This window comes from Lithobates pipiens, unplaced genomic scaffold (genome assembly GCF_037356315.1).
Source record: "Lithobates pipiens isolate NorthernLeopardFrog02 unplaced genomic scaffold, aLitPip1_a1.2 Scaffold_8, whole genome shotgun sequence".
In the NCBI taxonomy this organism is placed as follows: domain Eukaryota; kingdom Metazoa; phylum Chordata; class Amphibia; order Anura; family Ranidae; genus Lithobates; species Lithobates pipiens.
Window position 1 is genome coordinate 105,827,389 of NW_027507903.1, and position 72,089 is coordinate 105,899,477.

The 72,089-nt window shown below is 42.9% G+C and overlaps 1 protein-coding gene across 1 annotated transcript; it reads left to right on the forward strand.

Annotated features, from left to right (window-relative positions):
* Nucleotides 1–3,471: 3,471 nt before the first annotated feature.
* On the forward strand, nt 3,472–59,733 carry RBPMS2 (RNA binding protein, mRNA processing factor 2). The gene is made up of 8 exons (XM_077472871.1): nt 3,472–3,782; nt 45,464–45,541; nt 46,846–46,884; nt 46,962–47,024; nt 48,151–48,301; nt 49,016–49,164; nt 57,973–58,045; nt 58,815–59,733. The coding sequence occupies exons 1-7, from the start codon at nt 3,729–3,731 to the stop codon at nt 58,033–58,035; spliced, it is 597 nt and encodes a 198-aa protein (XP_077328997.1). The 5' UTR covers nt 3,472–3,728; the 3' UTR covers nt 58,036–58,045; nt 58,815–59,733.
* Nucleotides 59,734–72,089: the final 12,356 nt, after the last annotated feature.

The window sequence follows — 72,089 nt, forward strand, 5'->3', positions numbered from 1 at the left end:
ACACTACACAGAAGCCTGGGACCGAATACACAGATATACTTAAACTTGTAGGATTCATTTAGTTTGGCGCCTCCCCCTTCTCTTGCTTTCGAACATTATGCTGTGATGGTGGAGAATATAAATAGGAATCATTTAAAGGTTAAACTCATTTGTCACACAAATTACCCTTTTACCTGTTAATTAAGGCCTGAGAGGACAGAAACTATCTGCTGCACAGGTGTCAAAATGACGGCCCTCCAGCTGTTGCCAACTACTGCCATGAGGCATTGCAAGGCTGACAGTTACAAGCATAACTCCCACAGGCAGAGGCATGATGCAGTTCCACAACAGTTGGAGGGCTGCCAGTTTGACACCCCGATCTACTGTATCCTAACAATCACCCAACTATAGGAGGTACAAGATGGACCCTACAAGCAAACTAAACTGGAGCCTTTCCCCTGCAGTGCCCCCTAATGACAGAAATACATATTTCTCTTGTTTGAGAACTGCATTGTGAAGTACAGTGTTACTTGAACTGTATTCCAGGATTTTCTGGTCTTCAGCTGAGAGAATTTGCAATAATTTAAGACTTTACATAACGTCTCACAAATCTTTCATCAAGGTCTTCATGTTATCTAGCTTGAGTACCATGTCATATTTATATTATTTATCATTGTAAAAGAACATATTCCACATCACTTTCTTTTTTTCTGGAAAAAAAAACAAAAAAAGTCTTTGAAAAAAAGGGAAAAAACATTCTTTTTCACAATTTTTCTTTTTTTTTCCCCAGGCCTTCCCATCTCTAGATATGATCATTCTTCAATTAAACCTTTTGGACATTATGAAGATCCGTGGTGCAAAAATGTACATTACTGTATGTCAAGAGGCCACTGCCGGCATCCCTGTGTCAGGGGGCCACCTCCAGCATCCCTGTGTCAGGAGGACACTTACGGTACCCCTGTGTCAGGGGGATGCTGCAGGCATCCTTGTGTCAGCAGGACACTGCTGAGATCCAGTGGTGGTCTGCTCATTAGGAGTGCAGGGGCACCGACCCCCAAATCCATGCACATGGCCCCTAATCACCATTTATGATGCCGAGCGCATAGATTTCATTGGGTTTTCTTTTTTTTTAAGCACATGATTAAAGCCTGAGGCTCTAATTGGCTCCAAAAAAGGGTGAGCACGGCGCCCTGAGCCCATCCAGTTGTGTGACATTAGCAAATTAATATTTGCTAATGTCTTCCTGCTTCTCCTCCTGGAGAATCAGGAAGCAAGTTCTGAGACCCGATCGGCCAGGGAGTCTTATGCCGCGTACACACGAGCGGATTGTATGGCGTACTTAGTCCGTCATACAATCCGACGGACAATCCGTCGTAGTTTCCACTGAACGGACTTGACCACACACGGATACACAAACAGTCCGTCGAAAGCTTGCGCAATGACATGTACAGCACGTACGACAGGACTAGAAAAAGGAAGTCCAAGACACAGCAAAGCACCCTTCCGCCGTGTAAATCCTTTCTGGGCATGCGCCATTCTTCGTCCGTCGAACTAGCATACTGACGACCGTATTGTCCGCTGAAACCAAAGTACGACGGACAGATTTTTGGAAAAACCGAAATTCTTAGTACTCCGGACTGCACGCTGAAAAAGTCCGCTGAAGCCCACACACGAGCTGATTGTCCGCTGAAATGTGTTTCAGCGGACTAAGTACGTCAAACAGTTCGACCGTGTGTACACGGCATTAGAACTCCCTGCCAATCGGGTCGCAGGACTAATTTTCTGTTCGGCAAGGAGGAGAAGCAACGGTCCCCATCAGCAACAGCCTCTTCCTGGTGCCCTACCCTGGGTTCAGCTCAACATCGGGCTCCTTCCTGCACCTGTACAGCAGCACAAGGTAAGGGCATGGGGGGTTGGTTCGAGTCAATCACCGCATTCCTGATCAATCACACTCGGTGGGGGGTACGAGTGGATCGTTGATCGGAAGAGCGCCGGGGGGGTAGTGCAAGTACTGCCCCACCCCCCACAATATTGAGCACCAGCTGCCACTGCTGAGATCTGTCAGTGTAGTGTAGGGATCTCTCTGTCAGTGCAGTGCTGTCAGTGTTGGGCTCTGTCAGTGCTGTGTAGGGATCTCTCTGGCAGTGTAGGGATCACTGTCAGTGCAGTGCTGTGTAGGGATCCTCTGTCAGTGTAAGGATCTATCAGGCAGTGCAGTGTAGGGATCTCTCTGTCAGTGCTGTGTGATGGAGTGTTGGGATCTGTCAGTGCTGTGTAATGTAGTGTAGGGATCTCTGTCAGTGTTGTGTACAGGGCCAGTGCTACCACTAGGCAATCTAGGTGGCTGGCAACTGGTTTTCCTGCTCTCTTCTCTCTGCAGCAAGCAACTAAGTCTCAGCATCAGCAGGCAGCTGCGGCTCCGTTCACACATAGTGTCAGAGGCGCATAGTGTCAGAGGCGCAGCAGTGGTGGAGGACTGTGTCTGTGTCCCGACTCCTGCAGCAAGCAAACATTCATTGATGGCCACTGGTGAGGCTACATTTGATGGGCACTGGTGAGGTTACATTTGATGGGTGCTGGTGAGGCTACATTTGATGGGCACTGGTGAGGCTACATTTGATGGGTGCTGGTGAGGCTACATTTGATGGGCACTGGTGAGGCTACATTTGATAGGCACTGGTGAGGTTACATTTGATTGGTGCTGGTGAGGCTACATTTGATGGGCGCTGGTGAGGCTACATTTGATGGGCGCTGGTGGGGCTACATTTGATGGGCGCTGGTGAGGCTACATTTGATGGGCACTGGTGAGGCTACATTTGATGGGCACTGGTGAGGCTGCATTTGATGGGCACTTTATTAAAAAGGTGGGATTTACATGGGCAAGGAAAAGGGGGCGGAGTCAACGGGGGCGGCAAAATGAGGTTTTAGCCTAGGGTGTCAAAAATCCTTGCACCAGCCATGGTTGTGTAGGGATCTCCCTGCCAGTGCTGTGTAGGGATCTCTCTGTCAGTGATGTGTAGGAACCTGTCAGTGTTGTGTAGGGATCTCTGTCAGTGCTGTGTAATGTAGTGTAGGGATCTCTCTGCCATTGTTGTGTAGGGATCTGTAGGGATCTGTCAGTGCTGTGTAGGGATCTCTCTGTCAGTGCTCTGAAATGTAATGTTGAGATCTGTCAGTGCTGTGTAATGTAATGTAGTGTAGGGATCTGTCAGTGCTGTGTAATGTAGTGTAGGGACCTCTCTGTCAATGCTGTGTAGTGTAGGGATCTGTCAGTGTTGTACAATTCTCTATATCTCTCAGATCTCAGAGTTGCTCGGAGTTGAAGTTTTGTAAGTTAGTTGTATTTGTAGTGAGAATGTTGGATCAGCTGGTCGGCGGAGGACGCGCTGTGATTGGCTGATCATTCTCCCATGGAGGGGGACATCCAGCTGATCCATCACAGGGCTCGGCCCCGCCCCTCCTACCGAAGTTTAATTGATGACCCCCTCCTCCTCCCCTCCAATAAAGAGTTGCCCTCAGTGGGTCCGGCCGGTATAAAGCTCCTTCCTCCCGCCCTCCTCTTCTGCACTCTCCCCCCCTCAGCACTCACAGACCCCGCTCCACCTCACCCGCACAGACTGCACCTCACCGCTCCATCCCGCACCAGACTTGCAGCACCGGGGACGAGGAGACACTTTCTGTACCGGCAGAGGAGACAAACACCCGCCACCGTGGACTCTGCTGAGGACTCCGCCGCTGGTTTATACACAATGACTACCCTGAAGACGGACGGCGAGCACAACAATAATAACCTGGAAGAAGAGGTGAGTGTCAGCTCCTGTGCCCAGACACCTCCCTCCAAGCTTGTGATGGAGGAGCCCCCCTGGTGCTGGGCTCAGCTCTCACCTTTCCTTTACATTAGACAGAAAAAGTCCTTTCTATTACCCCTCTGGGTTTTATTCCTCCAAATAATAATTTTCTTACAATCTGGTGTATAATGGAGTGATGTGTCCATACATGGACCTCACCGACTGATCGCACTCCCTATGATTGCACCATGGTGGTCACCATCTACAACCTTCACCTTGGATCAATGGAACCAGTCCACTATAGTAAAGCCTAGGAATCAATAGGTGTCACTTTAAATCTGTACAATCTCCTCCAAGGTGACCATACAATCAAATTGTACAATCTTTGAGAACTATATATAATGACAAGCCTATGTATCAATTAGAATTCAGTCTGGCAGGATCTTCTGCAATAGCTGATGGTAGATCTTAAGCCTGTATATGACATCATAATGGTGGCCATCCACTATACAATCCTGGTTGTGTAACTTAAGTTTAGGGTCACATCTTTTGTGGTTTTTCTATTGGCTTTGCAGCCTATCTGCTTAAATGGACTTCTGTACCTGCATCCCTGATCGTCCCCCACTCTTATGTCTGCATTGTGCGATTTCACACACCTGAAAATGTGCTGTGACTTCCAGAGACTAAAGAATGAATGGCATCCCAATGTGATAATGAGCGGTGCGTCTTGTCTGCAGGTGCCACAATGTGTACCACCAGCTATGTAGTGTGAGGGCCTGCCACTGCCAGCATTCATGTACTAAAGGGAGCTTATGGGTGTCCTCCTGTTGTGTAGCTTTGGTAACGAAAGGAAATTGTAAAATCTAACTTTTAGATTCTTCAACTTTCTAATATGAAGACCTACCTAATCTACCCACTCAAACTGTAGCCAAACAGGCAGGCCCAGTAGTTTTAAATCTAAAGGAGATTGTAACGTGTGTGTGGTGATCTTTAGCCCTAGTTCACATCAGTGTGGTTTTGAAGCAGTGCGATTTCATGTGCAGCTTGCTGATATCTGCAACTTCGTTTAACAAATGTTAATCCACATTGCACAGAAATGGTGCAGCAACACTTTGCAGCAATTTGGTTCCATTGCCACAAATGGGGTGCAGCTTTGAATGGACAAGTTGCGCTGTGTGAACCAGGGCCAAGAGTCTTTATAGATTTTACTATGTTTGTACCACTATCTTTAGGTTTATTGAGAATCTACCTAAACTATCCAATCGTTAACATAATCGGCCAGGTTTTTGAACTAGTATTGGTAAATCTTTGGCTGGTCTAAAACAAATAGTACAATCTGCCTACAAGGGGTCCCTGTGTTACAAACAAGGTAGGGACTGTAGGTTAAGTTGAATCTGTAAGTCGGAACAGGGTTTTTTTTTTTTTTTTTTTTGATAGGGAAGGGTTATCACCCCTGTAACATTTGTTTAGCTGTCTGTGCCCCTGTACACAAGTTTTAACCTCCACTTTCTGTCCCAATGATTTGATTGGACAATTTTCCCATATTACCTCTTACAGGAGAGAATTTCCCTTCCTAGAGGTAGTCTTCCAGACTTCCTGTTATCTCCCTCAGTTTGTAAGTAGGGGACCTCCTGTATAAAGCTGGACATAAGTCAAAATTCCAGCTGCATTTCAATCTATGTAGGGGCACCCTGATTGTACATAAGTTCATCGCTCACTTCAGTACAAGCAGCCTGTCGGGGTTACGGTATTTTATTTTTTTATCTTTTTTTCCCCAGCAGAGCGGTTGCGCTGTGGGAGAGATTCCTCTAACACTGACTGTTGGGAGAATCAAGCAAACTTTCCTTGTGGGAGGAAAATTGTGTAATCTATAGCCTGCCTTATGTGATGAGATATGGATCTACCAGGCACTGGTGGAAAGGCCTGCCCAATTGGGTTAACAGAGCTATCAGGACCCAGTGATTTTTAACGCTGACTTTAATAGACATTGGGGTTGATTTATGAAGGCTGGAGAGGGCAAAATCCTGTGCAGCTCTGCAAATTTTTTTTTTTTTTTTTTTTTTTTGAAAGCTTAATTGATTAAGCTGAACTTAGAAGCTGGCTACCATTCACATATGCACCAGATTTTGCACTCTCCAATCCAGTTCCGGATGTGTTTTTTGAGTGCACGTTTTTGATGCAGTTCCAGAGGAATTCCAGTTGCTTTTTTTTTTTTATTTTAATTTTTTTTTCACTATACTAGGGTCCAGCGCATTGTAGTGTGTTCCAGTACACACCAGAAAAAATGCAGCATGGGGGTGTGGATTTTTTTTTTCTTCTGTAAATGACCACTGGTGTGACCTATGCCACTGGAAACCATAGAACCTACTTTACATGCACTTTGATGCAGAGAAAAATGCACTGGACTGCATGTGGTGTGTACTAGCCCTTAGTAAATCAACCCCATTGTAACACGCATGATGACCCTTTAAAGTGATCTGGCACAGCCTAACTCAGGGGTTAGGGCATTGTTTGGTGCAGATCCTTGCATTAAAAGAGGAATATAATTTATATTCCTCCTTATTGGCTGTAAGGGTTTCTTCAGTTGCCGTGTGGTGTTTACACTTTGTTTGTATTCTTTCTCCATGTTCCTCCCCTGTGTTGTGCTGATATAACTTCCCCCCTCTGTTTCAAATGTGTTCCTAATGAGCATATGAAATTCCTCGGCTGTCACTATGGATGTAAACAGAACTCTGCGCCTTCTTCTATGGACCCTTTAATTCTTAATTACCATAATTCTTGTATAATTGTATCAGTTTAATATGGAGGGCTGCTTGGCTTAACCAGGGCCGTTCTATTGGTTAGGGGATATTTGGGTGTCCTTTTTTTAAAATGCCTCAAAGCACAGTCCAATTTTTCAATGTTAGAATAATTATAAATAGAGTTTTTTTTTTTTTTTTTTTTTTTTTTTTTTTTCTAAAACCCATTCCGTTTGCACGTTTCACAGCTTGGTTATAAACGGCAGTCCAACCTCTTCCTCAACAAAACGCGCCTACTTTTGCAATGACCCTACTTGGTGGATAACCTCTAAGTTAAGTGTATTATGGGGTTGATTTACTAATACTGGAGATTTGGTTTCTATCCAGATTTTTTTTTTCTTCCAATGGCTTGCAGGTTTTGGCCCCCCTTCACACCAGTGTGATCTGACAGTTCCAAATTGCATGACATCGCACCATAACTGTTCAAAACGGTGCAACTCTGACTTTGATGCTGCACTGATTTGAACAAAAGGTTCCTCCACTATTTTGTGGCTTTCATACATCTGTGCATGACGTGGTGGAGAGGTCAGGCAAGTAGCACCTGAAATTGTACAGACCTGCTACTTTGAGATCCTAGTGAACTAGGTCTAATTGTCAAAGCTTAAGGCTTCTTTCACACTGGGACAGGAGTCGCATCGGTGATAAAATGGTGCTATTTTTTTAGTGGCTGTATTCAGCCGCTAGCAGGACGGTTTTACCCATGCTAGCGGCTGTGAGGGTTAAAACCAGTGCTGCAGCAGTGCTTTGCTGGTGGTATAGCTGCACTGCCCCATTGATTTCAATGGGCAGGTGCAGTGTATACTCCACTCCAAAGAGGCTGCTAGCAGGAATCTTTACCGTCCGTAGAGCACCAATCCAGTGTGAAAGCCCTCGATGCTTTCACACTGGACACCGCAGCGGCTGTTTCAGGTTGGATTGCAAGTGCTATATTTTTTTTTTTTTTTTTTTTTTTTTTTTATATTGCAATAGCACCTGCAAAACGACCCAATGTGAGGGTCTTATTGAACAAGCTGAAGTTAGAAGCTGGCTACCATGCACAGCTCTACCAGATTCTGCACTCCTGTTTTAGTAAATCAACCCTTATGTGTAGCATTGATCACATCTTACCCCAACCCCCTTATCAATAAATAAGATTAGTAAATCCTTCTGGCCATACACCACTAGATTGTCAAATTTGGTATTTGTACAAAAATTCTCCATACATTCAACTTGACAGTTTGGAGGTTCTTCACAATTAAGTTTGCTTTTCCATTTACTTCTGTAAAGTATTTGTTCCAGAATGTAATCCACATACACTTAAATTTGTCCCTTAGAAATGTTCTTATCACTGGTTGAAAATGTAATCTTTGACCCTAATCTAACCTTCCTCAAAACAAATGTAGTGTATGGCCAGCCGACAGTTGGTTAATCTCGCTGGAGTGTGAAATCTGGTGTAGCTGTGCATGGTAGTCAGTTGGCTTCTAACTTCAGCTTGTTCACTTGGGCAACCTGGAAGCTGATTGGTTTCTATGCAGAGTTTGAACTCTGGCTTTAGTAAATCAACCACAGTGAGCTTAACCAGCTAACCCATGTCGGTTTTCAGCCGCTGCAGAAAGCCCATGTTGCATTTTTATTTTATATACTGCTTCTGAGCCTTCATTTAATGGGGGGGGGGAGATATATTACAATGTAACAGTTTGTTTTGCATAACTTTTATATATAATAGCTTTGGTGTGGGGTTTTCATCTGTATGTACATGTTGCTTTTGACAATTGTTGCACATGCCTCTGGGAGAAATTGTTACATGCTTGTATCAAAATGTGTATAATGTATTGTAATTTCTTGCCTTATCTGGATGGCCTTCTGGGTACCAATAGCCCTTTCTGGAATATTTGTCTGGGCAACCCCATACCATCCAATTGGCACAGTCACTGACCAGGAGGGTCTTGTCACTTTGAGGTTTTTTGCCCTTTTTAGGCACTAAGTACATGGCATTGGGCTTTTTCACTGTAAGCTGCATTTTTATGCCTCCATGCACTTGTAAGGTGTGAACAAGGGTACGAAAATATGTGAGCCCATCTATACCTCACACTTGCTGTTTAAAATCCAACTCTATAGACATGGTTCAAAGCAGCCCCCACACTTTAAGGGTGTGTTTTTATTTTTTTATTTTTTAACATGAGGTCAAAGTATGTCTGAGGGTAGCTTACTTTGCTTTTAAAGTGATATTAAGGCCCCTTTCAGATTGTGCGGAATCAGTCAAGCAGTCTCCTGCTCAGCAGGGGATCTCTGCGCTGAGCAGGCGGATTACAGGTCTATGTCCACTTTGCATATGTGGACACTGTTCTCTATGGGGCAGTTGGGTGGAAATGGACTGTCTGATCCGCTGGATGACTTTGCATGTATCTCATCTTTTTAGGGCAACTGCATCAGATGGCAGCGGACATGTCAGCCGATGTGTTGCTCCAGGCAAACAATTGGTTGTCTGATTGGTCAGCCTGTCTGTTTCAGGCAGACCCAATTGGTCTGTTGATGTCAAAGGGGCCTAGAGATATATATTTGCACACACGTTGCTTGCTCTGTGCAGTAGATTGGCACAAAGCAGCCCTGATCCTCCTCCACTTTTGACCAGTGCCCCAAATGGCAAGCTGCTTGCTGTGGGGGCACTGGTGTATTACTCCCAAGCCCAGCTCTGCATCTTCAACCACTTCAATACAGGGCACTTGTACACCTTCCTGCCCAGACCAATTTTGAGCTTTCAGCCATGTCGCACTTTGAATGACAATTGCGTGGTCATACTACACTGTACCCAAACTAAATTTTTAGCATTTTGTTCCACAAATAGAGCTTTCTTTTGGTGGGATTTTTATTTTCTGCTAAACAAATAAATAAAAAAAAACAAATCTTGAGGAAAAAATTTTTTTCCTCCCTCCACTGACAGAGCAGCTAGGATGGGCACTGATAGGCGGCGTTGTAATTTAACCACTTGCTGCCCGCCCTATTACAAAATGACGGTGGCAAAGTGGTTTCATAATCCTGATCCGACGTCATATGACGTGATCAGGATTATGAGCCGCTGCGCGCCCCCGGGGGCGCGCATCGCGGCGATCGTTGTTGCGGGGTGTCAGTCTGACACCCTGCAACTACGATCTCGGTAAAGAGTCTCCGATGGAGACTCTTTACCACGTGATCAGCCGTGTCCAATCACGGCTGATCACAGTGTAAATAGGAAGAGCCGATCGGCTTTTCCTCACTTGCGTCTGACAGACGCAAGTAGAGGAGAGCCGATCGGCTGCTCCTCTGACGGGGGGGGGGGGGGGGGGGGGGGGGATTTGGGTCTGTGCTGATCAATTATCAGCGCAGCCCCCTGGAGGATGCCCACACTGGACCACCAGGGATTCCAGTCAGTGCCACAATGGATGCCAATCAGTGCCAATCATTGGCATCCATTAGTACAGTATATACAATGCCACCTATCAGTGCCGCCTACCCATGCCCATCCATGCCAACTATCAGTGCCAATTTGTGTCGCCCATCCGTGCCCATCAGTAAAAGGAGAAAATTTACTTATTTACAAAGTTTTGAAACAAACAAAAAAAAAATTTTTTTTTCGGTATTTTTTTATTTGTTTAGCAAAAAATAAAAACCCCAGAGGTGATCAAATACCACCAAAAGAGAGCTCTGTTGGAAAAAATGATAAAAATTTAATTTGGGTACAGTGTAGCATGACCGCGCAATTGTCATTCAAGTGCGACAGCACTGAAAGCTCAAAATTGGTCTGGGCAGGAAGGTGTTTAAGTGCCCGGTATTGAAGTGGTTAAAGTTTTGTAGGAATGGTTGCCAAACAATAATGCATGCCAATCAGTGATGCCCATTGTGGGCACTGGCTGGCATCCCTGGTGGTCCAGTGTGGGCATCCTGGGGGGCTGTGCTGATAATCGATCAGCACAGACCCCCCCCCCCTCCTCAGAGGAGCAGCCGATCGGCTTTTCCTCACTCTAGTCTGTCAGACGTGACTAGAGGAGAGCCGATCACCGGCTCTTCCTATTTACACTGTGATCAGCTGTGATTGGACACCGCTGATCATATGGTAGTCTCTGGAGACTCTTTACTGAGATCGTAGTTGCAGGGTGTCAGACTGACACCCCGCAACAACAATCGCTGCGATACGTGCCCCCAGGGGCATGCAGCGGCTTAACCACTTAAGGACCGCCACATGCCAATGTATGTCATTGCAATGGCATGTACATGTACGTGCTTGGCTTCCAGCGGGTGGGGGGTCCGATCGGACCCCCCTCCCGCTGGATGCGGCGGTCCGGTTCGCTTCAGAAGCGATCCGGGATGAGGGGATGGCCGTAGGTTTCTGGCCATTCCCTCTCAATCGCTCCTGGCGAATGAGAAGCTTCCTCCCACTGTGTATTGTATACACAGGCAGGGAGGAAGTGATGTCATTCTCCTCGGGGCGGTCTTATTGACCGGACTACGAGGGGAGGACACAGTAAGTCTGCACCAAACACTACACTGACACTAACACATAGGCACACAACTCCCCCCCCCCCCCCCCCGTCAGTGTCACTTATTGCAGTGATCATTTATTTACTGATCACTGCATTCAGTGTCAGTGACAGTAAAAACTGTCAGGGCAGTTAGTGTTAGGTCCAGGGTAGCCCCCTACCGCCCCCAATAAAGATTTGACCCCCTGATTGCCTTTAGAGTTAACCCTTTCACGCCCTTTTGCCAGTGTCACTAAGCGATAATTTTTCTGATCGCTGCATTAGTGTCGCTAGGTAGCTAGTTATTTTTTTTTTAGGTTCACCGCCAGGTTTTTATAGTGCTAGGTACCCCGATATACTACCCAAAAATGGTTTTAACCCCCTGATTGCCCCAGTTAACCCTTTCACCAGCGATCACAGTATAAGTGTCACTGGTGATGCTGGTTAGCCAGTTAGTTATTTAGGTTCCCCGTCAGGTTTTTATATAGCGTCAGGGACCCCATATACTACCTAATAAAAATTTGAACCCCCTGATTACCCCTAGTTAACCCTTTGACCAGTGATCCCCGTATAAGTGTTACGGTGACTCTGGTTAGTTGGTATGCTTTTTATAGCATCAGGGCACCCACCATTTATTACCCAATAAAGGTTTAACCCCCTGATCACCCGGTGGGTGATATCAATTGGGTTTTAGGGTCTGTGTCACCCCAGGCAGCGCTGATCAGATCTATACTAGCATCCCCAGCAGTTTAGGGTTCCAAAAAAACGCATTGTTAGCGGGATCAGCCCAGATACCTGCTAGCACCTGCGTTTTGCCCCTCCACCCAGCCCACCCAAGTGCAGTATCGATCACTGTCACTTACAAAGCACTAAACACATAACTGCAGCGATCAGGCCTGACTCTGCGATCGCTAACAGTTTTTTTTTTTTGGTAGCATTTTAAATTTAAATCTGGAAGGCAGTGCTTGGTTTACAGGGTCCCGTACGTGGCTAGGCTCCCAAAAAGTCCCCCATATGTGCTATCCCCGTACTCGGGAGAAGCAGCAGAATTTATTTTGGGGTGTAATTTGACTTATGCCCATAGCATGTGTGAGCAATATATCATTTAGTGACAACTTTGTGCAAAAAAAAAAATTGTAATATTCCTGCAACTTGTGGCAAAATATAAAATATTTCATGGACTCAACATGCCTCTCAGTAAACGGCTTGGGGTGTCTACTTTCCAAAATTGGGTCATTTGGGGGGGTTTTGTGTTAATTTGGCATTTTATGGCCTTCGAAACTGATAGGTAGTGAGCAGCGAAATCAAAAATTTACACCCTTAGAAATCCTGAAGGCAGTGATTGGTTTTCGGGGTGCCGTACGCAGCTAGACTCCCAAAAAGTCCCACATATGTGGTATCCCCATACTCAGGAGAAGCAGCAGAATGTATTTTGGGGTGCAATTCCACATATAACTATGGCATGTGTGAGCAATATATCATTTGGTGACAACTTTTTGTAAACTTTTTTTTTTTTGTCATTATTCAATCACTTGGGACAAAAAAATATTCAATGGGCTAAACATGCCTCTCAGAAATTTCCTTGGGGTGTCTACTTTCCAAAATGGAGTCATTTGGGGGGTTTGTACTGCCCTGCCATTTTAGCACCTCAAGAAATGAGGCAGTCATAAATTAAAAGCTGTGTAAATTCCAGAAAATCTACTCTAGTTTGTAGACGCTATAACTTTTGCACTTTTTTTTTTTTTTTAACTAGACATGTGGCTGAATACATTTTGCCCTAAATGTATGACTAAAATTGAGTTTATTCAATTTTTCGTATCACAAAATAAAATCTTTTTTTTTTTTTTTCAATTTTCGGTCTTTTTCCATTTATATTGCAAAAAATAAAAATCGCTGAGGCAATCAAATGCCGCCAAAAAGCTCTATTTGTGGGAAGAAAAGGACGCAAAAATCGTCTGGGTACAACATTGCATGACCGCGCAATTACCAGTTAAAGCAGTGCAGTGCGAAATTGTAAAAAAACCTCTGGTCCTTAGGCTGTTAATTGGTCCGGGGCTGAAGTGGTTACTATCCTGATCACATCATATGACATCCGGGCAGGATATTACAAACACTTTGCCACCGTCATTTTGCTATATGGCGGGCGGCAAGTGGTTAAGATATAGAGCTGCAGCTTGGTCCTGCTCTCTCCTGATTGGCTCACTGGCTGTGGCCAACAGGAGTGGGAGCCAATGGTGCCTGCTAATTCCACCAGTGAGGAAATCCCAGGACCAGTGTCACATCAAAGGCCCATGTAAGTATTAAAAAGGGTGTTGTATGTCTGTCTCCATAATTTTTAAAGAGAAACTCGTCTGTCCTGCACTGGCTCCCTCCCTGACCTGCTGGTGATGTGGTGGCAGCAGGTGAGTGGATGCCAACTGACAGGTGCTGCTATGGTGGATCTGAAATGACAGGTACTCTTTAGGCCTCATACAGACGTCTTAAAAAAATGGGTTGTAAAGCTAGTAACACCTGGATAAAAGTGGTGGTAATAAGATTTTATTAGCGTTTTGCTTTGGTGTCAATGCGCGTTTAACATTGTTAAAAAGCGATTTTCCACTCAAATTACAGCTCTAGCGCTGGAGCCTCTGAAGGTGCTGGCCCTTGTGTGTTTTTTTTTTTTTTTTTTTTTTTATAAGCTTTCTAAAATTCTGAACTTCATTATAAAGATCTATAACCCCTGACTGGTTATCAAACACTAATGAAGAGATATAAGTGTGTGTATTCACTAATACCTAATGCAACTTGTTTGTCAGCTGTCACCAGTGGTACAAGGCATTCAAGTTTATTTCAATGTTAAAGGTGTGCATATTAATGAACAAAGCAAACAGTTGGTTAAAGTAATTCAATAAGGTATTAAACAGTAATTTAACTACTTAAGGACCACCCCACATCCATGTAGGATGGCCCTCAAGTGCAAAATTGCATACCCGTATGTAATTGCTGTTTGCTTGGACATGGGAGTTGTGATTGGCTCCCACTGTCTCCAAGCAGCAGATCCAATGGCCACCAGAACCTGTCAATCGTTCACTGGAGAGGAAGACCACCGTTCTGTCAGAGGAGAGATCTTGTGTTCTGCTAATCAGGAACACGGATGTCTCCTCCTTCAGTTAAACTCCCTAGGAGCACACTTAACTCTTTGACCACCCCTGATGTTAACCTCTTTACTGTCAGTACAGTGGCAGTGCATTTTTTTGTTTTTTTAGCACTGATCACTGTATTGTCTCTCCCAAAGAGTGACTTGGTGTCCTTTGCTGTAATGTTGCAGTCCCACTAAATTGCTGTTTGTCACCATTACTAGTAAAAATGATAAATGTAAACTTCCACTTTTGCACAGATTGATATACTTGGGTATTTTACCAGAAATATGTAGCGGGATACATATTGGCCTAACTGAGAAAATAAGATATAATATAGCAGACTTTTTTTTTTTTTTGCAAAACTGCAGAAGTGATCAAATGCCAAGAGCGTTATTTGTGGTAAAACTTTTTGGGTACAGCATTGCATAACTATGCAATTGTCAAAGTGAGTGCCTTATCGCAAAGCTTGTCATTAAGGCTAGAACCTGAGGCTGAAGTGGTTCAAAACCAAAAAATGTATTTTACTTGACAAGATTGCTTTAATTGCAGCCTGAAGTTAATTCCCTTGACCTGTAATTAAGAAAGATGCAATGTGTTAAACATTCAGTTGCATGATGAAGAAAAACACTAGGTTGGTTTGAAGGTACTATAATCACCACTGGGATTTTTATTTTGCTACAAATTAAATACAGAATTTAGAAAATTTCTTATTTTGCAAGTTGGGTTAGTGTATTCTACTTAATTTCTTGGGTAAAAATACCTCAAAGCAGTATATTTAGTCTGCAAAGTATGGCACATATTCAAAGTGACTAATCCTGATGTACTGACAGCTAATTTGAGGCTGTAAAATGCATGGGCATACTGAAACCACTACAACCCAAAACCTTCTGCTACTTCAGAGTATGGTGATGCCACATGTGAGACTTTCACTCTTGTACTGGACATTGTATGCCATGCACCACACAAATCAATCAAATGTACTATAATGGCAACCTGTAGACGACAAGTGGTCAGGCAATATAGTTTGGTGTAGCAGCACCTACTGTATATCATTTCCAATTCCTAGAATTCAAACAAGCCTAGCCTACAGGTATGTGGCTGCCCTAGGAATGCCATGTTAACTGGCCAGGAAGTTCAAGAGGAAGAATAAGTTCTATGGTTACAGGACTGCAGTTGTCCAAAGGGGATGTCTGGATCTGTCTTGCAGGAACAGTCAGTGGGATGTGCAGATGAGTCCGTACAGACAGAGGATTGATGGGCAGCAGCCTGAAACTTGGTCTAAACAGATGTGTAGCAGTGATTAGGGACACTGGGATAAAGTCTGACTTTTATTTTTTGTGTAGTGTCCCCATGGTGACATCAGTATTTTTCACACTGATTGCTTTTATGTTTAGGAAATCATTTCTCTCTCCAGCTGCATTCCTGCAGCCACTGAGCAATGTACCATGTGATCTCTGACCAATCAGATCACATGGCAGTAAACTATGCCAGGAAACCTGTTTACTGCTCATGTGAGCACTGTTTGGCTGCAGAAGTCAAAGGCCCAGTAGAATTGTTTTCCACACACAGATCGCATTAGAGCATGCACAAACTGACAATGCAGGGGATGGAATAAGTACATCCCCCCCCCCCTCCCCCAATCAGTGCTGCTGCTCCCATTGGCTGGACAGGAGGCAGTTTGCCTGTACATGGATGCATAAACATATGCTGCATATAGATCAGTAAAAATACAAAACGCTGCCTTGCGTCACCTTTTTTGTGCACATGCACCACCCTCCCTCACTTTTATAAAGCTAGAATTGTTACATGAATAAGTGGAGTGCTATACAGCTTTTTTTGTTGGGGTTTTTGTCAAATGGCATGATGCCTATAAATCGGTGTGTGAAGTCAGAATTGCTCTGAGGGATCACACTGGAGTTTGCTGAATGAGTAGAGCCTATTCACTTTGTACAGTGAATGATTGTAATTACGATAAACCAGTTTGCTTTCAGTACCCAATCACGTGAGGGATATTTAGGGCACTTTCACACTGGGCATCGGTGGTAAAGGGGATAAAAGCACAGGTGTTTTGCAGGCACTTTGGCAGTGCTGCCCATTTATTTCAAGGGGTGCTTAAGAAGCGTTGTATAAACGGGCCGTGTTTTTTTTTTTTTTTGCAAGTGTGCCACTCCAGTGTGTAAGGCCTTGGGTGCTCACACTGGAGTGACGGGTGCTATTTTTAGTACCTATGTGTGAAAGTGGCCTTGAAGAAATGTTGATATAAACCTTTAGGTTGCTTGAGCTAGATTGGTGTTGGCTCAGTGAACATTCAAGTTAAGTCTCTCCTCTAATTTAAACCTTAACCACTTCCAGACCGGCTCACAACAATGTTTCTTCTTTGGAGAGGGATATTGTGGCAGAAGCTAGCTGCCATACCCCCAGGATCCTTCAGTGAGCAGTCCGGTTTCAGATAAAAGTGGTCGGCAGCAGATTCGCCTCTATCACTTTTATTGGTGGGAGAGGGGCACCTCTACCACTTGAGCCACCAGCGGTGGATGCAATTGTCTGCTCTCCTGCTTGGTATGGAGATGAGTGAGGGGAAGATGGCCCCCATTTTGATGTCACTTCAACTCATAGCTCATAAAGGGACATTTTTGTTTAATTCAAATGACCTTTTTATTGCATTTTAATGTAGATGAAATCTGTGGTCTTTGACCTTTAAGAGGTCATGTGTATTTTTTACAAGGGATGTTTATATTCCTTGTAATGGGAATAAGTGACACAATTTAATTTTAAAATGGTGTTTAAGGCTGCACTCACACCTGAGCATTGTGTTTTCAAGCAGAAAATTGCGTGAATTTACCTCGGTTTTGTGGCTTTTTACCACAATTTGCTGCAATTTTGTGCAGGGCAAAAGGTCACCAATGTAAACTCCCAATTCTGCCCGATTCGAGCAACAAAGGGTCAAACTTGTTTGAGCTTCAGGTGACATGGATTGGAGATGTGAACCATCTCCATTGAGAATTGTCCCCCCCCCCCCCCCAGAATTTTGTGGCTTCAAGCTACAAAACACTCAGGTGTGAATGGGGTCTTAAAATGACACATCTAGCCAAGCTTGCATGCAGAAGCACTCACACGTGAGTAGCACCCACATATGAAGTGTTCAAACCACACATGTGAGGTATTACTGCAATTGTTAGAGCGAGAGCAATAATTGTAATGCAAACATTCAACCTGTAGAATTAAAGTTTGTCGCCATTCCATGAGCGGGTGCAAGTTTGAAGCGTGACATGTTGGGTATCAACTTACTCAGCGTAACATCTTTCATAATATAAAAACATTTGGTTAACTTTACTGTGCTTTATGGTAACTTTACTCTAATTTTCTAGGAAAAAAAAGTTTGACTTGTAAGCACAAAGTCTCAGAGGCCCGATCCTTCAGTGGTTAAAGTGGGAGTTCTGTCTTTAAAAAAAAAAAAAAAAAAAAATTGGCAGCTACAAATTTAAAATGTGGACACTCAACTGTCCAGCACGCTCACGATGTCGGAAGTTGATCTTGGGGGTGCTGCCACCGCCATCTTCAGTATGTGAAGCCTTGCAGCTTTACTTCCCAGTTCCCTACTGCGCAATATGGACAGTCCCTGATGTGTCTGGAACCTGTTTCCCAGCAGGGAAGGGACAGGAAGTGGTGTAAATACCCGCAGATTCTGCAGCATCTATGCCAAGAAGTGGGTGCAAATACCTGTAGTATACAGGTATCTGCACCCCCCGAATGGTGCCAATTGTGGCACTGGAGGGGGGAGGGTTCCAATGAGCAGAAGTTCCACTTTAGGGTGGAGCTCTGCTTTAATGTGTCAAATAAGGTACCATAAAGCTGGCCATGCACTCAGCTGAACAAACTTAACGCAGAGCTCCACCCAAACAGGGAAGTTCTGCTTTAAGGACCTGTCAACCACCCCCCCCAAAGTATTGGCACTTTTGAGTTGGGAATGAAACTGTTTCATCAATTACACTTCTACTGATTACTGTGGTGTAGAAATCTGTATCCCTTTTTGAAATTCACTGTACCCAAGTACTCTCCATTGTGCAAGCATCCCTGGTTGGTGTTTGTGGTTCAAACTTCCTTTCCACAGTTCATGTGGAGTTTTCTCAGTCGGTTTTTTTGGATTTTTGCATGCAGCCATATTTGCCTCCCCAGGTTGTGGTTGGCATATCTGCATTAAACAGCATGGTTCTTCCACTCATACAACTCATTCTGCAACTGTTTTTGTTCTGGATTGTATACTACAGTAGTTTGCAATGCCATGCTTTCTGAGAATTGCCTGTTGTCACCTGTATATTCAGTTCCAAAATGCAATACACTGCCTTTTTTTTTTTTTTTTTTTTTTTTTTTTTTCTCTCCCCTTGTGACAAATGCTTTTCAAGTTTCTCTGTTACTTCATATACTCCAGGTACTACACTGTTAAAATTGTCTAAATGTGGGGACCTGTTTCCTGGAGTCATTTTCCATTGTCAGGACTTCTGTGCCCAAGTTATCTGAAATGTGTGAATGCAGTTTAAATGTTAAGGTTTTTTCCTCAACAGTATTAACCACCTCATTTAAAGAGGAGGTAAACCCTGATGAGTTTACTTCCTCTTTCATTCCCTGCAAAGCATAATGGACTACTATGCATCGCATAGTAGCCCATTATGTGTCACTTACCTGACATAGGAGCCAGCGAAGTCACCGCTGTCCCCTATAGTCCGCCGCTGCCATTCGGCGAAGCCACGATGACGTCACTCCCACGCATGCGCATGGGAGCCAACACGCGGGGCAGCTCTGTCGCTGAGAATGCCGCGCTCAGTGCGCCTGCGCGCCGCTGTCTACGGCGCATGCACCGTAGACAGCGGTGCCTGTTATCGGGCAAATATCTCCTAAACCATATAGGTTTAGGAGATATTGCTTGGACCTACAGGTAAGCCTTAATCTAGGCTTACCTGTAGGTCAAAGTGGTTTGTAAGGGTTTACAACCACTTTAAGTTCAGCTGATGCAGTTCAGTTGTAACTCTAGCCTTTGCAAGAAAGATCACCTTTTGTGGTGATGCAACTAATCTTGGAAGGTCACTACATTGCCTTGTTTTGGGAGCTTCTTAACTAGTCAGATTCGTTTCAAGAGGCCATAGATACTGGTGAATGTCCTCTATCTGGTACTCTGGGGAATATGACTGTAAAGAACCATCTCCTATTTCTGGTTCCATCACTTGCCCATTAGCTGTAGGCTTTTGGTTCTGGTCAAGGTGAATACCTTTTCTGTAACTGAAATGTGGCTCCTGAATGAACACGTCTGCAAAGATGTGGTGTGACTTTTGTATTGAAAAACCTCTTGCACGCTTCTGGTGCACTGTCACTATTAATGTTTTCTGTTTTTACTTCATCTACATGCTTGCCCTTAACATTCCAATGTCCATCTGGACACGCTGTAGTGTGGCAAGTGCTTCATAACTTTCTGGTAAGCCAGAGTAGTGCTGCAACATGAAAATCTTATTCTCCTATACCTCTCAGGTGTTCAACTATTTCCAAGATGTGCCTTATGTAATACCACATCCTGGCCTTTCATCGGCTTGGTTTGTTATAGCTTTCTAATCAAATGGCTTATTGCAGAGATTGGCTTTCATGCACCTTGTATAATCCTTTCCACACTCCTTGCCAAGTTTCACGCTTGGCTAGAAGTGTTTTATCTGGAAATTGGTGTTCAGCTGCACCGGGCCACTCTTATCCTGGTGAGCTGTCATTGCTTTCAAGGGGAATTTAAAATTGGTTACCAGAATGAGGTTTAGCAAACCTTCAATGAGGTGCTTATTGTCATAACTGAAGGTGGGGTTTTGCATCTGAGACAGAAATCAATTCAATTTTTTGAAATGGGAACACAGATGAAGATACAGAATACAAGTTTTTGCTGGAGTTTCTATTCTGAGGTCTCATGTGGTTTTTCACCATGATCTGACTTGGTTCAGGCATTGGTCCTCATGCATGGTAATTACATTGCACAAGAACTGCTTTTTTAAAATGTGTATTTTATCAGAAACTCAATTTGGTTGCATAGTAGTTGAGGTTGAAAATAACATAGGTTGGACTTGTGTCTTATGTCAATATTGCATTATATATCCCTGTTGCTAATGCCACCTGTGGAAGGGGAATTTTACATCCTTGCTGCTTACAGTAAAAAACCCTCTACAGTTAAGGTTAAACCTATTTGTTTCTTTTAATGAGTGGCCATGTGTCTTAACTTCAACACAGGGCACTTCCCCTGGACACTACAGCACTAAGGCATTTCCTGCAGGGTGCTGTACAGGTCCAAGGCAGTGGACCATAAACATGGAAGAGTACCCAGTCCTTGAAGGTCCAAGTGACAGGAACCTGCTGTGAAGATTGGGCCCTTAGCTTCTAAGTGTCCCTGTGCCTGGACAGGGTAAGTTAAACCCTTTTATTTTATTATAGTGGGGTGTCCCAGTGACTGTCACAATCAGTCAAGCTAGCTAAAGTGTGTGTGTGTGTGTGTGTTTACCTTTATGATGTGCCATTTTGCCTCTGTTTGCCATGGCGCACACTGCCTAGTCATGCTGTAGTCTTTATCTGGGCACACAGATTTGGGTCATGCTCGCTGGGACCACACATGTACAGAACATTCCAGTGCAGGCCCAAGCATGGAGTGCTTCCAGAAGGTACCTGAGTCACCAGGTGTTTGGCAGGATTGTTGCATAGGCACTTGTCATAGGAATGTACTGACTGAGTTGTATAGCCATCAGCCGCTACCTTATCACTTCAGTATGCAGCTCAGCCCTCCCTCATGGCTACTTCTTGCCTCTGTCCTCAAGGCAGCAGTGGGGAGTTGGCGAGGAGAGGTGCAGACGTGCCTGGCCACATGCAGTGCCACCTTGTACACAGGAGGATTCTAATGGACTGGCAGGGAGGAAGGTGCAGACCAACTAATGAAATGCGTGGACAACAATTTCTAGCCTTTGTTTCAGCCCTAATTGTCTGTCTTCCAAAAATGAGTGGCCCTAACACCATAGGGAAAGGCACACCTATGTCATCAGTTCCTGATGAACTTGGTTGTATCCCCTGAAAGACCAAAGGCTCCTCGGCAATCTGAGCCATTGCACCTATCTGGTATTGTGCCTACAGTCAATGCTGCTGCTTTGCCCTTTGTCACTAAGGATGAACTGTCCTCAGCTCTAGCCAGGTTAGAGCACAGAATTGCCTCCCTCCCACAGGAAGCATGACAGATCAGCCCCCCTGGAGTCTGGAGCAGGAATGGGTTGGGATTCAGTGGAGTGCCCAGCAGATGAGTCTGTGTCTGAGAAATCTGGACAAGATATCAAGTTGATGTCTGCCTCAGTTGCAGAGGCTTTTGATCCTGATGCTGACTGAAATGGTTCGTTCTGACTTTAAGTTGCCTCTAGCAGAGGTGACTGAGCACCCCTTGGTCCTCTTTGGGATCTGAAACCTTTTCAGGTTGCACAGACTTTCCACTAACAGGCCAGGTTTGCAAGATAACTAAAATGCATCACGAGTAATATCATTTGGTGATTGCAGTATTCTAGTCTTCATCTCCCTGAGGTAATGCATAAAACCTGGCCTGTTGGTGGGCCCTGAGGATGGGGTTTACCACTGCTTTTAAAGGATTCAATACAGCAAGTTTCTCGCCTGGCTCTTATCTGTTTGTATACGCAGACTTTTATAGCTTAAGAACTGGTCAGCTGAGCTTCCTTGTAAAGTTATTGGCAGGTTTCTAGTTTCATAGAACATTTTATTCAGTGATCACTGACCAATATATCCAAAAGATTTCCGGAGGTAAGAGTTCTCTACTCCCTGTGAAGAGAGCACTGAATGGTTCCTCAAATTTCTCAGTCAAGGTGGTTCCGCCACCAACAGGGCGCTAGGGCCAGGGGCAAGCCACAGTGCCTGAAAAGGCCCTGGGTCCAAAAATTATTTTAAACCAAGTGCTTTTTGATGGGGCACCCCCACTCCAATGCAAGCTAGATGCCAGATGCAGCTGCATTCCAAAAAATGTTCACCTCATAATAGAATAAATGTACAAACTGCACCTGGATTTAGTATGCAGATCCCATTCCTTTACCCATTATATTTTTGTAGTTGTAGCTCAACATAGGGTTAATGCTGCCTGGGTCACCCCAGGGCCACGCAGTGGAGTATGGATCCATGGCTCTTGGGCAGGTGGGGCAAGTACTGCTGGGAAGTGGAGGAGGCTCCTTCTAACAGCCAGAGCAACCATATTCAATCGCAATATTCTCACTGTGCCAGAGCCAACAGCCCCCCCCCCCCCACTGGAGTGCCCCACAGCAGTCCCTGCACAACTGGAGGAGGCATCCCTGTCTGGTAAGCACTTTGCAAGGATGGGAAGTGGTGGCTCCCAGGGAGGAGGCCTTGTCCGAGCTGGATTGAGCAGATTAATTTTGGGGGAGAGGTTAGGAGAGAAGGTGTCTAGGCTGCCCCTCTCGGTCTATCAGGGCAAGGGGGATCCAGAGCTGGAGGGAGACACAGGTTCTATGTCACAACTTCCTTCTGCAGCTGGTTACCACCACCATAAGAGCCAGGCCCTCCCTCAGCCAGACTGGCCTTTATAGCCACTCCCCTCCCTGTCCCTTCTGATTATCAGTGCCACAGTCAGGAAAGCTCAGTCATCTGCTAGTGTGCCAACCTGTGATTTGCAGCCTGTGCAGGGCTTCACTACAGGGGTTGGGAGGCCCCAGTCCAGTGCTGATCCTCAGCCATGGTAGGCCAGGCGCTTCATATTCTATGCTGGCACTGCCTGCTAATTGGCTTTTCTGCTATCTTCTACCAGCTCTACCACCTCCCCAGAGTCCCAGGGGACCTACTGCTGACGGATGACAAGACCTCTGAGGTGGTGAAACTCATGGCCTGTTCTCTTCTAGGAGGCCACGGAGCTCTAAGTACAGCACTGAGCACAGCGCTGAGATAGATTAACAAGATGGAGCACTGATGCAGCACTTTAAAGCTGGTATATTTTGTACATTTTACTTTTATCGCTTGAATTTTTCCTACTATGGGTGGGACCTCCGTGCCTAGGTTTTGCTTAAGGCCTCAAAGCCCAGAGCCTCCTCTGTCAGACCAAAGTGTGTGGAACACCAGTGGTGCTGTAACGAAGCTCCCACCTCAACCAGCTCCTGTGAGACTAACAATGATCCAATGCAGTGAAATTTAATCGGTGTGTATCATGGGAGCCATAAACCAGTCTACAAGGCAGAAATTTGTTGGTGGCTGTGTGGGAATTTCAAATTCATGCTCTGACAGATTGCCACTGTGTGATCCAGGGGCACTGGCAGGCTGTAAATGATGCATTGAGCTCTTGTATCACTTCCGCAGTCTGACCCTCTCCTGTGTCTGGGGGCTCTTTCTAACAGAAGCCCTCTGTCCATTAGACGCTCCCGTCCCATTGGATTACACTCCCTGTATTAAGAGATCCTTTAGGAGATCATCTGAGTTGTTGCCATAGAAACATTTGTAAAGGTGAGGAGTTGGTATGATGACCACATGTGGGGGTGCTGGAAATTACTGCACACAGGTGTCTGTGACCCTAGGGTCACCCTGGTCAGGAGTCTTCTTTCCTCTCAGAAGAGGAGCTGTGCTGAATTGCTGCTTTGCTACATCTACCACTCTGTGGAAGCTCTGTCAGGGTTCCAAGAGATGGGCTTTGCTGTTAAATGGACTCGTACTCATTTACAGTATGACCACTTTATGGGGTACTTGGTGGGCTTTGCACAGGCATGTTGCTGATAACTAATACTTAAGCACTTCTATTAAGTCAATCTGCCTGGTCTGCACTCATTAAGGAGTGCATGTGTGGCATACTAAAGAACAGGGCTTAGAAGGTGATGAAGAGAAGTCGGTGTGAATGCATTGCAAAGGCATAACTTGTGATGGAAGGAGGAAAGGCTTATACTGCTGTTGCTAGGGGTAGCCAAAGTAAGGTCAGGTGTTTAAGCAGCCTGCCAGTGGAAGTTTGGGTGATGGGAGAGCCCGTGTGGGGGAGGTGTTCTGTGCCAGGCTGCTGAGTAGGGTCCCTGGACTAATTGGCAGTGGGCTCACTCTTGTGACTTCAGGGGCAATTTAAAGGCATCTGTGCAGATTTTTGCACAGATGTCTGAAATCTCAGTCAGACTAATGTGGGTGTGAGATTGTACGTTCAGTGTGAACCTAGCCTTAATCGTCCCCCCCCCCCCCTTTTTTTTTTTTTTTTTTTTTGTGTTCTAACCTGACAGGATATTCTAAATGGGAAACCTTCATTTTTGATTCTAACTACCAGCAAGAATAAGTGCATATATTTAAAGAGCATCTGTCTTTACAGATGCATCATGACAGCACCTGTTGGCAGGCATCCACTCGCCTACTGCTGCCACATACCTCTCCTTGTGTCACTGTCATGCGACTCAAGTCAACAGCGGGTCGGAGGAGGTGCTGCCCAGGACAGATGACAGTTGCTCTTTAAAAATTTAAATCTGGCTCTTTTTTATTTAATTTTTTTTGGTCATTGACTTGCAGTAAATCCACCCTGCTGAGATCTTATGGAAAAAGTTGAGAGGCCTCAAATGGAGATACTCCCAACATATGAAGAGGATCTCTTGTGTTAGAAGTCCCTCAGTGTCATGTCAGGCTGTGCTGGTGTAGAGTACAGGCTCCACAGTTCCTAGTCTAATAGCTGCATCCTTTGGGAGGTTGTAGAAAGTAACACAAGGGGTTAACTGCAGGAGGAACCCAGTGCTGCCTTAACAATGACCCCATGTGGCCTTAGCCTGTTGTGCAGGCATTAGCAAGCATTGTACTATGACAGAACCAGGTTCCAGCACTTGGTGTTCTTCTCAATTTGCTTTCTGCCCCAGCAATGATTTCACATGTCTGCAGCCTCCCTCTGTAGATTTAGGCATTAGCAAGCACTATTAAGTCTCCAATTGGGTGCGTTTAATTCCTGCTCACACACAACAGCCTGGAGAAGTGTTACTGGACCTAAAATGCTCCCTTGTCCAATTCTGGTAAGTTGTTGGTATGTGGTCCAGTTAAAAGGAGGCGTTGGCCCTAATACTGAATGACTGTTTTATTTTAAAGCTACTTTGGATGCCTGCATGATATAAACTTGGTTAAGATGCATAGCAATGGACCTTTTTGTGTTAAAGGCACTGACTACTTAATACCTGAAACCACATTCTAGAGACCATGCGTCTGCTGAGAATTTAATGGTACAGAATAAAAATTGTCCCCATAATTGTACAGTTCAACAGACATTGATCTTGGACATACTGTAGCTGTCCAAGCACTACCTTGCACTCAATCCTGATAGTGCTGCCATTGTTGGTGGGGGAGCTAATGGCATGGGTAGATACGTCTACATCTCGTGCTATTTTTATCCGCTTTATTTTATATTTTTGCTAGCAATTCTTTTCGTTTAATTTTATACGACTCCATTGAGTCATCTGTATCTTTCAACGTCTATTTGGTTGGAAAATAAAGTACACGTGTTTTAGACTTTATCACACGATTGGGTGCTTTTTTCCTTTTTCATCCATTTGGTGACACGCCAACCTGAATATTTTTCGACCGGAACGGACGACGTCCAAGGAACACCCGAAGGTGTGGGTCATTCTTTACCTTCCTATCCGGAAAGGTGATTCGAGTCATCCATTCACACGAGGAGTGTCGGAGGAACGATCTTGTCCGATCCCAATTGTTGGGGAGTTCGTATCTGCGCACACTAAAGGTGGTTCTGATAAGCTTTTACTACTTACTAAAATTGTACAGTGAAAGAATTTACGTGGTCAAGCACCTATACCTGGGACCAACTTTAAAGTTCCATTCACGTTCCACTTAACGAACTTATATCTTCACATGTATGGGGCCTTGTAAATCACTTCATTTATCCAAAGCATGGGATTTGTTTTGATTTGTTTTTCAATTTTGTTGTTTATTTTTCTCACTTAATCACAAGTTTGTGCTTCACAGCATCAAGCTGTAGTCTAAATAATTTGTTCTTCTAAAAGTGTTTTTTTTGACCCTTCTTTTGGTTTAATAACCCAATTTTTGTTTATTGCACAATATGCACATTTGTATTGTTTATCATTGATGTTTTACTTTTTGGGAACATTATCTTTGAAAGTTTTTTCCTGATTTATTGTTTCACTACATTTAGTCACGTGTCATATATCAAGCGCTGCACTGTTTTCCACATTTCTGTTAGTTAGACCTAGTATCTGTTTTTTTGTGCTCAGCTGCTATTTTCTTGATTTTTTTTCATATCAACTAATTTTTTACCAAGCGCAAGTTTTACTCCTTTTGTTCTTCATGGGTGCCTGTCTGCCTTAGGCCTCATGCAGAATTGGAGGCAATTCTGTATTAACACATTTCTTAAACTGCCTGCATTTACAGTGTATCTACTTTTAGGGCTGTTTGGTATAGCAACATTTAAAGAATTTTATGTCCCAGAAGGAAAACTGCTGTAGTCCAACTTCTGTTAAGGTGGCTCCATTCATTCCCTATGGTCCATTGTATGTAGGACCTTGGCCACTCTCTTGCTCACTCCTGAGATGGGGCTATGGCAGGGGAGTTTAACTTTATTTTTACCTTCCTGTGCTACACTAAAATCTTGGGGCACATAAAATGCACTATAAAGATAGCTGAGCAGAAAGTTGGGCAGATCACACAAGTTTAACACTGATCTATAGATGTACCTGTGAGTAGTGTGCTATGAAACTAGAGGGATAGCTGACTGATTTTGATAAAACGCCTCACTATCTGGATGATGTAGAAGCAATGCTCATGGTATCTTCAAGGCACTCATAAGTTATCATCTTGTTTGTGCTTCATCTTTGAAAATGGCTCACAAGTAAACTGTAGGTGCTGCTGGAAACTGAAATAAACAAGGCATGATTAAGAATGTATTTTCTTGGTCCACATCCAGCCTGTGGGCTGCAGGTTGGACACCCCTCGACTATAGTATGCATAGAGCAGTTCACATGACCAACTTGTGTGCATTGATCCTTGCAAAAATGTCAGGCCAAGACTAGCGCACAAAAGAAAGTACAGCTGTTGGATGCTTCCAGCTGCAAGAATCGGCGGATTCTTGCAACTGGAATGGCAGTCATTAACATGCATTTACATGTGTTAAGTGATAGCTGAGCTTGGATGCAGTCTAGGGTAGGGGTTAGCTGTGGCGCACATGCCACACTGCTACAGTGTTCAGATGGGAATGGGGCACAGCTGTGGGTGGGGTATCTTGGAGAACTAGTGACTGTCCCATAAATGTCACTGCAGCTCAGTCTTGAGCAAGTCTTTAAAAAAAATGGAATCCCTTTCTGGGGTATTGTGTTGGGAAACCACATGCCTATGAGATGTATGTTGTAACTTGTATGTACACTATTGCAAAATCTTTTATTCTACCAACATTTATGAAGACATCATATCATGCCCTTGCACATCAGGAATAGAATGCACTGCTTGAGACAACATAAAGTTGGCAAGCAACCTTTTTCAGTTAGAACTTTTGATGGGCTTTTTACAGATTGACATTTGCTTTTCAGATGCATTTCACTTGCTGCTTGAAAGTCAAAGCTGTAGTCGTATGCTGGAGCAAGTTAACAGCAGAAGGGTAACATTCTTAACCTTGCTCCTAGAATGTGTTTTTGGCTTTGTCAGTAGGCAGTTGTGCTGCTAGTAGTAAGGCTGTTGGCTTCATACTGTAAACTTGACCATTGGGTGTTTGGGGGGGGGAGCCAATGACATCTATGCTTTGTGTGAATAACAATGATGCCCCCTGAAAACTGGCACCAACCTGTTGCCGGCAATCTTGGCTGCTTGTTATGGAGGCAGATGTGCAGACTTGGCCCTGACCCAGGCTGTCTAGAATCAGCTGCCCTCCCCTCACTCCCCATCACTGAAACTGACTGGCAGGAACCAATTGATCCCACTCTTGCTAAGCCGACTGCTAAGTCTCTGAGAAGAGCTGCTGCAGACAATCGGTGCTAGATTGAGCTCAGGTAAGTAGTTTGTGGGGGGGGGGGGGGGTTTAGGCCACTAAGGGGTTTTATCTATAGTACCACTTTAGCCAAAATACTTGCCCAAGTCTTGTCTCCATCAGTGCTGTACCTGAGTAGCAGTGGGAGCCATTGATTCTTATCAAATCCTGTGAGTGGATTGGGCAGAGCTATGCTCACAGCCCAGCTCAGGAGTTAACCCGCACAGCAAGCGGCTTGCTATGAGGGTACTGGGATAGGGGGAGGAGCCAGGAGTGCTGGCAGGGTACCCCAGCAGAAGTTTGGTGACCACTGCATGCAATGTAACTTTGTGGTGTAGTGCATGGTGGTTTTGTCTTTTATTTTTCTCTAACAAAGCTGTCACTGTGCAGTGGTTTTGCAAAGGGGTATACCCCCAATTCTTTGATCTCCACCTGTTGCTCCTGGCCCTTCCTTCTGAGCATCCCCAATGGCAAGTCTCTTGCTATGGGAGCCCTGGGTACCTGAGCAGGCTCACTGAATACACACTGGCTGTGATTGGAGCTGCTGCTTTCGTGTACATTGCTAGATCAAGATTGGGCTCAAGTAAGGGGCTGGCAGGGCTAGTGTGTACACACCTTGAGTCTTTACAACCAATTTAATCTTGAGACGTATCCATGTTTTGTGGTCTATAGAAATTATTGAAAACCTAGAGGCATCCTGAAGGATTTGGGTAAATCTGTAGTTATGGCTGAGGCTTTTGTACTGTACTAGAGCGGCACAATTCTGGCCAAAATTAGAATGTGTGGGGTTTTTTGTTTTTTCCTTTAAAATAAAAATCATGATTCTCACAACATAAAATATTTCACATTATACAAAGGCGTACTTTACTGATGGGTTTTTCATTAAAGTAAAAATGCATTTGTTTCATAAAATATTTGAACAACCACTATTTTATTCTCTAGGGTGTCTAATAAAAATGTTTAGGGGTTCTAAGTAATTTTCTATTAAAGATTTTAACTTGAAACCAACAAATGTCAGGCTTAGTGGTTAAACTGTTTTTGTTTTTTGTTTTTTTCACTTTGACAGTCTATCCATTGACAAATTGTTACAATGTTTATACTTGAGTTCAACTGATGGCATGTTTTGGTTTTTGGCAGACTGCCCAGTTTTTCTCCTTTCTTTTCAGGGCTGTAGCTTCAGAGAATTCTTTCAATAGAAAAAAACTGAAACACTTTAGTCAAGGTCACTAACTATTGACTTTTAACTGTGCAGCTCTATACTGTACCAATTGTAGGTTTATTTGATACCAAATTTTTATAGAAACCAGGATAAAAAGCAACCACAATGTTGCAATGGTGTTTGGTGCCCTCGGTAACTCAACACATTCAGTGAATAGAGTAAACCTAACCATTCATTTTAAGGTGATGTAACTTCTAAAATGGACATTGTAAAGCAGTTCATAAAGTTCAGTCTGAAACTGGTGCAGAAAGGAAAACGCATGCAAGAAACTGTTGCAGTGAGTGCCTAACTGAAACTAAGCTCATTTTCTATATCAAGTTGTGTACAATTGGCTGGGGTCCTGTCACTAAAATGCCTTTTTTAACCACTTAAGGGCAAGGCCTATTTTTACACTTGGTGTTTACAAATTTTTGCTCAAATTACTTGAAACTACCAAAAATGTATAAATTTGTAGACGCTGGAGAATAAAATGGCAGTCGTTGCAATACTTTGTCACGCAGCAGTGGCACTTTTTTTGTGAAAATGTTATGCCAAGTAAATGCCCAACATGCAGCAAAATTGGGACAAACTTTTACCCTTAATCTCCATAGGCAAATGTTTAAAAAATTTCTACAGGTTACCAGTAGAGATGAGAACACCCTGGTTTGAATCAGAACTCCCAAACAAATCTTGCGCAGACACCATTTAACGTCTATGGGACTTGAACATGTAAAATCAAAAGTGCTCATTTTAAATGCTTGTATGCATGCTGCCATAAGTGTTGCGGGGACCTGGATACTGCCCCAGGGGACATGTATTGATGCAAGGAAAATACTTAATTGCTCACAGCTGTAATGTATTGCCAGATCCTGGCAATATACATCATTCAAAAAACGGCATGGGTTCCCCACCTCCCATATGGTTTAAACACCATTTTCATGGAGCCAAGCAGGGGCCATCTCCCTCACTCAGCATCCAGCCTGTGAGGGAAGAGGACCCAAACAGCTCAGTAAGTGGCAGAGACTACCACAGTGCAGTGGGAGGCAAATCTGCCACCAAGACCACTTTTATCTGAAAGAGGACTGTCCGCTCTTGAAGAGGATACTGGTGCTATGGCAGCTAGCTGCTGCTAAAACTGTGCCTCGTCAAACAGCCAATGTAAAATGACAGTGGGTGGTCCTTACATGGTTAACTTCTGAAATATTTTCTTGATACATCCTAGAGTGGTGTCCTCCATTCACATCTGTCAGAGCTGCATGATTCTGGCTAAAATGTGTATGTCATCCTTCACATTAAAACAAAAAAATTGGGCTAACTTTACGTGTGACATAAAATATTTTGGCAATTGTCATTTTATTCCCTAGGGTCTCTGCTAAAATGTTGGGGTGGGTTCCAAGTAATTTTCTAGCAAAAAGATTGACTTTTAACTTGGTGTCAGAAATTTAGACTTTAAGTGGTTAAACTTCCATTTACACATTTAAAAACTTGGTAGACTGCCTGGATTTTTTTTCCCCCCACAAAGGTTTATCCCTTTGATATGAGGAAGAGTTGGCTGGCAAAAAAAAAATCTGGGCAGTCGCCAAGTTTTTAAAATGACTCGTAACTGAGTGAGCAGAAAAGTCTCTCCACTTCTATTCTCAGCATTTATTTTAACATTTAATTGTGGAGTTCTACTATCTATGGCAACATTAAAGTGGTTGTAATACCTTGCATATACCCAGTGAAGTGAACAGCCTCAGATGCACAGGGATGAAACAAATCTCCCATGTCTCAATTTTTTTTTTTTCCCTCCCCTGACAAATGGAGTTTTAAAAAAAACAAACCCATAAACAAAGATGGTGATGGCGAGCACACTCCCCCCCCCCCCCCCCCCCCCCTCAGAGGTCATAAAACTCTATTATGCCTCAATTGTTTATATTGGCCCCTCTATCTATCCTGCCCTATCTTTCAAATAAGGCCCTTCCCTCTATCCGCTGTCTTAATCTTTTTATATACTGTTTAGAAAGTGCAAATTGTATGCCCAGGCATTGAAGCCTGGGCATACAGCTGGTATGCAAGAGAACTGCTGCTCTAGTGTAGAAGACTTGTTGGAATGTCTGAATGCCAGCCCTGGCCTGCCTCCGTGGGAAACCTGGAAAAGAGAAATGGCTGCACATCCAGAAATCCCGATTTGCCGTTATCTTTGAACAATAAAAGGCACAAAGACACAAACATGGTCACATGTTTCACACATCTTGTGCTTAATCTTTACCTGGGCATAGTTGATTGGTGGAAAGGTGCGCACACCCCCTCGCCTCACAGGTAGACTTTCAGCTTTTAGTTTAGGGCTTTGCTAATCTATAGCATCTTACCCAACAACTTGCTAGTTTTATCATGTGTGATAAAGAACTTGTCAGTTGGGCAGATAACAGCAGGAGATGGCTACAGGACATAGTGCTTTAAAGATAATAAAACACTGCAGATATGTACCCAAATCAAATTTCATGTGTCTTGCATCCACTTTAAGCAATCCCAGATGTCCCTGTGCACGCAGGTGGTTGACTGCAGCTGTGACAGTTTCTATAGAGACTGTCTGGGGGGTATCCATCCCTCCACTCAGGTCTCGCTACCTTTACCTCTCCCTGCTCTTTGTACAGTGACATCAGATTCCTGCTTTCTTGAGCTGAGAAATGTGTAAAAAAAGTGCTTTAAAAGGCAGTAGGAATGGGTACAACTTGTAGGAAGGGTTTACAACCACTAATGTGGTGGTGCAGGAATTTGGCATGTTTATATAATGCAGAATGAGCCATTGTCATTTGAGAATCGGTCAATGACTGTTGCAGGAACCAAGAGTCATCTTGCAAACAAATCCCTGAGATGTGGGTAATGGGCTGGAAACTGCAGCATACAAAGTGGCGCTCCAGCTAAAACTTACTGTGTCAAATTGAAGATAATGTGAGTGGTCAATCGGCACAATCTATCCAACACAGACCTAAAAGACTTTGCACAGATTTGTTAACGCCTATAAGTGATTCAAAACCTATTAAGTAACACAAAATGGTGTAGCACATCTCTCCTATAAATCCAAATTTCTTGAATAAACAGTGTAAAATTGCATAACAAATTATACCACTAGTGTGTACTCAAATTATGAGTAATCTTTCATTTGTACTGTCTCAGCGTATAACACTTTTTCACTATGAAAATTGGGTGCAAATAGCATCTGCATGTTGTGTGCCAATACTTCACATTTAGCTACCTCAGGAAGGACGAGCATTGTCAGACTACATACAGTGACAATCTCCTGTTTACTCGGCAGCCTCTGTAATAGTCCTGTATCCTGGGCCACCATTGGCCACTCTTCTGTCTATCATAGGAGTTTCTGTAATCTGTTTCTGTAATCTGTTGTTGCTCGTCCCACCCACTCCCTGTCTCCTCTAGGCTGCGCTGAAGGCAATGGTGAGGCTGCTGATGGGCACTGACCCTTATTTTGCTTCAAAAGTTCCTTATTTAAAAAAAATTTCTTTTTCTTTCTGAAACTTCCCTCTTAAAATGCGCATGTTGTATGCCTGTGCATGTTATATGGGTATATAAAAATGAGTCCAACAAATGTCCCAAATGTGCAACTGAATTATGTGAAATTGCTAAATCTGATGCAACTTCAATCAACAAATCACAAAGTGAATCTACCACCTGTGTAGATTGGCCTCTCACCTCACTGACATGGCCCTGCATTTCCAGTAGGTCACACCAGTTTTCTCTGGGGATGAAGCAACACCTAGTATCTCCAATTCTTGCTCCTATTCGGCTGGATCTTTAATTCTGAACTCTGATTCCATGTCCCTTGGTGAATTCTTAAAGGATATGGAAAGTATAATGGAGTTTTCTGTGCACATACAGGAAATGTATATTCTTTTTTTGCATATTAAGTTCCCTTTTTCTCTGACAAATTGTTTAAGCCATGTAGGGAGATTAAAACAAAAGAATCAATGTGTTGCTGCTGGTGGGCTGTGCAGCACATTGCCAGTATCTGTATTGTTTAGAACCTTATAAGTACTTTTGCATCATAACATTCCAATTGACTTCAGTCAGCATCAGCTCTTGCTCGATGTACATGTAGCAGGCTTCCCTGCCAGAGCTCCAATCTGACTAAAACATCGCTTGCCCAAACTCTACATTGAGGGTTGCAAAAATACCTGCATAGCAGTTTTCTGTCTTCAGATACTATGGTGCGTGGGTGTTAACACTAGGTTGGCTCATACAAATGTAATATAACTTGGTACATAAATGATGTGTAGTTTCATGACACAAAAGGGAGCAGGTAACAATGAAACCTTACACGGTCTTTTGTCTAAAAGATCAAACAATTATCAGTATTGGCACTAATGTATATAGGTGTAACAAAATTCAACCAGTTGTATATTGCATTGTAAGCAGTGGTGAGGAAGTAGTGGTATGCTTCACAAAAGGTTAATGGGGGAGGGGAAAAACGGAAGCAGTTGGCAGAGCAAGACCCCCCCCCCCCCCCCAGCACAATTGGTTTCAAACATGGTGTACTACAAATTCAGTCTGTCAGTGGGCACCTCAACCCACTGGGTCTGGCATGCCTGAATTTGATCTAAAAGGGAAAAGCCAATTTGATAGCAAGATCCATTTCACCTGCCAAAGGTGAGCAAGCATGCTTCAGGCATAGTATGTTGTATAGAAAACCACCACTGGACAGGGACTAGCTATAGTCTAGTAACTTTGGACGCAGGTAATGGCAAATCTTCCCTAGAGTTGAAATTGCAGAGTAGATTTGGCCAGTCTGGGATGATTTCCTGGCCAATGGGAGATTTTGTTCAGGAACTAAAATTCCCATCATGTCTGTGAATGTCAGTTTTACAATGCCTAATGGGATGTGTCGTTTCGTAACAGGTGGAGGGCCGTAGTTTGAGGATCCCTGTCCTACAGGTTAGGAATGGACGGGGGAAAAAGGGGGGTGGACACTGAGCAATATTTCCAGCTACACACCTTCCTATATTTAAAGCATATAGTGTACAGATTAAATCCCCCACACAAACTTAAATTAAATACGTTGAGCAGTCAATAGTATAACTTGGTCATGAGTCACCTCTAGGGAGTTGGACATCTATTGCTAATCAAGGGGCAACTGTTCTTCACGGACCCCAGATTTTGGCGCCTTTTTTTGGGGGGGGCAATTGCAGCCTATGTAAGTTTATACAGTGGCGGAGAGCAATTTTTTTTCCACTGCTGTATTGTCAGGGAGGATGGCCCTTTCCACTGGAGCAGGATTGCCTTCCTAGCCTATAATGCTGTGTAGAACACAAACTGCTTCTTGGATTGAGGAGCTGGTAAGTTATCCACTATTCCAAGCAGCAATGGGATTGGGTCACATAGTAGTCGGCTTACTAATGGCATTAACCACCTTGACTACCCCCCACCCCCTGTGAGCATTTGGGGCATAGCTGGCTACTGCCAGGGTAAATTTTAGTTAGACATTGTGGTAAGTATGCTCTGTATAAAAATTCAGTTGGACAAATCTGTCATGCGCAGATATGGCCAGGGGAAGGTACTGTTGAATGCCCTCCTCCCAGTCAGCAAGGGTATGTCCCCCTGCCATGCTGAACAGCTGTGAGACCCTGGAAGTATCTAGTCCAGCTAGGCTTGAATAGAAGGTAGAAAGGGGCTGCATTTCCTCCAGTGCTCACTTTCTATTCCAGTGGTTACCAGTACTGGGGGTACAGGGAAATGGGCCTGGTATGGATAGGCAGACCCCTCTGGTGCTTTAGTTCATCAAACAAAAGCAGGCCAGCAGAAGACACTATCAGTTAATGTTTTTTTAATTTCATATCTGGCCCAAACCACTGGGTCAGGGATCATCTGAAAGTGCGCTAACTGCAGGTTCCCCACAAGAGTGCGGGGGGACCAGATGTTAGGCGCCCGGGTCTTGGTCCAAAAAATCTCCCAGACTGAGTAGTTCTCATCGAGGGGGTTGTATTCAGGTTAGACTTGGGCCCACAGTGCATTAAGTTTCTCAGAGTATGACCCGAGCAACGCCACCTCGAGTCTATGCAGGTTTGACCACCAACTCGGCGTGACAAGGACCGCCTCCCAATAGTACTTGAAACACAGCAGGGCAAGGCCTTTCAACTTTAGGGGTGTATTTGGCAATCCTGGGGATGCTACCATTCCAGACGAGATCAGCTTGTCCAGCTTTTTGAAGAGGGCTTGTGGGATATGCACCAGGGTCTGCCTAAACACAGGAACTTGGGAAGCACTGACATTTTAATGAGGTTAACCCCTTCCGCCCACAGTGAAGGGTAGTTATTTCCAAGCAGCGCATCTGAGTCAGGAGGGACATTACTGGTCTCAAATTGAGAGGGATGAACTGGGCTAGGTCCCTGTGGATCTCTATGCCCAAGTATCTAAAGTGCGAAACCTTTTTGTAGCTGGGTGTTCAGGGGTATAGATGCTTCCTCTGGCTAGAACGCAAAGATCACTGACTTTCCCCAGTTAACGCGGATGTCTACCAAATGTTAGCGACAGGGCTGCCCCCAAGGAGTCTGCTGTGTTCCTCAGATACAGCAGGGTGTCTGTGTATAGAGCTTCTCCTGGACCAAACCCATAGGTATACTGCTAACTAGGGGGAGGAGCACAAGAGAATTGCTGTTGGCTCAATAGCCAGTGCAAAAAAGGACAGGGGATAATGGGCATCCCTGCCTGGTGCCCCTGTGCAGTCAAAAGGGTGGTGAAGGATCCTGTGTGGACCCTAGCCTTTCGGGATTTATACAGTCTGTACCCAGGATATAAAGTTAGGGCCAAATCGCTGCAGGACTTCCCTTAGGTAACACCACTCCTGAGTCAAATGCTTTTTCTGCATTGAAATGACTAAGTCCCTGGCACCCAGAATGGTTTACAATCTACGGAGATTTATATCTGTAACCTTCCCGGGCATGAAACCAGTCTGGTCCTCATGGATTAGTGTAAGATTGAATGAGGTTAATGGTCTAGCTAGTACTTTTAGTAAGGATCTTGACATCAGCATTTAGCAGGGATATAGGACAGTACGGGGTGCAAAGTTCAGGGTCCTTGCCCTGTTTAGGTATGACAACTATAACTGCCTCTGCCATAGAATCTGGGAGGGAAGTTTTCAGAGTCCCAGTAATCATTTCATGGAGTTTGGGTAACAGTTGCTCCCCATATTGCTTGTAAAACTCAGATGGGAGTCCATCCACCCCAGGGTTTTCTCTGCTTGGGGGTTCACCATTGCTAACAGAACTTCCTCAATGGTAATAGTACTGTCTAAATGGGACCGGGCTTCCTCGCTGAGTGTTGGGAGCCAAAAGGAGATTTAATTAAAAGTCCCCCCTAGCTTTGGGGGGAGCTTAGTACTTGGCTGTGATGCTGATGGGTTCCAGAGAAATTCATATCGACACCAAGAGAACAGACTAGGAGCTCCATCTGACCTCCTCAGCTGTGTACAGGTTGTGGATCTTCCCTCCAATAAGCCCTAGGCTCTCACTGTAGTCTGCAACATGTGACTCTTGTTTCTTTGTACTTTGAATGGAGAAGACTGCAGATAATTTATGTGTGGGGGGGGGGGGGGTAGCTTTCATCTGAGGCTAGTCGCTTCACTGGGAATGAGGGTTTGAAGATCCACTTTAAGTGGTACAAATGGGCTACATCTACCAGAGAAGGTGGTATGAAATTACTCAAAGGTGGCATAAAAATGAATCGGTGCCAAATAAAGTATTCATAAATGAGGTGCTCAAGTTTTCCTTAACATACCAACAATACTGCATCCAATTGCATGTGACTGATGGTGCTCTCACCAGATGACCTAACCTATTGAATAGGTCAGTGCGCTTTGCTAGAGAACTGCACTCCTCAGCCTCCACCTTCAGGGTAGTGGTGGAGGAGCAGTATATGCTGCTTGGAGGACTTTAACCACTTTCAGACCAGACCAATTTGCTGGTCAAAGACCAGACCACTTTTTGCGATTCGGCACTGCGTCGCTTTAACTGACAATTGCGCGGTCGTGCGACGTGGCTCCCAAACAAAATTAACGTCCTTTTTTTCCCACAAATAGAGCTTTCTTTTGGTGGTATTTGATCACCCCTGCGGTTTTATTTTTTGCGCTATAAACAAAAATAGAGCGATAATTTTGAAGAAAACGCATTTTTTACTTTTTGTAATAAATATCCCCCAAAAATAAACATTTTTTTCCCTCAGTTTAGGCCGATACGTATTCTTCTACATATTTTTGGTAAAAAAAATCGCAATAAGCGATTATTGATTGGTTTGCACAAAAGTTATAGCGTTTACAAAATAGGGATAGTTTTATAGCATTTTTATTAATAATTTTTTTTTTTTTTACTAATGGCGGCGATCTGCGATTTTTATTGTGGGGGACCCATCGGACATTTTTGACACATTTTTGTCATTTATACAGTAATCACTGCTATATAAATGCAGTGATTCCTGTGTAAATGACACTGGCAGTGAAAGGGTTAACCAGTGGGTGGCAGTGTAGGGGTTAAGTGTTCCTAGGGGTGTTACTAACTGTGGGGGGGGTTGGGCTTTCATTTAGTGTACATTGATCTCTGCTCCAATCACATGGAGCAGAGATCAGCGTCACTAGTTGCTAAGAAGAATGGAAAAATGTTGTTTATACAGCATTTCCTCCATTCGGCCGCTCCGTGAGACGATCGCGGGGATGCCCGCGGCGATCGAGTCCGCGGGTCCCGCGACCGGACTCACGGGGGTCCCGACCAGCGCGGGAGCGCGCCGCCGGCGGCGCGCTCCCGATGGCACGGCAGCAACGAATATTGGACGTACATGTACGCCAATATGCCTGCCCGTGCCATTCTGTCGACGTACATCGTCGTGCGCTGGTCGGGAAGTGGTTAACATCCTGCCAGCGCATCGCCTCAGTGTGAAGGCACTTGGGCTTTCAGACTGCAGGGAAGCCTTTTTTACAGGTGCTATTTTATCCCAAAAATGCCCCATTGTGAAAGGGGTCTAACTGTTTAGGCTTTGCGTGTTTTTATATTTATATTTTCCCACCCCCTCAATCTATTGTATCGGGCGCTGCAACTTCTAAATATCCATTGGCCGGAGAAACCCATATCAGTCGATCATCTAATCACAATAGTCGCACAGGTCAGGTGTATTTAAACTTCTCCCCCCCCTCCCCCCCAACATAGACATCTATCCCATAAGCATGAGACGACACACAATATATACAACATTGAGTCTGACTGTCGCAGATCATAGTGGGGTTCTCGGAAACCCTGTGCCCCTAATGGACATGGGGTGATCTACACATGAGGATCTGGGGAAGCTGGACAGTTTCCAAAGCTCTCCAAGGTAAGCAGAGTTGCACAACCCCCCACCCTTAAGTGTGCGTTCATACAAAGTGACAGTCAATCTGTCTCCCCTCGAACCAGGATCTGTGATTACACACATCCCGGTTCTCTCTCCTGTCACGAGTGATCACCCAGTGGTCATTGTGCCCACTGAGCACTTGCATTGGTGCTGCAGGTGCGCACGCATCCAGCGGTATGTGCTCCCTAGTGGTCAAAATGCAAACGGATGTACGGTTGCTTCGCCCAGGGAGCCAACCTGTGACATTAACCTTCCTGATCAGCTGCCGCAGTTGTAAAGTTTCTAAACCCACAACAGTAAAATCAGTCTATATATGCAGTAAAGCATACTCTATACTTGCTCTGGAATCTAAAGGGGTTAACCCCTATGTAAAAAGGCTTTATCTGGCCTCCTGATCGTCCCTTTTACAGTCCCCAATCCATAGTGCACCTTGGTGGGAGGGCAGTGTTCTTGAGGGTGCATGTGATCAGCACCATCCAGACCTGTCAGGAGTAATGCAGCTTCATAGGACAGTTGGAAAACTCCTACTACAAGCTTTAACCAGTGCTTGGCTGGACAATGTTGGAAGGTACAAAACTACTATATGTACTGCTGAAAAGGTATTTGGCAGTTTATATTTACTTCAATTGCATTTTGTGTACTGCAGGAGACCAACTTTAATGAATGAAGAGTCCTGGGTTTAGTAACCTTAAGAATATTTTTTTTTTCTTTCGCCATTGTAAGAGGGGGCTCACTGCCCACTGTTGCAGTACTTCACTGTCTGAACTTTGAAAAATACCCATTCCTTATGACTTTCTCAAGATAGTTTTAAGGCCTGAGTGGCCAGTCAAATGTCAGTGTAGGTGTACACATAGCAACAACATTAGTAGCTAGGGGTTGTACATCACCTAATACTGTACCTGTTCAAGTACCCAACCTGTCACAGGCTTTTACCATGACAGGCTGTTTGGGGGGGAAAATCTACACTAGATGCCCTTTTTTAGCTTGTTTTCTGTCTGCTCTAAAAGGCTCCCCTTTTTTTTGCAATTGGGGCTTGTTCACACAAGTGTGCCAGTAGCGAGTGATGCCAATGCAGCACTTCTGCTTTTCTCACTACACCCCACTGCAATGGTGTGGACTACCCTCGTTAAACAAGGTTTTTAGCTCATCTTGCATTTGGACTGTGCAGAGCAAGGCTGTTCAGTCTAAGGCCCCATTCACACCTGAGCATAGGATTTTCAGGCAGAAAATCATATTTTACTGCAATTTTTCAGTGTTACAGCGTTTTGCCAGGATTTTGTGCAGGATAAAAGGTCACCAATGTAAAAAATGCCTAAATATAAAGTTCCAGAACTTGTTTGAGCTTCAGGCATTTTGGTGAGGTGCACCATCTCCATAGAATTTGTGTTTGGTTTTTATTTTTCCCCCTCCAACGTTGTAACTTCAAAACACCCAAGTGTGAATGGAGGTTGGCAGAAAGGTGTCTTATTTTAGAACTTTGGTATAGCTTGTTAATGTGTGCGTTAGTTTGTGATGGATATCCCATGGAACCCAACATTTTTAGGCAGAATGTATTCAACAAGTCATGAGGGGCACACAACGCGTTGCACAAATTTTGCCAAGGCAATGCATGGATGAGACTGACTTGAGAGATTTGAAGCTGGTGCGCCCAGACAGCAGTCGGAACATGTGGCAATACACTAGTTCTGTGCACCTGCCCACTGCCTGAACAAAGGTGCCATTTATCCATATCACTCGCACAAATTTGAGGACATCAGGATAGCTTGTTGCTTTCTGTAAAATGCAGCTTGTCCAAACATGCCATTTTGTATAAGCTAACTAGAAAATGTAATTCAATCTTGTGCCTCTAAAAAGAGTCTGCTAGCATGAAGATTTAGACTTTGGACTCCTGCTGCCAAAATGATGTGGCCATGTCCTCCAAGCAACCATGCATAACCAACTAAACGGCCTACTTTGAAGCCCAGATGCAGCCTTTGTGGTGTCTACCACTGCTTCGTTTGCAGTGATTAGACAGAATTGGTAAATATTTTAGAGGTTGGAGAGCTTGGTCCTGATGTGTACTGGTTTTTATGTCCTAACTCAGACAGAAAATATCCCTGGTGATTTAATAAGTGAGCTGCTAACATGTGTGGAAGTAAAAGCCTGTGACAGGTCTGGTTATGGGAGTACAGCTGAATGACGTTGCTGGAAAGAAGCAATATGTTAAAACAAACCTAGGATGGCTTTTTTTTCTTTAGCCCTTTTTGTTGTTTTTTGCTGGTTAACTTTTGCTTCATTGAATTTATGTACCAAAGGAAGATATCTGCATCTAATCATTGTGGTTTCTACACATGTAAGTATCACTGAATGTTTCTACAGCGTTTAATCACTTAACAGTCTATAGCTTGGCAACAAAGCTAGAAATTCATTCTGAGGCTTAACTTGCAAATAACAGCAGGCGAGGGAAAATCAAATTTTGTGTAATGCACCAAAGTATAAATCTTGTATCGTTCGAGTGTCTTCATTTGTCATACCCGCATCACTGAGGCTCAATTGTTGTCTGACTTTATTTTGCTTAAAATAAAAAAATTCACTCGCCTTGCACATGGATGTAACTCACGGTTTTTATACACCAGATCTTGCTGGAAAAGGTCTTTACAGGATATTTAAGATCCTAATGTGTGAGACTAAACTTCATCCTCATAGCTGTCATTGTTTCAGTATAAGAATACATACCGTATGTATTGGTGTATAACATGCACATTAATTTTAAGATGAAAGTTTCAGGGAAACATTTTTAAAGAAGCTTTGAAGCAAAATGAGGGTCAATGCCTATCTGCAGCCTCCTGCCCCCTCCCTGTCTCGTCTGAGGCAGCTAAAATAAGTATTGGCATAAAACACGCTATTTGCACCTGATTTTCATGGTGAAGTTTATACACCAATACAGTACCTGTGTACTTCTGTATACATGGTAAATTACTGTGATTTTCTGCATCATTTCCAGATCTTCATGTAGATGTATGCATGTCCAAAATTAGTAGACCATCACAACTCTGTAGCATGTTTAGATTAAATAGTTCTAGCTACTAGGAATATCGGCAATTTTCATGTACAGTGTGAGCATGGGAAATTTCATTGTAGACAAATAGTTTCATAATGTACACAAGGGGTATAACAAAGATGAACATTAGCACCATCCCATTATATATATATATATATATATATATATATATATATATATATATATATATATATATATATATATATATATATATATTTTATAATTTTTTATAATTTTTTCTATATATCAAGGGATCTAGCCCTTAAGGACTTTAAAGATGCTGATATAACATAAAGATGGTAGCACAAAGATTTTTTTATTTCACAATATATGCAATATAATCACAATTATGTAACCAATTATTCACATTAAGCAAGCTGAATACAGCCCAGATGCTTATAGAATATACCACTCAACATGTTTCACTCCAAAACGAGCTTCCTCAAAAGTAGTCGGTATATCTAGTAGGTAAACTGTAAATATTGATATAGATATAAATCAAATGTAAATACAGCTAGTGTTAAATACATTCAAAGGATAATCTTAAAGATAAATATCTAAAGTTCCTCAAATTGTGTATATACAAAAAGATCAAACATGTTAGTACTAAATCAAACAATCATTGTTGAATCAAAATGGGTCCAAATGTGATCTCACCTAAGCAGTCACTGTTCAACTTGCATCACATACTTTTAAACCCCTCCAGGACCTATATTTCAATTCAGGTCCTATATTTGGCAGCTCTCCTGTGACGACCCCCCCCATTGGACTGCCCAGCATCAGATTCGGGACATGACTTTGGTCCCATCTACACAACCCATTGGAGGGTTTTAAAAGTGTGTGATGCAAGTTGCACAACAGTGAGTGTGCTTGGGTGAGATCACATTTGGACCTATTTTGATTCAACAATTGTTAGTACTAAAATCAAACAGGTTTGATCTTTTTGATATCTTAGTGTGTGTGTATAATTTGAGGCACTTTAGATATTTATCATTAAGATTATCCTTTGAATGTATTTAACACTAGCTGTATCTACATTTGATTTATATCTATATTCATATTTGGTTTACCTACTAGATATGCCAACTACTCCTGAGGAAGCTCGTTTTGTAGCGAAACATGTTGAGTGGTATATTCTATAAGCATCTTGGGCTGTATTCAATTTGCTAAATAACAATGTGAATAATTGCTTTTAAATTATATTTTGTATACCGTATATACTCGAGTATAGGCCGACCCGAATATAAGCCGAGGCCCCCAATTTACCCCCAAAAAAACTGGCAAACTTATTGACTCGTGTATAAGCCGAGGGTGAGACATGCCTGTCCATCCCTGTGTGTGTGTCCGTCCATCCCTGTGTGTGTGTCCGTCCATCCCTGTGTGTCCGTCCATCCCTGTGTGTCCGTCCATCCCTGTGTGTCCGTCCATCCCTGTGTGTCCGTCCATCCCTGTGTGTCCGTCCATCCCTGTGTGTCCGTCCATCCCTCCATCCATCCATCCATCCCTGTGTGTGTGTGTGTGTCTCCATCCATCCATCCATCCATCCCTGTGTGTGTGTGTCCGTCCATCCCTCCATCCATCCATCCCTGTGTGTGTGTCTCCATCCATCCATCCATCCATCCATCCCTGTGTGTGTGTGTCTCCATCCATCCATCCATCCCTGTGTGTGTGTGTCTCCATCCGTGTGTGTGTGTGTGTCCAGCCTACCTTTGTCCCGAGCCTCCGTCCCGTGCCTTGCCTCCTTGCCTCCGTCCCGTGCCTTGCCTCCTTGCATCCGTCCCGTGTCGTGCCTTGCCTTGCCCCCGTCCCGTCCCGTCCCGTGCCGTGCCGTCCCGTGCCCTCTTCGTCGGCGGCCATTGTAAAGTTCAAAAGCTGCGCCGCCGCCTTCGCCTGTGATAGGCGGAACACTGAATTTCCCAGCAGCCTGTGTTCCGCCTATCACAGACGTCGTATCATCCTCGTCCGTAGTACGAGGATGATACGATGTCCGTGATAGGCGGAACACAGGCTGCTGGGAAATTCAGTGTTCCGCCTATCACAGGCGAAGGCGGAGCCGGAGGCGCGGCTTTTGAATAGAATGGCCGCTGTCTGTCTGCTCGACACGCTGATCGAGCGGGCAGACAGCGATGACTCGAGTATAAGCCGAGGGGGGCACTTTCAGCCTCAAAAAAGAGGCTGAAAATCTCGGCTTATACTCGAGTATATACGGTATATTGTGAAATAAAAAATCATTGTGCTTTTTTGATATCTTTTTGGGCTACTATCTCTACTATGTTATATCAGCATCTTTAAGTCCTTAAGGGCTAGATCCCTTGTCCCTGTCTGTGTTTAAAAAAATAAAAAAAAAATTCATAGTTGGTAAGGTTGAATAAAGACACCAGTCCATCCTGTTTAACCTGAGTGTCTACAATTGTCCCTCTCCCTGTACATTGCACACTCGTGTCAGTCCCTACCCTCAAGGAGCCCACAATCCAAGGTCCCCATTCAAATACCATGGCAAATTTTGGACAGAAGCCAATTAACCTACTTGCATGTCTTTGGATTGTGGGAGGAAGCCGGAGTACCCGGAGGAAACCCACGCAGGCACAGGGAGCATGCAAACTCCAGGCAGGTAGTGTCATGGTTTGGATTCGAACCAGCGACCCTTACTGCTAGGTGAGATTGCTAACCACTACACCACTGTGCCGCCCACAAATATCTTCAGTCCCTTTAAAGCCTTGATATCATTTAAAATTATCTCTAGATCCTGTAATGATTCTCACCTCATATGATCTGCAGTTGTGCTTTCCCTTAGGTTTCCTCCCTTAAACCCTCTAGTAGGCTGTTGGGATTCTTCCAAACCATTTTATGTGATAGGGAGATTCGATTTGAACTCTTCTGGGAGAAGACACGCATTGATGTGACTGGCTGTATAATGGGTAATATATAAATGCAGATGTTGACTGCAGCTTTAGGAAAGCCTTCATGGCATTTATGGGATAGTCTGGTTGACCGAGGGACCAAATGTAACTGATCTATAAACTTTGACAGCTGTGTTTGAGGCTCGGTGCCGTCTCCTTAAACGCCTGCATAAAGACTCTGGCTTTTAACCACTTCAATACAGGGCACTTGTACACCGTCCTGCCCAGACCAATTTTCAGCATTGTCACATGACTGCAATTGTCACTCAACAAAATTTTAGAGTAGTGTCCAATGTGAAGCAACAAATATATTGACCTAGAGCCTTTCAATGACGCCTAATCTTTTGTGGGTTCACAAATATTGTACAAAAGTTCATCTTGGAACTGACTATTCACCACTTGTTGCCTTTTGGGCTCCCTGCAGCTAATCTCTATTTGCTTGCCATGCCTTGTTCTGCCCTGTCTTTCGGGTACCACCTTGGTTGAGCAGCAAGGCATTGCTTCATGTTGTCTGTACCCCAGTGACTGGAAACTTTTTTTATAAAAGTAGTCCTTGAAGCTTTTGATTGGCCTCTGGACTTTGTGCAAGAATGAGGTTTTTACAAAAACAAGCTTGGGCTTTCAAAACGGTCCCTTCAGAATTCTAGCAGTTAGTAGTAAAGTGTTGTAGTATTAATGTTGGCCTGCTCTAAGTAGTGCAACAAAAGCTCTTGGCCATAACCTGTTTTTTTTGCATGTGGAAGACTTGCACTGAAATCAAGCTAAATGATTTTTAACACTTGCCACTTAATTTTACAGGTTCGTACCCTCTTTGTCAGTGGCCTACCTATAGACATTAAACCCAGAGAACTTTATTTGCTATTTCGACCATTCAAGGTAAGGCTAACTGGTTCATTTACATTTTTGATTCTGGACTTCTAACATGGCTTGCTATATTCCATTTGCTTGAAGCACTTACTGCATTATCTTGACTGCATTTTTCTTGTACATAAACGCAAGTGTGTGTGCAGCCAAAAACTTTTCTAATGTGTTCTTGTTGGGGGGGGGGGGGGGCGCAGTAGTATTGCTATGTTGGTTTCCTGCTTTGACACAAAGGCAAATCTCTGCTTCAAGTTAAGTGAAATAAAAATGTTAACTTTAATTTCCCAATTGACAATGTGTGATCAAGTTGTCTTGGGTGCGGCAATAAAAAAAACTAAAGTTCTATCTTTCCAATCCTGCTAAAACTAGAAAAGGCTTTGGTTGCATTGTTTGGTTTCATAACCTAGATGAAGAGATGACCTCTGGATTGGAACCTGTTTTTAAACTGCAACTTCTATCTGGCCTGGTATTGACAAGTGAGCGAATGCATGATTAAAATGCTTACTGAAGCAGACTTGGTAATCTCTTGTTTGGTAAATGTTTGCTTTTTGTATAAAATTTTAAACTGGTAATGCATTTGATTTGTGAAACTTCAGAATAGCTAGATAATCTAAAGAGAATGTGAAGAGTATCGCTGTGTTTTCTAACATTGAAGAATGTAAAATCTATTCTGCAGCTTCTGGTTCCTCTTGTTACTGGGAGAGAACCTTATCAGGTGGGAAGTATAATGCTGGGTGGTTAAAATCCCTTAGTTCTAAAAGAGGTAACTGGTTTATTTTTCTTTTCCCTCCTTTGCCTGAACTGGGGGTCTAACTACAGTGAAAGGTACCATTTCAGATTCCACCACTCTGCCACTGTACATAGATCAAATGATGGGCAAAATTGACTTGGATTTTACACTTTAAAATGTACTTCATTGTTGCTGCTTAATGTCCTATTGCTGAACCTGACACTTTTTAAAGTAACTCACAGGGTATATAATCTGGCATTTTAAAGTCTGTATGCCCATGTCAATTTATCTGTAATCTCATCCTTAAATTGCACAGCATACGCACAAATTCCACACTGACAGAGCACAGCCTTAGGCACTGCTGAAAAATACGGGTACCACTTAATTTCTGCTACTTGGGACCACAGCACCACCCCATGGCAGAGGGTGCAATTACAGCCTCTCTGCAGCTTGTCACTGCTGTCCCTGATTAGCTGTCCAGATTACCCTTTTCCTAGTATCCAGCACATCCACTCTCCAAAGCTGCAATACCACCACATGCTCCACCTGTCTCTTAAAGCCATTTCTTAACTTTTCTTCTGCTTTTTAGGGTTATGAAGGATCATTGATCAAGTTAACCTCAAAACAGGTAAATGGCTTTTTCAGACTGAAGAATTGCGATCGCTTGCTGACAAACAGTCTTCTAACATGTTCTCTCTTCTGCAGCCTGTAGGCTTTGTTACCTTTGACAATAGAGCTGGGGCTGAAGCTGCAAAGAATTCCTTAAATGTAAGTACATCTTTACTACTGTGAGATCCACTTCTGTCAAACAAGGGGGGGTGGGAGGGATCGTCTGACAAGCGTGCTGGAAAACCAGCCACTAATTGGAGTGTTCTGGTGAGGGGCTGTCACCCACAGCTCTGCGGGGAGACTTCTGTACAACTGTCAAAACGTGAGTAACCCCCAAAGGTACTAGGACTTTTTTAAGGCAACAGATTAAATGTTTTTGTAAAAACCTATTTTATATGTAAAGTTATTACAACCCCAAATGATTAAAAATCAACAGTGAATCTGACTAGATGGGGTAGAGGCTGTAACCAAATGTTTTTTTTTTTTTTTTGTGGCACCACTGGGTCTTGTTATATAAACAAACACTGACCATTATTTCTGTTAAAAAAAATCCAATAAATCCCAATGGGTGTATTTGGTTTGTGAGATGGCGTCTACTACTAAGCAGTGTGGTGTGTGTGTGTTTTTTTTGTTTGTTTTTTTTGTTTGTTTTTTTTACTGGTAATGGCAGCGATAGTGGGACTGATGGCATTAAGACTTTTCAGCAATAAGTGACACGTGCCAATTTTTCTACAATTCACAACCCACTATACCTAGCACCCTGAAGTAAAACATCAGCCCTCCCTGATGCTGTGGATTAGGTGGGCACTACATGCGTAGCGGTTGGTTTTTCTATTAGGAATTTTTAATCTTTGCCTGGGGGAAGACAAGGAGTGTTGGCTGGAGTTCAGCTTAAATTGCTGTATTTAAATCTGCTAGTACATATAATACATTATAAGCAGTTATATCAAACTGTTTCTTTAGGATAAAAGTTGTCATAGCTGATAATTTTAAGCACACCTACCAGTGTTAAATGGTCTGTACAATATCTAACTGAGCTTTTCTGTTGAAGAAAATGGTGACTAGATCACCAGATGAAAATCTACGTAGGCCTAAATGGAACAAATGCTGCTTTTAATATAGGAAATGTATCCAGGATATATCTTGAGCACATTGAAGTGGAAAGGGCACACTGAGTCTTATGGGTGTATATATATTATATGCAGCCGCAGATTTGGCATGGAATAGATTTCTTATGGCTTTTTTATTTTTTCCCCTTCTCTCCCTTTCTCCCCCCCTCCCCCAGGGCATCAGATTTGATCCAGAGAACCCACAGACCTTAAGGCTAGAGTTCGCAAAGGCCAACACAAAAATGGCTAAGAATAAATTAATGGCTACACCTAACCCCACAAACTTCCACCCTGCACTTGGAGCACATTTCATTGCACGAGATCCATGTAAGTTGTCTGTCCTATTTTACTGTTTGGGGGTGGAATGTCATGCCTTTCACTGCACACCAGGCTCATTGTAATGATGGTGGAAGTGGACAATCTGTGTAAATGTGTCTAGTTCTACTCTCCATTTTCTCAAATCTTCTAAAATATCACTTTGTGATTGAACATAAGACTGAACTAAGGTGTACCTGTAATTTTACAGTTTCCTTGTGATCCCAAACCTTCTTTGACAGATCTTAGGCCCCATCCATGGTGGTTCACCCTGTGAACATCCTCTTGCTCAGCGGGGATCGCTTTATTTTTTTTTATTTTTTTTTAATCTGAGTTGGCAGATGACAGGGCTGTCCCTGCACACTGTGCAGGGACCGATTTGTCAGATCTCCAATCTCCCCTATGGGGGATTGAATAAAGACGGGCCATCTGTCTGTGTCCATCTGCAGACGGATAGAAAAATAGGATTTTCCTCCATCTGTAGAATTGAACCATAGCAGGGACTGATATTGGCGGATGTTCATCCACTGACACCCGCTATCACATGGGGATGCATGTATGGCCGTAGTTTATCTGAAAACAAATGGAGGAAATATGGACATACCGTCCACACGTGTGAAAGGGACCATAAACTGGTTACTACATGGAACTAAACCATATTGCACATGACATGCAGGTTTACTTGTTTGATGCTATATTTTTTTATATTTTTTTTTTTTCCTACAGATGACCTAACAGGTGCTGCACTTATCCCAGCCTCCCCAGAAGCCTGGTCTCCCTATCCACTATACACGACAGAGCTGGCACCAGCAATCCCACATGCTGCTTTTACATACCCAGCAGCTGCTGCTGCAGCAGCAGCCCTCCATGCACAGGTAAGCATTCTCCTTGGTTAATTTTCTAATAAAGTGCATACAGTGCAACGCTAATATAAGATAACCAGACTAATGCAACAGTCATAAATGAGTAGAAGTGAATAATAATGGTGACAAACTGTAAATCACACTTTGATAAATGCGAAAGTGATGCACTTTTGTACAAACACTAGTGTATAGTGCAATGTAAATAAAACAAATTGTAAATCAAACTGGTGTAAAAGTCCATAGAAATTGTGATAAAGTCCCCAGTGATCAGAGCCTTGTAAATCTTTAAACACCAAAAAACAAAACCTAATCTTGCAATCTTTTAACAGCACCACCGATTGAGGATGCAGGCTTAACGGAAAGTTCAGACTCAGAAAACATAGTTCTGTTGGTAAATAAGGCTTTATGGTGTCAACTGACAGCTGGGATGTGACCTGTCTATCTCGTCCCAAAACTTGTGGCTACTGCGTCTCCATACACAGGTGGTAGGTATCAATTTGCACTCTGTAAAAAAGAAATGGAAAAATGGCCACATAGTGTAATTCTATATGTGAAAAAATGTATCAAAAGTAGTAACTTCAAAGTGCTTATAAAAACAATGGCAGCAGTGGAGTCCTGCTGATGCGTTTCCTCTCAATAGACTTAATCTGGGGTGTCTCTCCACTGCAGCCTAACTTAAATTTTATAAACAATTTGACCCCAATGTTGAGAATCCAGCTCCTGGTGTCGCCGCACATTTCAGACACTAACTTTCGGTTCACACCAAGATGGCCGACCGGTGTGCGTTCCACGCCTCTATCATAACCAGAAATGCGCTCCAATAACCACTCGCCTTCCAGTTCCTCCAAATAAAGAACCAGCATGCGTTCAAAGCCGTCATTGCCGCATATTGCGTGCATGGAAGTGACTCTTTTGAAAAACAATCTAGAGACATGCAGGGCCAAAACGACAGTGCTACATATAATTCTTACTATGACTAATAGAGGGGTCATGATATTATAGCAATCGATTCCACGCATGAGTGAATGGAATGCTACACAATCACTACTGGTAATTTAGAAATGTAAAAATAAAAAATTGTTATACAAATCTGGTATGCTATGCCAATGAGACTGGAAAGATTTTAATTGACCTACACTAGTAACGTTAGTTTTATGTTGAAAAATTTATGTTGGCAATAACCCACCCAAATTGAACCAAAAAATGGCCAAATTTTAGGATGTTAATGAAAAGGCTATAATGGGGATAACCAACCTAAAAAGCCAAATCTTGGGACACATGTTCGAGATGGATTTTTTAAAAATGTTTACATCAACAAAGACCGATCTTTTAGGTCATGGATTCCATACAGCCCAGAATAAAAACACTACTGATTAAGACTCATTATGTCCCACTCCACGTTCATTCTGAACATGGAGTGGGACTGAAGCTCGTAGATCAAAAGTCTCAAGACGGGAGATGCCTCTGGTCATAGCACCCACTCCCCGGGGGGGGGGGGGGGGGGGGGGGAGGAGGAATGTACATATCTAATAGTTATGAATTATGATCCTATCGGCTTGCTGTTATGACACTCCTTATAATGTCTAGGGACACTGTGCTTGGAGTCCTTGCTCTTAGAGCAATATGTTCACCCACTCATGTGGAGAGTCCTTATTGTGCAGCCCACATACTGTTTCCACAGGGGCAGGTAATCAAATATACAAATTTTGTACCACATGTGCAGAATTGTTTCTTTTTTTTTTTTTTTTTTTTTTTTTTTTTTTAGTGACTGATATAAATTCAACGGTCTTGCATTGCTGCAGTGTGTATTGACATACAACACACTTTAGCTTGTTCTGGCAGTGTTACCAAGGATAGTTTAAGGACATTCCAATGTCTACTGATTGTCTTAATTTGTTTGGGTTGTGTTGAAAATCTCAACAAAGCCCACTTAAAATTCTCATCCGGTTCTCATTAGGGAGTCCCTATTTGTAGTTAAACCTAATCGATATTGGTCACTCTTTGAAGTTCCAAGTCAATAGTGCTGTTGGAGTACAGAGGAGGGAAAAGGGGTTTAACAGGTCAAGGTATCTTCAATTTTGAGCACTAAGACATTTACTCAGGAAGAAATGTTTCTTTTACAAGGGCCTTAAATACAACTGGACAAATTTAGGACTTCTATTGACTTTCATAAATATATACGTAAAGTGAACATTCAACACCCACATAGAACCAATTATCAGGCTGCCACTTCAGGGACTATCAAATCTGTTCCAGTAGCCCTGGCTGTCAAGATCTTTAGACTTGGTTCTCAATGGCCTTGCCAAACTTCCAGAGAAGTCCGGCTGACAATTTTAGATCGGTATGAGACAGATGTACCGAATCCTCATCGAACCAGGCACATGCAAGTAACTTTTAAGTAATCCGACTAGTACATATAAGACAACTTCATGACCTTTGTAATGAGGTATTTATCTTAATAATTTTAAATAAAGCTTTTTTGATTTCTACAGCTCCCAGAATTCCCACTATATACTATTTACCTTGAATATAAGGATTCAACTAAACCCCCTGGAAGGCCTAGAAGTGAGTGGCATCAATTCAGTTACATCACATATAGGTTGCTACATAGATTTTTATTTGCAGCCCCTGGTTAGGAAAACACAATCTTGCCTTAAAGACACGGGTTCTACCATTAGATTATTGAACGAGTTACAAGATCGTTCTATTATGGCCACAGCAGGCATGGCATCTTTATACACATGTATACCACAAGGAAAATGTATAGAGGCTGTTCGCCACTTTTTAGAGCGCAAGCAATCTCTGGCGTCTTTCCCATGTGAATATCTCATAGAACTTCTACAATTTGCCACAGAGCATAGTTATATTTGGTTTAACGGATGCTACCTCCAACAACATGGTGTAGCTATGGGAAGCCTAGTTCTCTCCAAACCTTGCGAATTTGTTTATGGCCAAATGGGAGGATGTAGTCTATGCGCAACAAACCCCATCACTCATTTTATGGGCTAGTTATATTGACATCCTCCTCCTAATGGAGCGGTACCTTGGACTCCCTGAAACAGTTCTTTGATTATCTCAACTCTAATGGCAGGGGGATTGCATTGTCTTATGAGGCAAATGGGAGCCGGATCCATATTTTGGACCTGGAAATTGGATTTAAACTTGAATTGTTTATCACTCTTTTAAACCTATGGACCGTAACAGTTTTTATTCCCATCGACAGTTGTCACCACATCTTATCTGAGCTTGGTCCCCCGGAGTCAGTTTCTTAGACTTCGGAGAAATAGCACTGACACAAATTTTTAACAAAGCAGATACCCTGAAACAAAGGTTTCTGGATAAGGGATATAATGGCACTATTGACTTGGAACTTCAAAGTGACTAATCGATGGGGTCCCTACTTGTAGTTAAACCCAAACGAGAATTTCAAGTGGACTTTGACATTTTCAACACAAACAAATGAAGACTTGTTTATTTTTTTATTTTTTTTTTTATGCTGTACAATCACTATTGGCAATTTAAATTCACTCATGTTCTGTGGAATCAATTTCTATATCATGATACCCCCCCCCCCCATATTCGTCATAGTAAGAGAATTATATGTAGCACTGTCATTTTGGCACTGCATGTCTCTAGATTGCTTTAAAAAGCGTCACATCCATGTGTAATATGCAGCAATGACTGCTTTGAACATATGCCCAATGAGGCTTGGAACACATTCTAGTTCTCCATTTGGAGGAACCAGGAGTCGAGCAGTTGTTGGAATGCATTTCCGGTTATAATATGGAGGCGTGGAACTCGTGCTGGTCGGCCATCTTGCCATGAAACGGAAGTTGGTGTCAAACATGCGGTGACACTGGAGCTGGATTCTCAACATTGGGGTAAAATTGTCTATAAATGTAAGTTGAGCTGCAGTGGAGAGACAACCCAGATTAAGTCTATTGAGACAACACACCAGGACTCTACTGCCACCATTGTTTCTGTAAGCGCTTTGAAGTTACTACTTAAATGTAGGCGTACTTTTTATTTATTTTTTTTTTTTTTCTGCTCTCCCTTTTACTGAGTGCACATTGATACCAACCACCTGTGTATGGAGACGCAGTATCCACAAGATTTCGACAGGTCACATCCACACCAGTTTTTGATTTAGAATTTGTTTTATTTACATTGCACTATACACAAGTGTTTAAGTGTCACTTTTTTTCACATTTATCAAACAAGTGTGATTTACAGTTTGTCACAATATTGATTTATTATTCACTTGTACTCATTTATGACTGTTGCATTAGTCTGGTTAGGTTATATTAGCGCTGCACTGTATGCACTTTTTACTTGACAATAAACGTATCTGTTGTGCTAGCTAATTTTTATTTTTTTTATGGTTGCACAGGATATTTTGTATATCTTCATTTTCTAATAAGACACTTGGTGGCGCTTTTTTATAGGTTATGAAATTATAAATGATTGAATTAAATGTTTACATAATAAACTAAGAATACATTGAAACCATACAAATTGCTGAGGCGTTGTTCAGAGATCTTTCATATAGCACATACAATAGTCTTCATTACATCCAGTCACATGTCTAGAGCTCAAGAGGGATGTTTCACAATGTGTAAATGGTACACTGATTTCTAGACTGGGGGGGAGGGAAGAGAGAAACACAAGATGTGTGCCTCTTGTAACCTGCCCTCAGTATGCAATGGTCAACTAGGCCAGAATTTCACAATATAGTAGTAATTGAAGCCCAACTGCAGTCTGGTCTTTTTCAGACTACTTTAAACACATCTGGGATGCCACCTGTAAAAATCAAGCTGGTTTTTCTGTCAAATTCACTGGCTGTGTGGCCTTAGGCCAAGTTTAGTTTCCTCTCCTGCTTGGGGTTTAGTAAAAAAAAAAAAAATTCAGCATGATTAAGCACAGCAATTCTTGCCACTGTTTGTTCGAAGTTATGTCTCACAAATTGTGCAGCTGTAGCATTGGCTTGTGTGCTTTATACTATGGAAATGGTGGCTTTGTAGGTGTCTGCCAGTTTGGGTATCTAGTCTGCATCAAACTAAGCATTAGGCTTAAGCTACTATAACTTAAAAAAAAAAAAATTGTAATTTTCTTGACTTTAGCAGTCCTTGTAGTAGAGTTTCCTTTAAAAGGATGCTGTATTGGATTGGTTTATCTTGATCATATTCACCCATAAAGTAGTCATGTATGTCTATAAAGCATGCAGTAGTATACTTGGTGTTACACACTTCTAAAACTAAAGTAAATGGTTTACTAGTGTGCTTTATATAGTTAAACATTATATCACTAAGTGACTCAAAACTGACTTTCCTGTTGTGCTTAAAGCAGAGTCATCTGGTTCATTAATGCATAATCTGGTTTCTTACAAAGACTTGAGGTATCCATGTACTAAAGTGTCTGGCCCTACAATTTGGCAGGTATTGTTGGCAAGCATTGACCATTAACACTGGCAGTTTAGCTAGTGACTTTAAAACCCATTTACACTGTAACCATTGTAACTGCACCCTCTGTAAAAGATGGACTGATACTCTTAAATGTAGATGCTTCACTGACCTTAAGAATAGTGTGTGTGTGTGTGTGTGTGTGTGTGTGTATATATATATAATTTTTTTTTTTTTGTGGGTTTTTATAGCCTGGGTTTTAATATTAAAATGGTCAGCAAAAATTAGGTTCTAGTCTTAAATTGCTAAACCTTTCCTATGAATTAAAATCCTAAACTGCATGGTAAGTGCTATCCTGACCTTTTTGGCAGCATAAACAATCTAAATTTGTAGCTTCACCCCTGACATAGACTTGCTCCAAAAATGATGCTGCTTAGCAAAGGAATGTTATCTTCTGTTCCCTCCCCCTGCTTCTTGCCACAAACAGATGGAACAAGAAACATCTGTCTGAAAATGGCTATCAGATACTTGTGTAATATGCTCATTTAACAAACCTCTCTCTCCAGGGTTTAGCTTTTAAATGTATTGTGCATATAGTCAAATGGGGTATATTAAGACTTGAAGTTTCCTTTTTAACTGCAGATCACCAACTCTTGGCTGTAAATATCCTGGGATTGATTACGAAGCATTAAGTAGAACTTTCCTGAAACCCATGATTTCATTTATATTTAATGTTGCCTGCAAACATAGGTGGTTGTTGCTTTATTTTGGTCTGTCAGGTCTCACGTGCTCAGTAGTAGGTTTAAACCTTTTTCCAAATGGATTATTTCCAGGATGAAGAGCATGACAAATGAGGTTTTCCTGTTCCCACTAAGATGCTGCATGATTAATTCCACATGGGCCATCTACAGTGGGAAGCACAAATTGTGAGAACATATTGGGGGTTAAACGTGTGAACTGGAAGTTGCTTGTTGAAAATAAGATTATTCAGTTGGTCCTAGAGATTTTTGCTTGCAATTTATTTAACTTGTGGCTGGTGCATTAAGGTGAGACTGGACCTCTCCAAAAAATAGAGAAGCCACATTTAACATGTGGAATAGGGCAGCACCTCAGATCTTGGGGCTTGATGAAGTGCAGTACACATGAAGTACTTAAGCAAAAAACACTGCATGTACATACCACTGGCTTTGAAATACATGTGTTGGCCTAGCATGGCAAAACACTCAAATCACTTAAAACTAATAAAGTCAAAATTCCCCAACAGACTTTCAAACCACAACAAATTCAAATTTTAGGGTTTTTGTTCATTTTTGATGGCATATGAAGCTCTTTAAAAATGTGGTCCATAATGCTAAACTAGGAACTCCTAAATATGGAACATGCATAACAATGACCTATTAAGACGAGGGTTACTTGGAGGCAGCCCCCTCCCCAAGATGTGTCCGAAAGTCTGGTGCGCCTGAGCGAATCTCTGCATAGAAACCTACTTCCAGGTTTTACTGCTAAAGCTTAATTGAACAAGTGGAGGTTAAACTTCCATGTAGAAGTGAGTCTTTCTTCAGCGCCCCCCCCCCCCCCCCACTCTCTTTTGGTATTTGATCACCTCTGCAGTGTTTTACAGCACAAAAAAAATGACCATTTTGAAGAAAACAAATTTAGCAACCAAAACTTTTCCTCTGTTTAGGCCGATGTGTATTCTACATATTAAAGAAAATCGCAATAAGTGTATGTAGATTTGCACAAGTCATAGTGTCTACAAAATGGGGGGGAGGGGGGGTAGTTTCATGGCATTTGTGTGTGGTGGGGGGGGGGGGGTTTATGGGACTGCAACACTATGGTGTACATGTCAGACAATTTTCCCACCTTTTTGGGACCATTGGCATCAATGCTATAAAACGCATTTTTACTGTAAAAATGTCAGGCAGTGAATGGGGTTAACACTAGGGAGGCAGCCAAGGAGTTAATGTGTTCCCTATTGTGTTCTAACTGAAGGGGAGGGGACTGTGCGGCAGATGACAGATCACTGTTCATACTGTGAGCAGACGATCTGTCTGTTCTACCTTCCGAACGGGAAACTGTTTACACACAGATCCCTGTTCTCCGTATCAGCAGTGATCGTGACTGGCAGACACTTGCACTGGCTTTGGGGGGGCGAGCGCCTCTAGTCACCACAGGACTAAGTGACGTTGCATAACATAGTTTTGCCCATCCGTGCCATTCTGCCGCAGTACAACTGCAGTGGCTGGTGCTCTAGTCCCTCAGAATTGTTTACACCATGCCCTTTAGACAAATGACCTAAGGATATGCAATGTACATTAACTTGAATGTAATCTGGGCATAGGATTAACTGTACACAAAGTATTCTGGGGAGGGACTAAGACTACCTGCAGACCATGCTTGCATTCTGAAGAATATTAATATTGTCTAATATTCTATATCTCAGAGGTGTTTCCGAATCAATAGCATTGATGGTCAAACTGACTTAAAAAGAAAGTGTGCGTTTATTTGTCACACAGCTGGCATCATAAATACAATGTAAAAAGTGTAATTCAGTTCAGTGTAGGTAAAAATATATAAAATTGAATAGTTGTCAAGCTGTAATGAGCTTATGGAAGCATGTGTGCTTTAATGGCTGCTGTCTTGCTGTCTTGAGTGTCCTTCAAGAAGCAGGAAATGACGTTCTTAGACTTCTGGCAGAATTCAGCTGTCCCAAGTCATCAGTCTCTGTGTGAATATGTCAGTATCATGTGTGGGTGTCTGAGTGTGAGTGTCCTCCAATCTCGAAACATCTCAGCTTTTATGCTACATGTGAACGTCATAACCTCACAAATTTAGTACCTTGTATGGCACACATTCATATCTACTAACTTCTGCAATGTAAGTAGATACTCAATCATATGGAGCTTGATTGACAAGCTCACATGTAACACTCTATACGTAACACTCTATACGTGACATAATGTGCTGTTCATATGTCATAACCATACATTTACATAATATGAACACATGTTAACAACTTTACATTAAGTAACTATATACGAATATGTATTAACATGACTGAGACTACTCTAAACTTATTTGTACAAGATATAATCCACAATGTATCATTTCTATGGCTACGTAGACACATGTCTATTTTTGTCTTCTCATGACATTCTGTACCAAGATACCATATATGTCATACTCAAACTGGTTACATCAGAAACGTATTACTAACTCTGCTTCAGATGAGAATATGTTTCACTGAACACTTGATCAAGGTCATTCACACATACTATTTATTATGATTAATCATAAAACCAAATATGTTTTGCAAGCTTGCCATAAATATATTATAACACCTATAAGTGCCGAATTATGAATTTGGAATAATATTCTAACACATTCACATGTCAATATAACATGTGCAACTGACTTGCAGATGCGTTGGTATCCTCCATCTGAAGCCACTCAACAAGGATGGAAGTCTCGTCAGTTCTGCTAAAAGCTCTTTGGTAAGTAAATATTAAGCATACCATTTGTAAACCCCCCCCCCCCCCCCCCATATGTTGACCCTTTCAATGGCTTGTTTAGCTGCTAAAGTGGAACTTTACTCTCCCAATCAATATTTACTATTGCTAGCAGCGTAAGTATTGGATAAAAGTAGATCATACAGTATTTAACACTTTAGTTCCGGTTTCTTGCTTGGACAAATGGTGCCATACATCCCAGTGATCTTTAGGAGGGTAAGCATATCCATTCTTGAGCTAAGGGCAGATGGCATCCTAGGATGAAAATGCTACATGACTCATTGGCCCTTAAGATTGCCATGGGTAGAAATGTTAAAGGGTGTGTTTGTGTGTGGGGTCTTCGTCTTCGTCTTCGTCTTCGTCTTCGTCTTCTTCTTCGTCTTCTGATGCAGTGGAAAGTTGTTTTAGTACATGAGCACTAACTTGTCAACTGATAACATGTAAGTTGTCAGAACAAATGGGGTAAGACAATTGAACCTTCCCCTGTCCTCTTGCATATGAACTAAGAGGTTGGGTGTCCTAGGACAGGAAGGTACTGGCAGCATCATTAGGGTTAAATTAATGGGAAAACAAATGCAGCCACAATGTTTAAGGACTGGTAAAATAAATGTATTAGGATTTCAGATGTACCTTAGAACTATGGGCACCAAGTGTCAGGCCTAAAGGCAAACTTTATTTGTGTATGCCAGAAGGGTTGTAATGTCAGATTTCATGTTTTGCAGGATATATTTTAATGTATACGTTTCTCTTGTAGGGTTTTTTCCTCTCCATGAAGTAATGTGCCAGAAATGAACACGTGTTCGTAAAACATTGTACTTCTCCAGATGCCTCTGAATGTTCGGCCAAGCCTTCCAAATGTGGAAGGGTGATAACAGTCCTTTTCAGCTACTTAAGATGAATTATTCGGCAGTCTTTCTGCAGAAAATATGCCTCTGTGGGTAACTTAAAGTCCAAATGGAGTAACAGGATGTGACTCTTGAAACCATGGTAGACATGGTACTGCCATTGCCAGACCATGTTTTATGTTCTGTAATGCTACAGATCTCCCTTCATCGCATGTTGACTTTCTGGCATGAATTAGCTATTTAAGTGTGTGTGTGCTTGTTTGAAATCTCTATTGCTTGTTTACCAATTTCAGCTGGTCTGCAATGAGACCCTGAATCTAGTCATGCAGTGATGAAAACTTGGCTTAATGTACTGTTTGGTCTACCACCTCAAATTCAAACGGTGCAAACTGAACTCTACTTTCAATCTTCTGTTTGTTTTTTTTCATAGTCTGTCCTTGCCAAATGCAAACCTATGGGGAAACAGAACAAAAGTACCAGTATTTTTGTAACTTGTTTAATAAGGAGATATTTATGCATCATGTGTTTGTGTGATAATTATTAAAAGAATATATTCTGTCCTAAGTTAATGTTCAGTTAAAAAGCTCAAATCTGTATGGTTTGTCTGCTGTACTCTATGAACAATTGTGCAATTTTGTTTTGTTGCAGCCTATTGCTTGGTATTGATGTACTTTCAGTATTATGAAAGGTTTCTGTTTGGAGAAGCAGTTTCTCTATTGATGATCCTAAAAGAATGTGATACTGGATAAAATATAATGTATTTAATGTGTGAATTTTTTTGAAACTCTATGGTTTCTGACAAATTAAAGTAATTGAAAACTGCTTCAAGATCTCTAGTATTTCATAGTGTTGACACAACGCAAACAGAATTCCACCCTTCGTGCAAGATTTCATGTTACACCATGGGGAATAATGAAATGTGGTGCCATTCCAAAGCCCCACACATTGGCCCTAATGGCAATTCCATAAATAACCTAATTTCCCACATTTGCAGGGCAGGTGCATTAATAAACAATGTTGTAGAGTAATGGCAATCCAGTCCTATCACTATGATCTTGCCATTGGAGTGGTGGACAATAACCAGTTCCCGACCAGCACACACGCTGTTGTTGTACGTTGGCAGAATGGCACAGCTGGGCAAGCGGGCATACAGGTACATCCCTTTCTAAATTTCCCACCATGCCTGCACGCAGGCCACTTGGGACCTTTGTGGGTCCCGCAGACTCTATCACAGTGGAGATACCTGTGAAGCATCTCTCCATTCTACCTAGTGACAGTGTCGCTGATCTCTGCTCCCTGTGATCAGGAGCATATTTCGAAGTCGCATGTAGCCATGCCCCCACAGTTAAACTCCCCAGGTCACACTTAACCAGCCTCCTAGTATTAACCCCTTCACTGCCAGTGTCATTTACACAGGAATCGGTGCATTTGTATAGCACTGCTGTATAAATGACTGGTCCCAAAAATGTGTCAAATGTCCGATGTGTCTGCCATGTCAGTCAATCGCAGATCGCTGTCATTACTAGAGAAATTTTGCGCAAACCAAGTGCTTATGTTTTTCCAAAAAATATGTAGCATATTTAGGCTAGGTATGTCTTTTTTCAAAATTGTTGCTTTTTTTATAGCGCAAAAAAATAAACCACAGGGGTGATCAAATACCACAAACTCTATTTGTGGGGGGAAAAAGACATCAATTTTGTTTGGGAGCCACAAAATTGTCAAAGCAACGCAGTGCCAAATTGCAAAAAGTGCTCTGGTCAGGAAGGGGGTATAATCTTCCAGGGCTGAAGCAGGATAATCCAAATTGGGTAATGCATGTAAAGTAGCTGTAGTGGAGCCCCAGGCAGTTGCTAAAGCAATGAGTAAATTGCTTTCTAGGCTTCTCTTCAGCTATGCATATACAGCTAACTACATGACATTGCCAAGGCCCCCACACACTTGAGCAGTACTTCTGCCTTTGCCAATGTGTGCTTGAGTAGGGTGTTGTATAACCTTAATAGCCCATCGTACATCTTTCAAGCATCCTTCTATTAACAATGTTAGGAAAATATAGATTTAAAGCCATAAGTCGTCTATAATTGGCTGCCAGTGAATTTTGTCAGCTAAAATGAAAGTCCACTAATTATACTTGCCAAAAAATGAGTTGCATGTTGACACTAACAGTGAAGGCCACATAACTTTACAGCCTGGTTCACACTAATGAAATTTCCGAATTTTGACTTGAGTCAAACAGTATTGCACAACGTCACCATTTTGGTGCCCATTCACATCAATTTAGCACAACAGTTTTGGAAAGGGTTCTGTACTAAAACATTGCATTGTACATTATTGGGTAGATTTTTTTTTTTACTAATGTTGTTGGATGCTTCCTGTGAATGATAAATGGGGAGATCTGACTCTATGGACACGCCTATGGCATTGTAAATTGCCTTTCAGAGACCGCATGCAGTAATTGGGGAAAATCAATACTTGTTACGTTATTAATTAAAAATATCCAAGTGTTTGCTCTTGGTTTGAGTAGTGTTGCCTCTGCCAGCAACTTTATTTTTTTTCCCCTAGTGTGCCCTGGGTAGCAGTAAAAACCTGACTGTCCTGACCAACCTTTTTTTTACCATGCAATAAGTGAGGGAAACGGTCAACAGGAAAGACAAAATTTTGTCTTTTGACCAAAATTGGTCTAAAATTTTTTTTTTTTTTATTATAGTAGGGGAAGATTAGTTAGAAAAGATGTGAGTTTTCAGTGCATTGTGTACAAGGACCTTTTTAAACAGATAAATATTGTAACATTTTAGGGAAGGATCCTCCAAGTGGGCGGCTGGCAATGCGCCCTTCCCTCAACCCAGTCAAACTTAAGAATTGGGCATGTCTGAAAATTGACATTCCTGTTAAACTCAAGGAAAGCCTTTCTGGAATAGTGGAAGCTGGTAATGACCACAAAAGGAAAGGGGGTCATTTTGCAATAGCCATTTTGGCCATGGCATGTGAAACGAGCGCTTTATTTTAGCAAAGGGATAGTTCTCTAATGGCTTCCATTGTGCTATAGCATAGGTTTAAGCACAACTGCTTGCCAAATAAAATGCATGTTTAGAGGTGAGCTGGCTAACAGTCTTAAAGGCTGTGGAGACATGCTTGCAGGTTTGACCACCTAGCTATGAAAAGGTTTATGTAGCATCAACAGCTCATAACATGAGGGCAGACCATACAATTACAAAAGCTGAATGCATTAGGAATCTGGGTCCTGCTCATTAGGCTACAAACTGTGGAGGCTCAAGAGATGCAAAAGATAACTTGGGAGATTAAATGTACAATTTGGGCGGGGGCAGGATAGGCCTTTCTGAACTTTTTAGTTTTCAGGGATCATCTAAAGGTGGAAAGGACAGATTGGGGTAAGAAGTTCCAGAGGATGGGAGAGGCTCTGGAGAAGTCATGCGGGCGAACATGACATGTGACCAGGGAGCTAGAGCATGAAGGTCTTGGGAGGAATGTAGACTATTTAGTATTTGGAGACTAGGTTAGTGATGTAGCTGTGGGCAGAGTTGTGCATGGCTTTGTAAGTTAGTATATTGAGTTCATTGGGTGAATGGAAGCCAGGGGAGGAATTGGCAGAGTAGCACACTGGTTGGCTGGTAAAGTGAATAAGTGACATGATGGGCTATCCCTTCAGTCCATGTAAAAGTAAGCAAATGAGAGTTTAGGTGGGAGATGACAGTGAATGAATTGGAAGCCTTGGTTAGGAAGGGGAGCATCTTGGAGATGTTGCTGAAGCGGCAAGCTTTGCACAGTGCCTATCCTTTTGGCCCCATATCCAGTCAGTCCAGGATCCTTACCCACTTGGCAAAACCTTAACATATGTATGTTCTGATGTAAAGACTTTTTGCTTGGCATGATCCCTCTTTCTTTTGGTGCAGGGAATCCCTAGTCGATCTTGTTTTGGCAGCAACCTACCTTAATTGCTGGTAAGGAGTGATGCAGCAATACTGCTGATTTTGAGAAAAATCTTCCTGCGTATTTAAGCATTGCAATCCCCTGGTTTCAGGAATCTTAGGCCAGCAAAGGACATTAACAAACTGCAGAACAAAAGCGGGAAGAGATCTCCATCATGGAGCACTCTGCTGCATACAGCAGAGCCCTGGGATTTTGGCATCGCACTGTAGCCTGAATTTTATGAATGGACCATAAAATGTAATGGAGTCCTCTCCTGATATAGCTGGAAATGGCAGTTGATATAATCCAGTTTCTGCATCCACATCAGATTCATTAAAGGGCACATATCGAAGTTTGGTGCCCAGTTTACACACTACACATGCATTGGTATGTGTTTTTTTTTTTTTTTTTTTTTTTTTTTTTTTAATACAAACAAATTTTTAAATGAGATTTAACCACTGCACGCTGATATACATGCTAACTTTGAAGTGTAATGTTGCAGCTAGCTGCCATAACCCCAGTATCCTCTTCAGCCGTCTGGTTTCCAATTAATAGTGGTCTCTGATGGATTTCCCTCAAGATCACTTAGTGGTGGGAGAGGGCATCCTGCCGCTCTTGTTGCCCTTGCCGCTTAACAGATCTGTCTTGGTGGAGGCAGTCAGATGCTTCTCCTTCCTGGGTATGGAGATGAGTTGGGTGAAGATGGCCCCCACCAGTCTCAATACAACTACAGGGTGGAAGCAATGTAAAGTCACTTCTGCCCATAGCGCTTAACCATTTCCCGACCAGCGCACGGCGATGTACGTCGACAGAATGGCACAGGCAGGCATATTGGCGTACATGTACGTCCAATATTCGATGCCGCCCTGCCATCGGGAGTGCGCTCCCGCGCTGGTCGGGACCCCCGTGAGTCCGGTCGCGGGACCCGCGGACTCGATCGCCGCGGGCATCCCCGCGATCATCTCACGGAGCGGCCGAATGGAGGAAATGCTGTGTAAACAACATTTTTCCATTCTGCCTAGCAACTAGTGACGCTGATCTCTGCTCCATGTGATTGGAGCAGAGATCAGTGTACACTAAATGAAAGCCCAACCCCCCCACAGTTAGTAACACACCCCTAGGAACACTTAACCCCTACACTGCCACCCACTGGTTAACCCTTTCACTGCCAGTGTCATTTACACAGGAATCACTGCATTTATATAGCAGTGATTACTGTATAAATGACAATGGTCCCAAAAATGTGTCAAAAATGTCCGATGGGTCCCCCACAATGTCGCAGTCACAATAAAAATCGCTGATCGCCGCCATTACTAGTAAAAAAAAAAAAATAATAAAAAATTATTAATAAAAATGCTATAAAACTATCCCTATTTTGTAAACGCTATAACTTTTGCGCAAACCAATCAATAATCGCTTATTGCGTTTTTTTTTTACCAAAAATATGTAGAAGAATACGTATCTGCCTAAACTGAGGGAAAAAATGTTTTTTTTATATATTTTTGGGGGATATTTATTATAACAAAGTAAAAAATAATGCGTTTTTTTCAAAATTGTCGCTCTATTTTTGGTTATAGCGCAAAAAATAAAAACCGCAGGGGTGATCAAATACCACCAAAAGAAATCTCTATTTGTGGGAAAAAAAGGACGTCAATTTTGTTTGGGAGCCACGTCGCACGACCGCGCAATTGTCAGTTAAAGCGACGCAGTGCCGAATCGCAAAAAGTGGTCTGGTCTTTGACCAGCAAATTGGTCCGGTCTGAAAGTGGTTAAAGGGCCATTTTTTTCAAATGAATTTCTTATTGCATTTTAGTGGAAATATGATCAGAGGTTTTTTTTTAACTTTACTGTTTCTGTTTAAAAGTGCAATTGTAAGACTACTGTGCAAATACTGTGTGACAAAGTATTGCAATGGCTGCCATTTTTTTCTCTAGGGTGTTAGAAAAAAAATGTTTGGGGGTTCTAAGTAATTTTTGAGTAAACTAAATTGTGAATAACAAATCTCAGAGGCTTGGTCCTTAAGTGCAAAGCATGTATTGTACCACCCCTACACAATACTACAAGTGTACATTATGGAGCACAAGTACATATTCTAAATACAATTTTGGGACATCCTTCACATGACCCAAGGGCTTATTTAATGTAGATTTCTTTTTCATACATCATGGGACAGTTAGGTGAATATTCATTAACGTTTGGGTTATAAATCTCCTGGTGAATGGATACTGGACCAAAGGTCTTAAAACAAGTGATCCCTTCCCATACTGGAAATACTTCAGTATTTTTTTTAACCAGTGTCTGCAAGGCGGATGGCACATTTGTTTGAGCTCCAGGTCTCTAGTCCCACAAATTGTTCTTAAATGATTTAGGGGGTTGCCCAGTCAGATCCATTTGACACAGGCTCTAAATGGTACCCAAGCCTTGGAAAGATGACTCAAGATCCTGTGAGGTTTTGCCTGTAATAGGACCTCCAGGCACTGGACCCTGCAAAGTGGAATCCTGGATGCTCAGCAATAAGGCATTCCTGTGGGGTGATGTACAGGTTCAAGGGAGTGGACCCTAAACATGAAAAAGGTACCCAGTCTTTTAAGGTTCTCAAGTGATGGGTGAAGACTGGGCTCTTAGTTTCTAAGCTGCCCTATGCCTGGACAGGTAAGTGAAACCACCCCCCCCCCCCTTATTGTGGAGTGTCCCAGTGATTGTAACAATCGGTCAATCTAGCAAGAGGCTAGACACGTGTGTGGTAACCATACAGGGGGAGTTTTAGGCTAGCTGTGGGTGTTTTCAACAGTGTCTGGCTTTTTTTTTTTTTTTTTTTTTACACCTGTATGATTATATGCCATGGTGCATGTGCATTTGCAAGAGCGCAGCTGTGCTTAGCTGTTTGGCCATGGCACACCCGGCTTCACCACACATGTGCCATAGCCTTTATCTGGGTGCATAAGATTCACATCATACGCTGTTACAGCCACGCCCGTTCACCTGGACAGGATGTTCCGGCGTGCACACACAGCTTATTTAAGCTGTGTATGGCAAGCATACGGTGCTTCCAGAAGACCCTGCCAACAAGAAATTGGTATAATTAAAGGCTTCCTTTGCTTTGGCCAGTTCAGCTATTCAGCCAGTTGCAGCAATTTGTGTCTGCCAGTCCGTAAAGGATCTGGTCAAACGGCCTAACTGGGAGGGTGATCTGGCTGAAAATTTTGCTTGAGCAAGGTTTTGCTGTTGAGGCCTTAAAGGATTCAATACAGCAGGTTTCTTGTCTGTACATATGTGCAGACTTTTGTGGCTTAAGAACTGGTCAGCCGAGCTTCCTTGTAAAAAGTTATTGGCAGGTTTCCCTGTTCATGGAGGGTGCTAGAGCCAGGGCCAGAAAAAAAACCTAGGTCCAAAAACTCTTCTAAACCCAGCACCAAGCCCTCCTTTTGAGGGATGCTCCCATTCTATTGGGTGGGAGGCAAGGCTGCTGCACTTTGAACATTTGGAGAACAATAGTTCAGGGCGAGTGGGGGTCATCTTGGCTATATCCCATAGTTATGGGGTGTCCCCCCCCCCCCCCCAGAGGTTTCTAAGATCCTGCTTTCCCTTAGATCCTCCAAAAAGAGACTTCTTGCTTTCAGACAATACATCATTTAGTGAATCAAGGAGTGATTGAAGAGGTAGGTCCCTGTATCCGAAAGGGGTTCAGAGTTTTACTTGAAACGGTTCAAAAACCAAACTGAGACACAAGGCCCGTTTTGGACCTTAAATCCCTGAAAAGTCCTTTTGGATGGAGTCTGTCTGCTCAGTAGTAGCCTCACTCCAGATGGGAGACTTTCTAGCCTTCATTGATATAAAAAAAAAAAAACATGTATTTACACATGCTTATCTTTCAGCCTCATCAGAGGTTCCTGCAACTTGCAGTAGAGGAACGTCATTTTCAGTTTGGGGCTCTACCCTACGGGTTAGCTACAGCTCCCTGAGTGTTCACAAAGATCCTAGCACCAGTACTAGGCCTTTTAGGGGCTCAAGGGATCTTGGTGCTTGGGTATCTGGATGATCTGCTCAGATCACTCCCTCACAGGCTCTAAAACGGAGCATAACCTGCACCATGCCTTTATTTGTAAAGCTTGGACTGTATCATAAATACTGAAACTTCAAACTTTAGACCAGCTCAAAGTCTAATGTATTTAGATCTGATCCTATATGGATTCCAAGCAAGGGTATTTTTGCCACCTGTAAGGATCTGTGTCCTGAAGGATCAGGTTCTTCAGATAAGGGATACCAGACAACCCTCCATTCGGCCCTGTATGAGTCTTCTAGGGAGGATGGTGTCCTCCTTTGAGGCAGTGTCCTATGCCCAGTTCCATTCCAGGCCTTTACAAAAAGACATCTTGTTGGCTTCTATGACAAGGTGAGTTGCCAGTAGATAAAGGAAGGCCCATAGACATGGTATACCTGGATTTTGCAAAAGCATTTGACACAGTTCCCCATAAACAATTACTGTACAAATTAAGGTGCATTGGCATGGACCATAGGGTGAGTACATGGATTGAAACAAAGGCAAGTTCAGAGGGTGGTAATAAATGGGGAGTACTCAGAATGGTCAGGCGTGGGTAGTGGGGTCCCCCAGGGTTCTCTGCTGGGACCAATCCTAATTAATTTGTTCATAAACGACCTGGAGGATGGGGTAAACAGTTTAATCTCTGTATTTGCGGACGATAATAAGTTAAGCAGGGCAATAACTTCTCTGCAGGATGTGGAAACTTTGCAAAAAGATCTGAACAAATTAATGGGGTGGACAACTACATGACAAATGTGGTTCAATGTAGAAAAATTTAAAATAATGCATTTGGGTGGGAAAAATATGAATGCAATCTATATACTGGGGGAGAACCTCTGGGGGAATCTAGGATGGAAAAGGACCTGGGTGTCCTAGTAGATGACAGACTCAGCAATGCCAAGCTGCTGCTAACAAAGCAAACAGATTATTGACATGTATTAAACGGGATCAACTCCAGGGATAAAATTATAATTCTCCCGCTCTACAAGACTCTGTTACGGCTGCACCTAGAGTATGCTGTCCAGTTCTGGGCACCAGTCCTCAGGAAGGATGTACTGGAAATGGAGAGAGTACAAAGAAGGGCAACAAAGCTAATAAAGGGTCTGTTGGATATTAGTTATGAAGAAAGGTTGTGAGCACTGAACTTATTCTCTCCGGAGAAGAGATGCTTGAAAGAGGATATGATTTCAATATACAAATACAATACTAGTGGCCCCACAATCGGGATAAAACTTTTTCGCAGGGAGAAGGGAGTTTAACAAGACTTGTGGCCACTCATTAAAATTAGAAGAAAAGAGGTTTAACCTTAAACTGCGTAGCGGGTTCTTTACTGTAAGAGCGGCAAGGATGTGTAATTCCCTTCCACAGGAGGTGGTCTCAGTGGGGGACATTGATAGTTTCAAGAAACTATTAGATAAGCAGCTGAACGACTGCAACATACAGGGATATACAATGTAATACTGACATATAATCACACACATAGGTTGGACTTGTGTCTTTTTTTTCAACCTCACCGACTATGTAACTATCTACTGACATTCTTCATCATTAAATCTAGCATGTGTGCTTTGTTTTGTTTTCTCCTGCTTTTGCCTGCTCCCTAGTTGGACTAATTTTGGTACAATCCTACAGTGATATTTTTTTAGTTCTTGATATATTAGAAAAAGTTTGAGACCCCTATTTTTTTTTTCTTTGATGAGTTGGCAGTACAACAGCCAGCTGAAGGGGTATGCATGGATGACAACACTGCTGCTTGCAAGCCAAGGGCATACCACTGTAAGCCTGTATCAGAAAGTTCTAATACTGGCAGGGTTTTCTAGGTAGGAAACTTTGCATCAGTGTCACAAAATGACTTGCCTTACAAAACTTTATACAGCGGACCATAAGGCAACATAGAAAAGATGTATTTGAACTTTACACTTTATTCTTTCAAGTTGATTATCTTATCAAGTTAAGTTAAAGAGGAAGTAAACCCTGATGGGTTTACTTCCTCTTTTTTTCCCTGCAAAGGTAAAGCATAATGGACTACTATGCATCGCATAGTAGCTCATTATGTGTCACTTACCTGACACAGGAGCCAGCGAAGTCGCCGCTGTCCCCTGTAGTCCGCCTCATCCATCTTGCTGGTGGCGTCTCGCAGCTCCGACGAATCACAGCGGCGAAGCCGCGATGACGTCACTCCCGCGCATGCGCACGGGAGTCGCGTCTCGCAGCTCCGCCGCTGCCATTCGGCGAAGCCGCGATGATGTCACTCCCGCGCATGCGCACGGGAGTCGACAAATTAGGCAAATCCATTCTTGGACTTGCCGCATTTAGTGCGCCTGCGCGCCGCTGTCTACGGCGCATGCGCCGTAGACAGCGGTGCCCATTTTCGGGCAAATATCTCCTAAACCATATAGGTTTAGGAGATATTGCTTGGACCTACAGGTAAGCCTTAATCTAGGCTTACCTGTAGGTCAAAGTGGTTTGAAAGGGTTTACTTCCTCTTTAAGCACTTGCTCACCAAAGATTTTGTCTTTTAAGCAAAGCTTGAGAGCTTTAATTTGCCTTAGTGGAAGTTTCTACGTATAGGGACAAGTTATTGAATTACTCAAGTAGTTAGTGGCGTTAAACATTAAGAGATTCTTTTTCTTTCAAATGCAGGAAATAAATAGATGGCTCTTACCCAAAAGCTTTTATAGTGGACACACTAAACAACTTCTGACTTAGGTACATAATCATAGGTAGACTTGAATCCTTTGATGACTGAGTAGCTAGAGCTCCACAGAATGAGACTGTCTATAAATGTTTTGTAATAAGTACAATTTTGTCTTGGAATATTTTTCTGGGTTTTAACACAAATCTGCACTGATTCTGCACAACTCGTCTTTGAGTTGTTCCTGTAATTCACTGTGTTGTTAGTAATTTGATTATTGAACAGTTTTTAACTTGGGTGCATTGTATTTAGAGCAGCCCATTCATTTTAAAGGGCTTTACAGGCAATAATTGTGCACACTTTTTTTATTGTTCACACTTTTTTTATTGTTTATTTTTTTTTTTTTATTGTGCACACTTTTTTTATTGCATTGTACAACAACCCATGGCAAAAAGATACTATGCATCTTGGTGTGATTTAGTGCAGTGTTGGCTGCTTCATTTGGGGTGATTAATATCACCGCAGCACACCTCACAAGAAAAGAATTTCCAGCACACTTACCAGCTAGCCTGCAGAACAACCAAGTTGACCCTGACTAACAATTCAGTATTAACGTAGGCACTGCGGCTTACGCATATGTTCGCAAATGTATGCAAACAAAACTCAGTTTTTAACTTGGTTATTTTGCAGGCTAGCTAATAAGTGTTTGTGCTGTGCATTGCCTTTCCATGTGCACCTCACTTTCAAAGGCTAGTTATAGGTCGGGGTTGTTGCCACTTTTTTTTTTTTTTTTATACTGCCACACACCTGCCAGAACATAGCATGCTGTCATGCACTGTGCGCATGCGTTTGATATTGCAAGCGTTTCCACTTCGTCGGTGTGAATGAGGCCTGAAAGAGTAGATTCTTACTTTCCACAGTGCATGTTTACCATCATCCGATCATTTGTAAACAAAAATCATGTTATTTAATGTTTCTTGCTCGACTGGCTAGACAAAATGAACGCAGATTCATCTTATTCACTGAACTGAATCAACTCCTTTATTTAGATTTTATTTTTATGTTTGTATTATGTTGCAGACAACGTCTTAGTACAATTTATCTTACATAAATGAGGAGCTTTGTAGTGGTGTTCTATGCAAGAGAACCACGACCACCACTGGAATAACTGTAATGCCACGTACACACGACTGGACTTTCCAGCAGACTAGGTCCGACGGCCACACACGAATGGACTAAGTCATTCAAAAGTCCATTCGTTTTGAACGTGATGACGTAAGACGGGACTAAAAAAGAAAGTTCAATAGCCAGTAGCCAATATCTTCCCTTGTGTTGTATATGGTCCGTCGGACCAGCATGCAGACAAAAGTTTTTCCCGATAGGAATTGAGTCAGTCGGATAGATTTGAAACATGTTCTATTTCTAGGTCCATCGGATTTTTTTAATGAAAAATGATCGGATTAGCCCACACACGATCAGATTGACGGACTGATTCAGTTGGACCTAGTCTGCTGGAAAGTCCGGTCCGGCATTAAAGTGGCTATAAATGATCCAATGTGATGCTTACACAAGGGCTAGACAATTCCAGGCCAACCAAAGAGGGCTATAAAGATTGGCAATCTTTTCCTCTACCTTGGTAAGAAGGGGAAGGGCCATGTGTGCTGCATCTGTCTACAGGACAAATTAAAACACTAAATTGAATACACCTGAGATCTTGTAACACTAACGAGTCACATGACACCAGGGAGGAAAAATAGCTAATTGTGCTCAATTTGGACATTTTTACTTGTACTCACTGTACTCACTTTTGTTGCCAGCGGTTTAGACATTAATGGCTGTGTGTTGAGTTATTTTGAGGGGACAGCAAATTTACACCGTTATACAAGCTGTACACTCACTACTTTACATTATAGCAAAGTGCAATTTATTCAGTGTTGTCACATTAAAAGATTTAATAAAATATTTACAAAAATGTGAGGGGTGTACTTACTTTTGTGAGATACTGTTTGCATGGGCGTCCGCAGCAGGGGGCAAGGGGGGGTCAAGTGCCCACCCCCTGGGATCCCCAAGGTGTCTGCCGTAGGCGCAGCCATGCTGTATTTTTTTTTCACTTTTTTTTTTCATTTTTTTTTGGCTGCATCCTTCGCCCTCTCCTATGGATCAGAGCGCTGGATGGCTCTGTGTTCGGAGGCCGCTCTGTAACACAGTCCGGCCCCCTCAGACCAGCTTGTGTGATAGTAAAGAGAATCAACGTTCCCCCTATCACACGAGCCGGTCTGGGGGGGCGGGGCCGTGTTTCAGAGCGGCCGCCGAACACAGAGCCATCCAGCGCGGTGATCAAGAGAAGGAGATGCTGCAGGTACAGCCCGCCCTGTGTGCCACAGTGGATCGAGGGAGGGCGGGGGGCTGCAGGGGGGCCCCCTGCAGATTTTCCTATCCAACTTATTTTACTGTCCCCAGTTCACCTTGTGCTCCCTGCCCCCTCCCCCCTCTCCTCCACCACCACACTCTCCTGCCCCCCTCACAGTTTTCTCCTCCCCTGTTCTTGCTGCCCCCCCTGCTCTCCAGCTCTCCCCATCCTTC

Excerpts from the sequence above, each read along its gene's own strand:
- RBPMS2 (XM_077472871.1), top strand. The coding sequence starts at position 3,729 with ATGACTACCCTGAAGACGGACGGCGAGCACAACAATAATAACCTGGAA. Across the intron at positions 47,025-48,150 it reads CTGCAAAGAATTCCTTAAAT|GGCATCAGATTTGATCCAGA; the intron begins GTAAGTACATCT and ends CCCCTCCCCCAG. Across the intron at positions 48,302-49,015 it reads TTTCATTGCACGAGATCCAT|ATGACCTAACAGGTGCTGCA; the intron begins GTAAGTTGTCTG and ends TTTTTCCTACAG.